At 35.6% G+C, this 72089-nt stretch overlaps 1 protein-coding gene and 1 pseudogene across 2 annotated transcripts; one reads left to right on the top strand and one right to left on the bottom strand.

Annotated features, from left to right (window-relative positions):
• Positions 1-30143: 30143 nt before the first annotated feature.
• Positions 30144-49163, top strand: LOC125822776 (pentatricopeptide repeat-containing protein At5g15010, mitochondrial). Of its 2 annotated transcripts, none has more exons than XM_049502237.1 (2): positions 30144-31900; positions 48689-49163. In XM_049502237.1, exon 1 carries the CDS (start codon positions 30144-30146, stop codon positions 31839-31841), a length of 1698 nt encoding a protein of 565 aa, XP_049358194.1. In that variant the 3' UTR covers positions 31842-31900; positions 48689-49163. The 2 variants fall into 2 exon arrangements, with proteins under 2 accessions (XP_049358194.1, XP_049358201.1); XM_049502244.1 differs by having other exon boundaries at positions 48686-49163.
• Positions 49164-68975: 19812 nt separating this feature from the next.
• On the bottom strand, positions 68976-69711 carry LOC125822803 (uncharacterized; annotated as a pseudogene).
• Between the last annotated feature and the right edge of the window lie 2378 nt (positions 69712-72089).

Here is a 72089-nt window from a genome sequence, read left to right as displayed (position 1 = left end):
TTCGAACTAGCCAAAATAGTTCACAATATAATATGGCTGACACTCTGATTTTGAAAGAAAATTGTTTTGTTTTAGAGTGGCCACCTAAATTTTAAGGAAAAATATTAGGAAAACCATTTTTTAAATATGTAAATGTAAACTTTATTTTTCTTTGTGAAACTAGTGAGATTCTGAGTAAGGATTTTGGTTACTCGAGGGGAAGATATTAAACATCCCTCAGAGCCTATCCGAAGATAGTCCTTAAACTTAATTTAGGAAAAATAATTAGGAAAATTTGTTCATTTGTTTGCTTTAAAATCAATGATAAGTAAATTTTATTAGTTTAAGAAAAGGGTAAAATACAAGGTATGACATATATACATCTATAAAATAAATTTAATAGTAGTATGCTTATCATACGGTAAAAAATAAATAAATAAATGTACTAAGATGTATGGCAATTTTATATGTTGAAAAATATAGATGTGTCCTATATAAATGTATCCAAAATAAATGTTGAGTTTAAAGGATATGAAAATTGGTCATTTTATTTATATATAAAATAAGACGTGAAAGAAAATGAAAATAAAATGAGATAGTAATCGGGTGTAAATATGTAATAAAATAATGTGTATATTAAAGTGTAGGGATTTATAAATAAATAAAAAATAAGTAACATTTGTAAAAGTGATAGTAGATATGAGAAAAAATAATGTGAAGTGTAACAAAATAATAAGTTATGTATAGAGAAAACTAAAAATATGGGATTTGTATCTTTCTGTGTATGACATATATATCTATGTACCTTATATTGAGTCTGTTGGCATATCTAAAATCTTGAAATAACATGTTAAGAAATTAAACTGTTTTAGTAATATTTGATTTTTAAAAAATGAATATATTTTCATAAAGGGGCGATGTCAAGAATATAAAATGGGACTAACTATTGGGACTTATTCTATAATTACATTTTTATTTTTTGTTAAATATATAAGCCTACTTCCCTACTTGTTTTCTTTAAAAATATATACATACTTCCACAAGTTAATTATTTTAGCCTCATATTCTAAAGGCATTTATTTTAGCTTTTAAATTAGTTTCAAATTTATTGTGAGTTCTAAGTGATGGGTAGGCTTAAATGAATATTATTTAGCCCTTTGAAACTTCATTTAGAAATTCTTAAACTATAAGCCCCTTCTCTTCAACTTCAAAGGGTTAAAAGAATACTATAAGTAAAAATTGTTAACCCATTTTCGAGAAGAAATTTTCTTTTATCATTTTTGTTCTAAAAATGTTTCAACAAAATTCGCAAACAAATAATATTAGCTCACATAAATAATCTTCAAAAGTAAAAGACAAGCAATTTAATATATCAAAACTTAAGAGTTATGTAGACATAAGTAAAGGTTAGCCAAGATATTATAAATAATATAATTAAGACCACAAAAGAAAGGCTAAGAGTTATTGGACTCCTAATTTACGAGACCCCAGCGTTGTGGTGATCCTAATTGTTGTTGGCCTAATATTTAGGCCAAAATGACTTTCAAAGTAGAAACTCCAGCCCTCTGGTTGTACATGTAACATAAAAAAGAAAAATAATAATTAGAAAGACTTAATATTGAGGCAAGAGATCAGTCAACAATGTATGTAAACTTGAAGTGATACAAATACTTTACTATTTTTTGGAATTAAGAAAATATCCTAAATGTGGGTTAGTATACTAATATTTATGTTACGGATAAACAATAAGTCATTCGGAATGTTTTTTTTACTACTAACTATATAAAGATACCAACACTGTACTCGTATTAGTATTTATATACAATAAGCAAAGAAATGTAAATAACTACTCAAAAAGAAAATTCAGAGTTTACAACAGTAGCTCTTAGATATACTATTTATATCAATGCAGACAACATCATCTTAAGGAAAAAATGAAATGGGTCCTAACTAATCTAGACATGCTAATCACAATAACTTAAATATGTTAGGGTACTATCATAATCATCCATTAGTCCAACAAAAGATGAAACTAAAATTTCAAGATTGTAGCTATTGGGAGAAACATATCACAATATTAAATAGAATAAATTCACATAGGTGGAACACAAAGCATTTGTAAAAAATTCAAAAAATAGCCTTACGCTAAATATTGTTTTATATGCAAAATCTATCCGTGAAAGAAAAAAAAAAGGAATTTGATACTTCAAACATAAGAAAAATAGGGCAGTAATATTCATCCTTTTCATATAAATCATGAAGAAAGGTCAAGATTTTCTCCGCAACAAGGTATATAAGCTATCGGAACTACGCATCAGAGAAGATAAACACAACCCATCTAAGCGTGCGACTAATTTTATAGTTTAATTTTTTTTTAAAACATACATGTGTCAGTGGTTCAACCCACGAGAAGTGGTTGGCCCTCGTAGATGGCACGTGTAAGTCCTAAAAATTTTCTAGGCTTCCCTCTTTCGAATCTGGGATGTTACATTAATTGTCAAACCCTTGTCATTTACTTTATTTGTTGCGAAAATGTCTACATCTATAAATGATTAGAACACCATTTTACTTCGTAATTGAATTCTTTACCGTATCACTCCCTGTGGGATATACCCCAACTCTTAATGGGCTTTACACTTGTTAGCAACCGCCTACACTTAGAATCAGATGAAGTGTAGTTGAGCGTTATCAAAAATGGTGTCGCTGCCAGGGAGTGAAGTTTAGTTATGAACTAATTTTGTTGTAGTTGAATCAACTTATTTGTGTTCTTTGTTGGCAGGGTTTCCCAAAGGGGTACTACATCAGGAACAGACAGAGGTTTAAACCATCTATATGCTATGTCTAGTCACTACGATCAGGAAAATTTACAAGACGTCATTAGTGGTATGCTTAAAGTATTTTCCATGAATGTTTATACCTTACTTGATCCAGACGTCGTTAGTGTTTCTACTCCTGTTAGTGAGTCTATTTATGCAAAATGAGTTTATAGAAATTGCACCTTCCCTATCCATCATATATACACCACAACTGACTTAGTTGAATTAGATATGGTATATTTTGACGTCATTTTAGGTATGTATTGGTTATATGCATGTTATGCCTTAGTCTATTGTAAAACTCAAGTAGTCAAGTTTCAATTTCCAATGAGTTAGTCTTAGTGTGGAAAGGTAGTCCAGTAGTGCCTAAGGGTCATTTAATTTCATACCTTTAGGGTAGAAAGTTAGTCTCCATGAGGTGCATCTATCACATAGTCAAAGTTAAAGACTATAGTGTTGAGACACCACCCCTCCGACCGATTCCAGTTCTGAATAAGTTCCCAAAAGGCCTTCCCAATGATCTTCCTAGAGTCCCTCTCGATATAGAGATAAACTTTGGAATTGACGTCCTCCCTGATACTCAACCCATCTCTATTCTGCCATATAGAATAGCTCTAACTAAGTTAAAAGAGTTAAAAGAGCAGTTAAAAGATCTTCTTGATAAGGGTTTCATCAGACAAATTATCTCACCTGTAGTTCTCCATTCCTTTTCGTGTGAAATAAAGATGTATCCCTTAGAATGTGTATCGATTATCGCCAGTTGAATAAGATAACCATAAAGAATAAGTACCTTCTCCTAAGAATCGATGATCTATTCAACAAACTTCAGGGTGCCACTTGTTTCTCCAAGATAAACCTCATATTCGGCTATCATCAATTTAAAGTGAGAGATAGTGACGTCCCAAGGATAGCCTTCAAGACCTGTTATGGTCATTATTAGTTCCTTGTCATGTCATTTGGTTTGACTTACGCTCATATAGCATTTATGGATCTTATGAATAGAGTTTTTAAGCAGTATCTAGATATTTTTGTTATCGTATTCATCAATGACATTTTGATCTATTCTAGAAATGAGGAGGATCATATCATTCATCTCAGAATAGTCCTTCTTACTCTCAAAGACCATGAGTTATTTGCCAAATTTTCTAAGTATGAGTTTTGGCTAGAATATGTGGCGTTCTTATGCCACATTGTAACCGGTGAATGCATTTGAGTCAAAATATAGAGGCAGTAAAGAACTGTCCCACGCCCACATCCCTAACTGACATAAGGAATTTCTTGGGTTTGGCTGGTTACTGCAGAAAGTTTGTAGAAGGGTTTTCATACATTTCATCCCAATTGGCTAAGCTAACCCAAAAAAAGGATAAGATTCAATGGTCTCAGACTTGTGAGAAAATTTTTAACTAAAAACTTGATTGACTACTGCTCCAGTGTTGACCCTACTAGAGGGCATATATGGTATTGTTATATACTGCAATGCGTCCAGAGCTGGACTTGGTTGTGTGCTGATGCAAAATGGCAAGGTTATAGCCTATGCATCTTGACAACTTAAAATCCATGAGAGAAATTATCCAACTCACAATCTCGAGTTAGTAGAAGTGGTTTTTGCTCTAAGTATATGGCGTCATTATCTTTATGGCATGCATGTTGATGTTCTCACCAACCACAAGAGTCTTTAGTTAGAAGTAGTTAAACCTTAGATAGAGAAGATGGCTCAAATTACTTAAGGACAATGATATAAACATCTTTTATCACCCTGGTAAGGCTAATGTTGTTGTTAATTCTCTTAGCATATTATCCATGGAGAGTACCGCTCATGTTGAGGAAGGAAAGAAAGAGTTAGCTAAGGAAGTGCATAGACTTACATGGTTGGGAGTGTTCCTTATAGACTTATATGAATATGGTGTTCTTATGCTAAATGGGGTGGAATAATCCCTAGTAGCGGAAGTAAGGGAAAAGTAAGACAAGGACCCCATTCTACTTCAGTTTATGGAAAATGTTCGTAAGTAGAAGGTGTATGCATTTGAACAAGGGCGAGATGGTGTGTTGAAGTACCAAGATAGGTTTTGTGTTCTATATATTGACGGTCTCCAAGATACAATCATGGAAGAAGCCCATTGCTCTAGATATTTGATGCATCTAGGTTCTACCAAAATGTACCATGAATTGAGAGAAGTCTATTGGTGGAATGGTATGAAGAGAAATATTTCAAACTTTATTGCTAAGTGTCTCAAATTCCAACAAGTCAAAGTTGAGCACCAGAGGACATGTGGTGTGGCCAAGAACATAGCTCTTCCAGAGTGTAAATGGAATATGATTAATATGGACTTCATTAGTAGTTTACCGCGATCTCTCCGTCAACACAATTTGATTTAGGTAATTGTAGACCAGATGACCAAATCAGAACGATTCTTACTAGTAAAGACAATTGATTCAGTAGAGGACTATGTTAGATTGTACATACACGAGATAGTTTGAATCCATGGAGTTCCATTGTCCATCATTTCACATAGAGGTTCTAAGTCCACCACCCAGTTTTGGAAGTCGTTTCTAAAAGGTTTGGGTTCAAAGGTAAATCTTAGCACCAATTTTCACCCTTAGACAGATGGTCAAACAAAGAGTACGATCCATACTTTAGAGAACATGTTGAGGGCCTGTGTAATTGACTTCAATGGCAATTGGGAGGATCACTTGCCTCTCATAGAATTTGCAGACAATAACATTATCACTCCCGTATTCATATGACTCCTTATATGGCTATTTATGGGAGAAGGTTTAGAACTTTGATGGTTTAATTAAAGTTGGTGAAGCTGAGTTGATAGGGTTAAACTTTTTTCATTAGGATACGGAGAAGGTGAAGACTATTCAAGAGAGGCTGAAAACCACATATAGTCATCAAAAGTCATAAACTAATATTAGGTGAATATATTTAGAGTTCTAAATAAACAATTGGGTTTACTTGAAGGTTTCACCCATGAAAGGTGTCATGAGGTTGGGAAAGAAAGGGAACCTTAGTCCCCGTTGTATTGGTCCCTACCAAATTTCAAAAGGGTTCGTAATGTAGCTTATGAGTTGGATCTACAGCCAAAATTACCATATGTTCATCTAGTATTTCATATCTCTATGCTTAAGAAATTCTTCGTTGATCCATAACTTATTGTGCCCATCGAGAGTATTGGTGTGAAAGATAGTTTGTCCTACGAAGAGATCCTGGTTCAAATTCTTGATTGTCAATTTCGCAAGTTGAGGACCAAAAAGGTTGCATTGGTCAAATTTTTGTAGAGGAATCAGTTTGTTGAAGAGGATACACGAGAGGTAGAAGAATATTTGAAAGCAATATACCCTCATCTTCATCCCTTCAAACATTGATGTTGAAGGTAATGATATTTTCCCTATTTTAGTTTTAGTGTCTATTCATATGTTGAGAGCTTCAGTTTCCGTATCCGTTGGTGTATTTCAGCTTATGCAGTGTATTCATACCATTGTGCATTTCCTAGCTTAGTCATAATTTGAGGACAAATGATCCGAAGGGGGGATATTGTAACACCTCGCAACTCTACTCCTATAATTTAAATTGTTCGTTCTAAGTATTTGAGCTTGAGGTGATGTCCGACTTGCCCATATGTTTTAAGGTACTTTACTAAGTGTAACAAGGGTATCAGAGTGATTTAGGGTAATTAGGACCTCCAATACTAAGTTAAGTTCAAATCCTTTCTACCGGCTAGTTTTTCGCATTAGTTCATGCAAAGGTCAACGGCAAACGACTATTTATATTTCAGCATATAAAAAACTACTTGGCCCAAAACCTATCAAATTAAAGGTCTATTAGTATTCTTTCCAACGCCACTAACCGCTTGTCAAACTAACTCTTGAGCAAAGAGTTATTTGCATTTTACTAGACAGACATCTAATAGGTCGTGTGCTCTACGTGGCCCATAGTGTGGGTACACCACGCCAAGCTAAATATCATGCAAACTCGTTATTTTTAAAGTGGTCCTATGCTACATGGCCTGTAGCGTAGGTGCACTGCACCACACCAATTTTCCAGCAACATCTTTGTTTTCAAAAATTAGCTATGCACTTCGTGTGGCCCGTAGCATGGGCGCACCATGCCAATTTTTGAGGGTTTATACTTTGAAGACGCTTTATTTATTAAGTAAAGTCGATGGGTCATTATAAAATTCATATTGAACGACCTAAGGCTTATTTTCTCTCAAATTCTCTCCTCTCCTTCATCTCCAACACCAAGGTATGTTCCTCTCATGTATCTAAATTCTTTCTAAACAATCTCAATCTCTGATCATAAATTTTTAACAAGATTCTAACGTCAAATCTTTCTCCCATATCTAGCAAAAACAAGAATTCATCCGAAAATTCAAGAAAGTACTTTTGAGGTTCCTCTTCAAAGTTAGAGTTTCAATTAGAGTGATTGAAGGTATGTAAGGATACTCATTGTAATGGACTAAGTTTGTCCTCACGCCCTACATCTAAAATTAAAACTACTTTTCCACACTACCAGGACTTTTGTCTAAATAGGAACAGACTGATGGTCCAATTCTGCAAGACTTCTCTAGGTTCGACATCGCAAATGATCAATTTGCTGAGATTTATCTCTTCCTCTTCTCCAACAATGGCCACAGACAAATTTCCCATCCCTTCTACGATGTCATCATCAGCTACTTGGTATGGAATTGGAGTTTGTTCTAGTACAAACATCAACTTGCTTGACCTATGATGGACTTATCCCAATGTAGGTTCATATCTGAGCGGTGGTGCCTCTGTAATGCCTTAGCTGGATTGGCTTAACTAGGCCATTGGACTTGGGTCCAAATCTAGTTTTAGACTGATACCCATACTTCAATATCTTTGACACAACCATTTTTGTTGCACTTGATAATTTTGTATCATCTAGCTCTGCTTCCTCATTGACCCTTACAACTTGCATAATATCCAAAGTGTGAAAAGTTACTCTGTTTTACTCGTCAGCAATTGGAACAGAATTAACAGAATGAATGGGGTTACTAAGCTCCCCGTGAATGGTAACTTTTATGCGACCTCACTCAAACTTTACACACTAATGAAGAGTGGAAGGAACCGCTCTTGCCAAGTGGACCCATGGTCTCCCCAGCAACAGGTTGTAGTTGGATGACACATCCATCACTTAAAATAAGATGGTGAATTCAGTTGGCTCCATTTACAACGTAAGATAGATTCTCCAATGACACTTCTTTGCGTTTCATCGAAAGGTCTAACTTTCACAAGAATTTCCCTTATCTCTCCCATATTCACACCTAAATCTCTAAAGGTGGTGAAAAGGCAGATGTATCATCCAGAACCACCGTCAATTAAAACTCGAGTCACAATCTTATCAGACCATTTGAGCACGATGTGAAGTGCTTTGTTGTGTCCAATCCCCTATGCAGGTAGCTCATCATCATGGAAAGAGATCTTATTAGCTTCCACTATTTGTCCAATTGTTGAAGCTAAGGTTTCACTTGTGGTCTCTTTTGGAATGCTCACTCCGTTTAACACTTCCATCAAAGCATTCATTTGAGCTTCAGAAATCATAAGCAGAGACAAAATAGATATGTAGGCTAGCGTTTTCTTCAGCTGCTCTTCGACTGAATAGTCTTTAGGCTGCATCTTCTTCCAAAATTATGTGGCTTTAGTATTAGTAACACTCTTCTTCAAATTCTATTCCTTTCCAAGAACTCATCGATTTAGATCATCCGGGGAATAACACTTTCTCGACCTACTCATTCCATGAGCTACATCAGCGTCAATCGTCTTTCCCATGTGCATGCTTGAGAGTCCCATGGGATTGCTTTGGTATCATACTCGGGCTTTCTAGCTATTGCAGTGGTCACTACAAATCATGGTAGATATTTTTGGACAATCAAAGGCTCCCTTAGTTGAAAAGTGACAACATTTTGCGTCGAAGACGTTATGGCATCTGCTTCATATAAGTTTGGATAGTCAAGGCCCTCATATTCTTCATCTAGAATAATCATGTTGAATTCTTGTAACACCCCGTAGTTTAGTAAGCAACCTAGGGCTAAGTTTAAGGGCTACAAGTCAAGACTAGAGGGCATGAGCCAAGACAAAGGGGCAAGAGCCAAGGCTATCCCAAGCTGCCAAAGCACTGCCCATGACCACGAGAGCCTTCACTGCTCATGATGGACATCACAACTCGTGGTGCCACCCGTGGTGGTGAGGTAGTAGCTCACCAAGGCTGCCCCAAGGTTGGCTCACCTTCACGAGCCACTTCACGGCCAGTGGTGAAGACCACGGCTCGTGGGAAGGCTCATGGTGATGCCTTCACTTCTTGGTGGCCAAGCCAAGATGGACAAGCTACTGGTACAAGGACCACGAGTAGGACTACGTCCAGTGGTGAGGACCACGGCTCGTGGTGCCTCTCGTGAGGCCTGGAAGTAGGCTGCAAGTAAGGGCTAAATGGGAAATTTTGGTTTAAGTTAGTATAAAGCGAGGTCATTTTGTATAGTCCTAGTACACCTATATAAGAATTTTTTAACCCTTTAAACTCACCATTCAAGTCATTAATTCCCAACACACAAATAATTCCCAAAGTTCATCCTTTCCAAAAATTCTCTCTCTAGAAAGTTCAAAGAAGAAGGAGAAAATCTAGGGTTCAAGAAGCAAGGTTCTTCACACCAAATTCATAGGGATTTGTGGTCAAGTTATGGTAATTCTTCATCCATGAATAGCTTTCATTCATGGAGTCCCTTCAAAACCCCAATTTCAAAGATAGAAATCCCCAAAAGTTAGGGTTTGATTCCAAAGTCATGAGTTCCTTTCAAAAATGATTCTAACAGTTGAATTATGTTATTATAAGCATTAATTGATGATTTCTTATGAGTTTCATGTTGTATCCCCAAGAACCCATGAAATCCCCATATTTCTCAAAGTTGATGATATGATGTGGGTCTTTGTTGATGAAAGGTGAATTGTATGAATTGATGTGTGAGGTAATAGATTCATATGGAATTATTATTAAATCCATGTCTAATGCTTGAATTATATATGTGTTGATTTAAAGTAGGTTTTAACCTCAAGGAGGTAAAGTATGAGATTATGTTTGTTTTATGAAGTTTATGTAATTGTTTTAATGATGCTTTGAAAGTGAAGTGTTAATGATTAGGTTGTTGTTGTGGGTTGATTGAAAGGTTATTCTCATGAACTTAATGTGAAAGGTTTTCTCACATAATGAAGATTATAAGGTTGAGAGGATTCTCTCACCTAATTGAATCAAAGAGTAAAAGTGATCATGGATGGTGATAGTTGCTCACGCATGGTCTAAAGAGTTATCCTAGTGAATTAACTTGGATTGATTGTCAAGGACATCTTTCCATGAGACATGAGTTAAAGTAAAGACTTAATGACTATCTTGTGGGATTTATGCCTAGCACCGAGTGGATATTGAAATGAGATGGAGGCTCACACATAATTGAGTCCGGGCTTCCAAAATGGGAACTCTCACCTAGTAGAGTTTGGGTTTCCCAAAGTATGTCTCATGAGATGGAAGCCTTCACCTAGTGGAGTCCGGGTTTCTAGTAGCAATCTCTGTATCCCATAACTACGTGCCTCGTAGGATGTTTAACTAGTGGATCCAGCTAAGCTAACAAACCAGTTCTACTTTAGGCAAGTAGACCAACCCTTTTCGGTATGGGTAACACCGGGAAGGATCCTGTGATAGCTCACATGGTCTCATGTCAGTTAAGGCAATATCCAACTACAACAAGATTAACAATGAACTAAGACATGCTTGAAGAAGCATCTCATAGTGTTCAAATAATAATTAACTAAAACATGCTTGAAGAAGTATCTCATAGTGTTCAAAATAATAATGAACTAAGACATGCTTGAAGAAGTATCTCAAAGTGTTCAATGAAATGAGAAACTAAGATGTGCTTGAGAAGTACCTCATAGTGTTCAAGAGTTTTAAAAGATGACGGACATGAATGATGGCCTAAACTGGTTTACTTAGCAAGGGTGATATTTATAGGGTCTTATTAATGCCTTGCACAAGTATGCTTTGAGGTTATTCATGAAGTGTTCCTCTTGTTTTATGATGAGCTTTGTATTATGACTTATGTTTTCCAACAATCTCTATGATGATGTTTAAGCTTGGCATATAGCAAGATTTATAATGAAATGTCCCTTTTAGCATGTTTTAAAGGTTTTTTTTAATGCTTGGCTATCAGACTTAGTGCAATTTTGTACTAACGCCTACTTTTCCTACATTTTCCCCAAGTGTAGGGTCAGTTCTCGAGGTGATCATTCTAGTGGCTAAAGCTTGGACTTTTGTATCTTCCAAGCTTATTAGTGAGTCCTCATGGTTCGAGGACGGCCTTTTCATATGTTGTAGTTTCTTTCATGTACTTTTCCTTTTCGGACATATTGTAAGGGCTAGGCCCTATTTCATTCAAGTATTGTAATAGATGGCTTAATTGAGACAAGTCTAGACTTCCGCTTTCTTTTATGAAAAACTTTTAAGACTTGAAATGTGTTTTACTCTTTATTGTTCTATTTTTATGTTATGAAAGATAAGGGGCTTGTATGGAGTCCTCTGGGGTTCTATACGCCTTGTTAAATCTAGGAGGTACCCCTGGGTCGTGACAATTCTTTATTCTCATGATTTGGCAGGGGGCTATTTTATACATTGGGAGGTGCTAGAGTTCATTTGATTACTCCCCTCTTGATTATAGACTTGATCTGGTTCTTCAAACCATAACAATATTTTATGTCGTTGTTACGACTCGAAAACTAGTAGGTGAAACTAGATCCTCACAAGTGTGTTGTTGAGTTTGATATGAGGTTTTATGTTGTAGTTCCCGAGCTTAGGTTGAGGGGTTTAGGGGTTAAACGACAAGGTACGACCCCCCAAGGACCAACCAAGGGTCCTTGAGGAGGACCTTAAAGCCTAACCCCCAAAGCTCCCCAAATTTGCCCAAGCTGCCAAAATCTTAGGACCTGTGGATAGGACATATGCCCCGTAGATCCATCCATGCCTCGTAGGGGTAGTCCGTACGCCAAGTTTTTAAACCAAACCACGGACCTTCAAGACGGGGTATGAGCCCACCCACGGTCTGTTTCCGAGCTAAAGTTCTAGCACAAGAAAGTCGAAGTATATACTTTATACGATATAAAGTCTTTTTTTTTGGAAGATCCGCTATAATAATGAAAAAGATTTCTGCATATACGCCCAAATCGGTCAATAATATCAGAATCTGATAAATCGGACCAAACTGGTTTACTAATGGGATGCCCTAAGCGGGTTGGTGGGGATAGGTCACCACTAAAAAGGTTGCCTAGGTTCGGCCATTAGAGGGGCAATCTAGTAAATTCTTAATTAATTAGTTATGGGTTGGGGATGGTTTATATTGTTTTATTTCACTTATTTAAGGCTTTTTAAAGTATTAAACACCCTTTTTCAATTCATTATTCCCTAAACTCAAAAATAGAAACTACCTCCCCTCCAAATAATTCTCTCTCGAGAAACCACCATTGGAGAAGAAGAAGTCAAGGTTTAGAGCTTAAGATTTCATCTTTTCTCTTCAATTTCATGGATTTTCTTCAATTGAGATATGGTATCTTTCATCCTTGGTTAGTTTCCATCCAAGGAGTCCCTTCAAAACATGATTTTAAGTTTCCAAATTCCTCGAAAAAGTTAGGGTTTCAATCTTAGTCATGGGTTCAATTTCTAAACGTTTTCAAAGGTTGAATTATGATGAATTGTAATTTAATTCATGAATTAATCTTGTTTTAAGATGGAATTTTACTATGAACCCATAATTCTCCCAAAATACTAAATTGTGAATTATGATTTGGGATTGATTGATTATGGAAGCATGTGAAGAGATAAAGTATATATTGATTTAGTTTATTGATTTATGTCATTATTCAAGCCTAAATTGTAGTATTTTAGGTGTGTTGGTGAATTGTGATTCATGGCCTTGAAGGGTAAAGTATGAAGGATTGATGTATGATTATGATGTTATGTATATGCTTGTGATTTCAATGAAAGTAACGTGATTATGTCTACAATGCAATTGTGTTATTATTGAAAGGTTATTCTCAATTATACACTTATGAATGTTGATGATATATGTGAAAGGTTTCTTCAATGTAATGTTACATCTTGAGTTGGTAGGCTTAGGGCATCATCTTCTTGTGTAAATGAATGTGATCTTGATTGAAGTACCTTGAATTGGTAGGCTTAGGCATCCTCTTCTTCTGTTACTAATGTATCTTGACATAATGAACCTTGAATCGGTAGACCTAATGGTGGTAGCCCTTTCATAAATGATTAATGAAGTATCATAAGCCTTTGTCTTGAATCGGTAGACCTAATGTTGGTAGCCCTTTCATGAGGAGTCTACGAATGAATGAATGAATAATAAACCTTCAATCGGTAGACCTAATGGTGGTAACCCTTTCATGTGTGAAATGATGAACCTTGAATCAGTAGACCTAATAGTTGTGGCCCTTTCTTAAGGATTCAATGAGCTATCCTAATAATGTACCTTGAATCGGTAGACCTAATGGTGGTGGCCCTTTTATGTGTAATGTACTTTGGGTCGGTAGACCTAATGTTAGTAGCCCTCTCAAGTACAATAATAGTAATGTGAATGAACTACTTTATGGGAATGTAGGCTAAGTACCGAGCGGATATGGTAAGATGGAAGCTCTCCCTACATTAGGCCGGGTTTCAATGAACATTTTTCTTATCCCATAACTATGTGCCCGCATAGGTTATTAGCTAGTGGATCCACCTAAGCAAAAATGTTACCAATCCTACCTTAGGCAAGTAGACCAGCCCTTTACGGTGTGGGACAGAAAACAGATTCCATATTAAGCTGACATGGTTTATGTCAGTTAAAGTTTATTCCCATCATGTGAGATACGTGTTATGGTTGCTTGAGAGGTTCTATGAAGTGTGGGTGGTAGTATGGGATGCCATCCATGCATTGCACGAGTAGGCTTTGAGAGGACTATGGTGTGATTCTCCATTGTCTCATTGTCTAATGAATGAATGGGCTCTTTATGAAGCTAGTGAAGAATGTTGACTTAAATGCTTCATGTAATGATGTATGCTTTACTTGTATTGTATTATGAACTACTTTCCTTGTCATGACTTATGAAATGTATGTGTTCCTTATGTATGAGTATTGACTAAAGATGAGTATGAAAAATGGTAAGTTCATCTATGGTGGCCTCAAAGTGGTACTTAGTAGGAATAGTAGTATGGGATGCTATTCTTATATTACACAAGTATAGCTTAGGGTTACTTAAGGTGAATGTTTCTTATGTGATGTAATGACTTATATCATGATTATACTTGTATCTTATGCCTTTTGTTAAAGTTCATGATATTTTCTCAAAATTGGCATATGGCATGGTTTTCAACCAAAAAGTCCCTTTTAAGCATGGTTTTTGCATGGCTGTCATACTTAGTACATTTTTGTGTGTTAACCCATATTTCTACATTTTTCTACAAAGTGTAGGTTCCGGCATTTGAGTTGATTCCTTCTAGTTCAAAGGGCTTGGATTGAGTTCTTCTAAAGTTTGAGGTATGTCATCATGGATCCGTGGACAAGTGTTTTATTGATGTTTCATGTCTTTCAATGTACTAGATACTTTTAGACTTTCTATTTTATGGGTCGTCACTCTACTTTTGATTCAAGATGTTTTTAGATGGTCATGTGAGACAAGTAGACTTCCACTGTTTTAAATAATATTTTTTATTGTATGGATTAAAAAGAGTTTTAAATTCCGCACTATTTCTATTATCTTATGCGATGACATACTATGAGGCTTGTATAAGGCTTTTCAGTTTCTTGTACGCCTTGTTACTTCTAGGGTATACCCCTGGGTCGTAACAAACATGGTATCAGGGCACAAGATTTTTGGGATGGTTTTTAGGATTGATGTCTCACAAGCCACGTCTAGTAGAGTCTTGTTCATGAGTGTGAAGCGCGCCACATTTATGAATGAGAGGCTATAAGATGTTAGGAAACTACATTTCTTTCATTACTATTTGAGTCATGCCATAGAGTTTAGCTCTATAAAAGTCCTTTTCCTAACCCTTCTCTTGTGTTTATAAGATATGAATACAAGAAGGGAGAATGCAAGAAGGATGGAAGAGGAGAATGTGAATGAGGGAGTTCCTCCCCAAGGTACTCAAGGTAACCAAGTTTCTGTGGATCCTCCGGTTATGTCCAATGAAGAAGTTAGGTCGGCTCTTTTAATGATGGTTCAAGTCGTAACTACTCAATCCCAAGCTATGACTGTTCAAGCCACTAGGGGTGTTGAGACTCATGTGAACCCTAATGTGAGCACTATGGCTTCTAGGTTGAGAGACTTTGTGAGGATGAATCCTCCGATATTTCTTGGTTCCAAGGTGGGAGAGGATCTAAGTGTTTGTGGATGAGGTGTAAAAGGTATTTAATGTTATGGGGGTGACTTCTATAGAAAAGGCGAAGCTAGTCGCTTACCAATTGAAGGACGTTGCCCAAGTTTGGTTCACTCAATGGAAGAGCAATAGGCCGGTAGGATCGGGCCCTATAGATTGGGAGGTGTTTAAGAAAGCATTCCTTGATAGGTTATTTCCCTATGAGAGGAGGGATGTTAAGATGGAAGAATTTATCAACCTTAGGTAAGCTAGCATGAGAATACAAGAGTACTCCTTGAAATTTACCCTATTGTCTAAGTATGCTCCATCTTTGGTGTCTAACCCGAGGGATGAGATGAGTAGATTTGTGACGGGTGTGTCCGACTTAGTTGAGGAAGAGTGTCGTACGGCAATGCTCCATGATGACAGAATATCTCTAGGCTTATGGTGTTTGCTCAACAAATTGAGGAGTTCAAAATTATGAAAAAGAATAGGGAGATGAAGAGAATTAGGTCCGATGAGCAAGGTCAACCAAGGTTCAAAAAGAGAGATTCTAACCAAGATTCTTCAAGCACTCCTAGGGTTAACCAAGAGAAAGGTAGTGGGTCTCCATTTCCTAAACCTACTTGCACCAATTGTGGAAAGAAGCATTATGGGAAGTGCCTAGCCAGTACTAATAAGTGATATGGTTGTGGAAAGATTGATCATCAAGTGAAAGATTGCCCTACTCTTACAACCAAAGAAAGAGAGGCCAAGAAAGCTTCTCTAAGTGGCTCGAATCCTAATGCTCCAAAGTATGGTCATTTCTATGCACTCCGGTCTAAAGAGGACAAAGAAGCTCTTTCAGATGAAGGCACCGGTATGTTGATGGTTTCTTAAAGTTGTGAATGTTTTATTGAGGTCCATATGTTATTTTCATGTTAGCCTTGGTATGGGTTTACTCCCAAGGGGGAGATGGTATGTTTGGATAGTAAGGTTGTTAAGAGTTCTCATATCCTTTATCTCTTTCTTTCTATTCATATTCAAGCTTGAGACCAAGAGTTCCTTGTAGCTTGTTTCATGTTTTGGAGTCATGTGTGATTATTTGTTTCCATGGTCTCCTTATATTATGCATGTTCTTGATGAATTATGTTTAATGAGAAAATGAGTTTTTATGATTTATGTTCCTCATATTGATGTCCATTTAGTATAAGTTGTATGTATGCTTCATGAGGTGAATTGTTGAACATGCCTAAATGTGCTTTTGAGAATAATTGCATAATTGTTTCATGATGTTATGATGAGCATGCGCTGGAGAAGGTAATTCCTCCAATGAAATGAGAAATGTTGAAGTTTTCATGCATAATGAGTTTGTAGATGTAGTTTCTACTTCCTTATGTTGTATTAAGCATGTTTGAGATGGAGTTGATGTTTCCTCCCAGTTTTTGTGCATTGTTTATGATGTTTCATGCACGATGGGCTGCTAGTTTTGAGTCTTTATTTCCCCAAAGTGTTTAAAGCGTCATTCGAGGATGAATGTTCCCAAGGGAGATATATTGTTACGACTCAAAAAACTAGTAGGTGAAACTAGAGCCTCACTAGTGTGTTGTTGAGTTTGATATGAGGTTTTATGTTGTAAAATGAGTTCTCGAGCTTGGGTTGAGGGGTTGAGGGGTTGAGGGGTTTAGGGGTTAAACGTTGAGGTACGACCACCCAAGGACCAACCAAGGGTCGTTGCCAAACCCCCAAAACTCCCAAAGCTGCCAAAATCTTAGGACCTACAGATGGGACGTACGCCCCGTAGGTCCATCCACGCTTTATGGGGGTGCTCCATAGGTCAAGGCTCCAAACGCCAAGTTTCTGAACCTAACCACAAACCTGCAGGATGGGGCGTGAGCCCACCCACGGTCCGTGGTTTGGTGGGCGTAGGTCACTGAAAGGGCTGCCTAGGTTCGGCCATTAGAGGGGCAATCTAGTAAATTCCTAATTAATTAGGTATGGGTTGGGGAAAGTTTATATTGTTTAATTTCACTTATTTAAGGCTTGTTAAAGTATTAAACACCCTTTTTCAATTCAATATCCCCTAAACTCAAAAATAGAAACTACCTCCCCTCCAACTAATTCTCTCTCTAGAAACCACCATTGGAGAAGAAGAAATCAAGGTTTGGAGCTCAAGATTTCATTTTTTATCTTCAATTTCGTGGAGTTTCTTCCATTGAGGTATGGTAGTTTTCATCCTTGGTTAGTTTCCATCCAAAGAGTCCCTTCAAAACATGATTTCAAGTTTCCAAATTACCCCAAAAAGTTAGGGTTTCAATCTTAGTCATGGGTTCAATTTCAAAATGTTTTCAAAGGTTGAATTATGATGAATTTTGATGAATTGTGATTGAATTCATGAATTAATGTTGTATAAGATGGAATTTCACTATGAACCCATAATTCTCCCAAAATACTAAATTGTGAATTATGACTTGGGATTGATTGATTATGGAAGAATGTGAAGAGATTAAGTCTATATTGAATTACTTTATTGAATTGTGTCATTATTCATGCCTAAATTGTAGTATTTTAGGTGTGTTGTTGAATTGTGATTCGTGGTCTTGAAGGGCAAAGTATGAAGGAATGATGTATGATCATGATGTTGTGTATATGCTTGTGATTTCAATGAAAGTAATGTGATTATGTCTACAATGCAATTGTGTTATTATTGAAAGGTTATTCTCAATTATACACTTATGAATGTTGATGATATATGTGAAAGGTTTCTTCAATGTAATGTTACATCTTGAGTTGGTAGGCTTAGGGCATCATCTTCTTGTGTAAATGAATGTGATCTTGATTGAAGTACCTTGAATTGGTAGGCTTAGGCATCCTCTTCTTCTGTTACTAATGTATCTTGACATAATGAACCTTGAATCGGTAGACCTAATGGTGGTAGCCCTTTCATAAATGATTAATGAAGTATCATAAGCCTTTGTCTTGAATCGGTAGACCTAATGTTGGTAGCCCTTTCATGAGGAGTCTACGAATGAATGAATGAATAATAAACCTTCAATCGGTAGACCTAATGGTGGTAACCCTTTCATGTGTGAAATGATGAACCTTGAATCAGTAGACCTAATAGTTGTGGCCCTTTCTTAAGGATTCAATGAGCTATCCTAATAATGTACCTTGAATCGGTAGACCTAATGGTGGTGGCCCTTTTATGTGTAATGTACTTTGGGTCGGTAGACCTAATGTTAGTAGCCCTCTCAAGTACAATAATAGTAATGTGAATGAACTACTTTATGGGAATGTAGGCTAAGTACCGAGCGGATATGGTAAGATGGAAGCTCTCCCTACATTAGGCCGGGTTTCAATGAACATTTTTCTTATCCCATAACTATGTGCCCGCATAGGTTATTAGCTAGTGGATCCACCTAAGCAAAAATGTTACCAATCCTACCTTAGGCAAGTAGACCAGCCCTTTACGGTGTGGGACAGAAAACAGATTCCATATTAAGCTGACATGGTTTATGTCAGTTAAAGTTTATTCCCATCATGTGAGATACGTGTTATGGTTGCTTGAGAGGTTCTATGAAGTGTGGGTGGTAGTATGGGATGCCATCCATGCATTGCACGAGTAGGCTTTGAGAGGACTATGGTGTGATTCTCCATTGTCTCATTGTCTAATGAATGAATGGGCTCTTTATGAAGCTAGTGAAGAATGTTGACTTAAATGCTTCATGTAATGATGTATGCTTTACTTGGATTGTATTATGAACTACTTTCCTTGTCATGACTTATGAAATGTATGTGTTCCTTATGTATGAGTATTGACTAAAGATGAGTATGAAAAATGGTAAGTTCATCTATGGTGGCCTCAAAGTGGTACTTAGTAGGAATAGTAGTATGGGATGCTATTCTTATATTACACAAGTATAGCTTAGGGTTACTTAAGGTGAATGTTTCTTATGTGATGTATGACTTATATGATGATTATACTTGTATCTTATGCCTTTTGTTAAAGTTCATGATATTTTCTCAAAATTGGCATATCGCATGGTTTTCAACCAAAAAGTCCCTTTTAAGCATGGTTTTTGCATGTCTATCATATTACATTTTTGTGTGCTAACCCATATTTCTACATTTTTTTACAAAGTGTAGGTTCCGGCATTTGAGTTGATTCCTTCTAGTTCAAAGGGCTTGGATTGAGTTCTTCTAAAGTTTGAGGTATGTCATCATGGATCCGTGGACAAGTGTTTTATTGATGTTTCATATCTTACATTGTACTAGATACTTTTAGACTTTCTTTTGTAAGGGTTGTGACCCTACTTTTGATTCAAGATATTTTTAGATGGTCATGTGAGACAAGTAGACTTCTGCTGTTTTAAATGATGTTTTTGATTGTATGGATTAAAAAGAGTTTTAAATTCCTCACTATTTCTATTATCTTATGTGATGACATGCTATGAGGCTTGTATAAGGCTTTTCAGAGTCTTGTACGTTGTGTTACTTCTAGGGTATACCCCTGGGTCGTAACAGCTGTGTACTTAGATTCATGAGTGGTAAGTGCATCACTTGTTTCCATCAAAGTTACGAGGGATTGGATCGGGAAGGTTTTCTTCAACTGGCTGCAATACTCTTTCTGTCAACATCCTCTCAAACAGTTGGGCATAAGGTTCAGCAATGGGTGTGTAGGTGTGAGTATTTCTAGCTTCAAGATTAGGACATGATCTTGGTCCATATGCTGGTTTATTTTGGTGGATTGATACTTGGTCAGGGATATATGATCTTGGTAGGTTTTGGTATGCCGGTGCTCGGGGTGGATTATAGTGTAGTTGGGTATTATATACAATGTATGGAATGTATGGAGGAGTATATGCAACAATTTTGGGGGTTTTGGGGTATCAATGGGATGGTTCTCCATGTTGGTAAGATATATCTGAAATATCCTCCCTTCTATTCTTCATGCCACCAATGGAACTCAATTGTATGACCATACTTGAAACTTGCAATGCAACCATGGAATGAATTTTCACAGCTTTGATGCCTTCATCTATAAAGCCTCTCATATTTACCGATTCGGCGAACTACTGGCCCATCATTTGACATCATCTTGTCAAAGTAGATACCATCTTGAGCTCGAATAAAATACTTTGAGAGCTCACTCTCATCCACAGGTTGTTAGACCATAGCGGCCTCAATTCTCCAACGTCCTGTGTACTCCTGGAAGTTCTCTGACGGCTTCCTCTGTATGTTGGCCAATGAGAATCTGTCCACTGTGGTTTCAGTATTGAATCTGAAGTGTCATGAAATCCTTAGCCATTTATTGCCAGTCATGCCATATGCGAGGGTCCTGGCAGGTATACCAGGTCAATGCTTCTCTAAACAGACTTTGGATGAATAAATTCATCCTTAGCTTCTCATAGTGTGCCCTTAAATGTGTGTGAGGGTCACTTTTTCAATATAAAACATGTCAAACTTTGGTGGCTTGTACCCCAGTGGCATATCAATGTCTGGATAAATGCACAAGTCATCATAATCAAGGCTCTTTGTCCCCCTAGTGACTTGTAAGATTTTTAACGCCTTTCTTAGGCCATGAAGTTCGGTGTTTATCGATGCATCTTCTTTCAACTAATTATCTTTCTCCATTTTTTTATATTGATCAACCTCATACGGAACATTGATCATAGTTGGCATTGTTAAGGTAGGAGCTCCAACAACATATACAGGTGGAACATGTGGATGTAGGGACTGACGATGTGTGCCCAAAGTATTTGTTGCATTGCTAGTATGGTAAGGTCGCAAGTTGGAAGGTTTGGAACAGTCCTGATTGCGGTTGGATAAGCTGGTGTGGCTCGACCGTGAGCAAGAGCAAGTTGAGTTTGTTCTGGCTGATTTGGTTAGTCAGTAGAAGGCAAGTCAGCTTTTAGGAAGTAGATAGGCATCTTGAAAGTTTGGAAAGTGGTAGCCGACAGCTTTGCCAACTCTACCACTTGACGTGATTCTTTCCTCAAGATCTCGAGTTATTATGCCATGTGAGTCATTTTCTCGTCATTTTGAATGTCTTTTATATTTTGAGAACTCTCAGGGTGAGGGTACTCAATAGGTATCATTATTTTTGCAGCAACGTTGAACTCATCTTTATCAGTCATCTTTCCTTTTGATTAAAGGTTTTTGTAACATCCCAAAAATTTCTAAATTAAGATTCGAGCCATTCTTTATTGTGAATAAGATTTGTACCGAGTGATTCTAAATTTTCTTAGATGTTAAGGTCAATAAAAATTCCCTAGAACAAAGTTGAGTTGAAAGTTTCCATATCGATTATGTTTTGATGTAAGAATCTACTTGAGTCAACTTCAAACAGTCATATCTCTTATATTATAACGATTTACGTGGCTCATAACCTATCAAATTAAAGGTATTTGAATCTTCTTTCCAACGCCACTGATTTCGCAACAATCTGAGTTTTGAGTAAAAAGCTATGACCATTTTAGTAACCTTATATAGTGCACTGACGAATTAGCCGACGGGATAACATTAAAAAGGGTCTTTTTGTCTTTTTACCACTAAGAAAACCCTAAACGGATTTCTTGACTGATTAAAGACCCTAAACAATCAGATTTTTCATCTCTTAATACATCATTCTCTTCTCTCTCAAACCCCAAGGCAAAGCCCTAAGGAAAAATCAAAGTAGAAGACTCAATTCAAGATTCTTTCCAACTTTTTCAAGATTCTTCTTCAAGGTAAGTCTTTCTCAAAGAATTTCATTCTTTCCAACTCAAATTTCTCCATACAATTATGAATCGCTAATGAAAATCATAATTCTTGTCCATAGAGATTTCAAGAAAGTAATTCAAGAATCTCAAGAAAGGTTTTCCTGATTGTTCTCCTTCAAGCTAGGGTTTCAAGGCTTCTAATTAAATTCTTTTTCAAGATTCTTCAAGAACCTTATTTTTTAAGGTATGTAAGGTTGTCATAGTGTTGGACTAGTTCATCCTCACGCCCTACATCTACTTTCAAATTAGTAAAAGAGTAATCTAGGATTTTATCCCTAGATTTTAGTATTCTTGAGATAAGTTGATTTGAGTTCTTGAGTTCTAGTTTCTTCTTGAAATTCTATTCCTAATTATTGAATTGCTATATGTAATGCATTAAAATTCTTGAGTTGATTCGTTCATATCTATATTTCAGCATGAACCCTATGAATTGAGTATTTTTGAAAAGAGAAATATCGTTCAGTTATGAGTTTCGCGTTCTTGATACCTTGAGTTCTTGAGTCTTGAGTTTTGAGTAATGAGTTTCCTTATTGATATTAAAATCCCTGAGTTGAGTCGTTCATGTCGATAATTCCACATGAACCCTATGATTTGAGTTATAAATTTTGAACTTTTTTTTAAAGCCAACACTTGAGTTCTTAAACTGAGTTTTGAGAAAGCAAAGATGAGTTTTGAGAAAAGAGTTTCTAAAACATGATTAGTATGATAATCGAGTATGCCATCAATGTATGAGCACTATGGTATCTAGATATACCATCAATGTTTGTGCATTATGACTTCCCATGTTATCAATGATCATATTAAAATATGATTTTGATGTATTTTTGAGAAAGAGTTTTCAAGTATGAATTGAGTAAAAGTATAAGGGGACTATGTATTTCGAGAGGTATCAATTTTTACATTGATAAAAGAGAAACTAAGATTTCTAAATGAGTTATTAGTTCGAAAGATATTTCAAGAGCAGTTACCTCTTTTAAGAGGATAGTTTGAGCAATTATCTCAAACTAGAGAAAAAGTTGTGTTTTAAACATATGAGCATGAGTATATATTAATGAGAATAGTATTGAGCACCGATATGGGGATGAGTTCAGACAAGTCAAAGTCTTCACAAACCATGTATGCCAACATAGGTAAATGGTCATATTTTATAGATAATTCCTTATTACTTTTAAGCATAGCTTAGTAGATCCACTTAGTTAAGGTTTTCTATACCCCAGCAAGGTATATGACAGTTCTGACAACGTGCACAAGACGTTGTATCATCACGTAGCTCATAGTGATGGTTGTTGGTTCTAGAATCTCCCAGATAGAGTTAAAATTGTATTTTTATTATATCACTTATTATGTTGAGTTTCAGAGGTGAGTAAGTGTTTTTGTAAAGTTTTATACGATTTCATTAATTTAATCCTTTATATTCAGTTGAGTTTATGTTTTATCAATTGTAGTCCTTTCATTCAGTTATTTGTTATTCAACTATATTACATACATGTACATTCAATGTACTGATGGCATTTGACCTGCATCTTTTAATGATGATGCATATACAAGTTCTTAGGATCCTGAACAAGAGTCTGTTGAGATCATTTTATCCGCTCATCAGCTTTCGAATGAGGTCTCCTTACTTCCGAAGGACTCTAGTTTTTATGAGTTGTTAGTAGTAATTATTTTGAGGAGTCGTGGGTCTTGTCCCAACACTCATCTTTCTATAGTAGAGGCTTCATAGATAGACAGTTTTGAAGAGTCTTTCAGTTTTCAGATGTTTTATTTAAACTTATGTTTCATACTCAGTATATTCAACAAAGTTTTGAGATTCAATAAACTATTTTTTAAACGTTTATTTCTATTTGATGCTTATGTATGCTCAAGTTAGTCTTCCACTTGCAATCAGCCATGATAAGGGTTTGCTTGGGGACCAGCAATGGTTGTCGAGTGCCGGCCACGTCCAAAGTGTAGGATCGGATCGTGACAAGTAATATATCTATTTTTGAGATGTTAAACCCTTTCTAGTTTTTCAGAATTAATTGTTGCAGAAAGTAAAAGAGGAGAGGAGTCCAATTTCCCATTTACTTCTAATGGAAGGACAAGAAAAGGAAAAATAGTAATTTCAGACAACTACTTGTTTTTCTGCTGCCATTTTCAATTAGAAAAGAACTTTATACTATTCTAGTTTATTTTACTTTTGTTCAATTATCTGTGACCTTAATGTTGATGGAAATTTCCTCAAGACCTTACATATTAAAATTATTTTTATGAATATATATGTAGTGGATGTCAAAGCTAGCCATAATATATTAACATATGTGTTTAAATAACAAAACAAAGCTCATTTGATGGATATCCATGTAATTGGTGGTACAATTGCTTAGAAGAATTCGAGGATTGATATCATTGGTGTCACCTAAGGTAAAGGTTATGAAGGTGTTATAACTCGCTGGGGGTGTAACATGTCTTCCTTGCAAAACCCACGGGGCTCCACTTAAGGTTGCTTTTATCGGTGCCTGGCAACCTGCTAGAGTTTCATTGGCAATGGTTTATGCTGATCAAAATGGATACCATCACCGTACTGAGCAACATTTACTTCATTGGGAAAAGAACAAGTTTTAAATAATTTATTATTGTTGTTACTGTTTATTTTCATGAAGGTGTTTTTGAAGATAATTTTGACATTTTAAAGCTTTCTGTTGTCCTGAGAATTGTAATTGAGATTTGAGAACATTCGTAATGCAAATTTTTGTTGTTGTGGTTCAAAGTTTTTGTTGTTGTAATTCTGGTTGAGAATAAGCTTTAGTAGTTATTGTTATTATAAATGTATAAGTTTAGTGGTTAATTATATTAAAATTCATATTAGTTGTAATCTAATTATATAAAAAAATAAAATGTTAAATTTGGATTAAAAAATTGTGGAGGTTACAACCTGCTGAAACGAAAGTGAAAAAAAGGTAAACAAGTAGCGGGGGTTTATAACCCCCACAAAGTGAATAAAAAAAACTGTTGTGGGGGTTATTAAAAAATCCCTAAAATCTAATTGTGACAAACCTAACAACGAGAGTTTTGAGAACCCCCATAACAATAAGTTGTGGGGGTTTTCAACCCCAACAATTTATACATTTAACCCCCGCCAATTGTCAGTTTTTTGTAGTGGAATAACCAGCGTTCAGCATAAATGCATAGGCATTCCGTCCTTGGCAACAAAAGGAGAAATTATCTAGAAGCATTGATGTCTGACGAAAGTGTATCAGTGTTCCGTCGGTTCAAATCCAGATATCGCTGGAATGAAACAGAAAAATGGTGTCTCAATCGATGTTGGATGCTTCTACATTGGCGTTTTGTCGGTGCAACAAAAGTGAGATACAGAAGTTGAGAGGCAAAAATGTACTTGATGGTGAAGATACTTTCTTTGGAAGATATTAAGGGAAAAAATAGGAATATATGTAATTGTGTACTATTATTTTCTTCTCAAATGAGGATAGTCTAAGAAGTTTTCATTATTGCAAAGTTAAAGATAGAAAATAGACATTACAGAATATTTGTATGCTCAACAAGAAAATCAATAATGCATTTATCCAAGCTTGGATCTGAATTTGGTAATCATTGATGAATGAAATGGAATATTCCTTTGTTGGTATATCTTCGATTTTCTTATTTATGAATAGCTAAATTTTTAGCTAGAGGGCGTGTGCATGATGTGGGTGTAAATCTTAATGGGTATTGATTAAATAATTCTAAAATCAATCGTATTGCATGGATCTATTGTTGTCTTGAAGTTTTAATCTAAATATCAGCGGTTGCAAACATTGGTTAAAATTTTCAACTCTAATTCGCTTGAGAGAGCAAAAAAAGATTGGATAAAACTTCATTAGCGAGGACTAACTAAATTGATCATTGAATTAGAGCTAGAGATAGTCTAATCTAATTGATTTCTCATTTGAGGGTAGATCTAGAGATAGTCTAACCCATTCAAGCAATGTTTGGTACGTGTTTTATTTGCATGGTCTTGGAGTTCAAAAGAACCCAAGATATACATATTCATGAGTTCGAGAGAATATTGGATATAGTATAGACAAAAGGTTATTCATGTATCGATTGATTTGGAATTGATGAATAATTGTCTATAGATTGAAACTCCATCACTATTGCACACACCGGCCCCTAGTCGTTTTCATCTTATTGAAATATTTGTTGTGTTGACCTCTTGATCGTGTTACTTGAAATTTAAATTGAAGATTGTGTTTTCCAAATCCCCCACCCCCCCCCCCCAGTTTTACATTCTCGATTTAAGATATTGTGCTAGTTAGTGTTGAATTGACAATAAATTAGAATGTATTTCTTTCTATTAGTCTTTGTAGTTCGACCACGACTCCTAAATTGGGTATTATTTTTGCAAACGATTGTTTATACCTCAATTGCGAGGTATAATTGAGTGTTATCGCTTACACAAAAGATTACTACTCCCTTAAATCCATGTTATATGATTTTTTCGCTTTTATGTTTGACCCAAAATAACTATTTTTTACACAATCAATAAAATATTAATTGCTTTATTTCCTTAATTTGCCCTGATCAAATAAGTAATTTTTTACATACTTAAGAAATCATATTAAATTGATACTATTTAATTAGTGATACTTTAGTAGAAAAAACATATATTATTTTCTAGGGCTGAATAATTTTTTAAGGGGTACAAAACTTAGAACATCATATAACATGAACCAGACAAAGTACACAAAATTCTTTGATTTTGTGACAATTAATAGAGAACAAAATGCTTAGGAGTTGTTTGATAGAGTGTAAGAATAATGCAAAATATAGTGTATTAGTAATCTTTGCATTAATAGTGATTGTATTAGTTATACCTACATTAGTTATGCTGAGATTTTTCTTATGCAGTGTTTGGTTTGGTGTTCTAAAAATATCATGCATTGCTAAAAAAAATTAAAAAAGTATATGTTTACAAAAATACCTTACACTAATATAATAGAAAGGATGTGGAAAAGTTTTTGAGGGACAATTATGTATCTAACAATGCTAATGCATGCATTAGAACTCATTGCATTACTAATGCATAGAAATTCATGGTATTAGTAATACACTCCTAAATACACAATAGAGTGTATTACTAATAAATACATTAATTATACATATGTAGAAAAAGTGTACCAAACAACTAGTAATACACAAAGTTAATGCGTGCATTATTTTCTCCAATACACTCTACCAAACGACCCCTTAGAGTGTGTTTAGATGAGCTTATAACTTACGACTTATAAGCATAATCAATAAGTTCAGATTAAGAAGTTGTTTGAATTGGCTTCGAAACTGGTCAAATAAGCTTTTAAGCTTCTATTTTTTTTAAAACTTTTTGGAATGTTTGACAAATCCAAAAAGTGTTTAAAATAAGTTAAAATTTACTTTTAAAAGTCAAAATTTAAAAGTTGGCCCCCCTACTCTTTTTTTTTTTTGGTTTAAAAGTCATTTATGTTTGACCAATAATTTTACTTTTGTATTACCAATATTTTTTATAACTCTCATATTATCTTCCACCTACTTTTTCTTTGCTCTTTCTTTTCTTTCTTTTTTCCTCCTCTGGCTCTTTTTTTTTCTCTATATTATGTCGTCCATTTTTTTCCGTATAAATTATTTGTGGTAAAGAGGAAATATAATCATTGTCATTTATAAATACAATTGAAAAAATATTTCAAATTGTTCATGTGCTTTATCAAAAGGGAAAATGGTCTGATATACCCCTCAACTTTGTTATGAAGAGCTGATATATCCCTCGTTATGAAAGTGGCTCATATATACCCCTATTGTTATACAAATGGTTCACATATACTCTTTTCTCTAACGGAAGTGAAAAAGTTAATTTTAATTTAGTTTTTTTTAATTATTTTTTTGAGAAAACAATAATCAATATGGGGTATATTTGATCTTCCTAACACATATTTTTTTTTACTTTTTTGTTCCAACGACTAATTTAAATATATTATTTTGATGGTCAAATTTATTTATGTTTCACTAATTTTCTTGTGAAATTTATTATAGATGCCTTTTTTTTTTACAAATACAAAACTAAATTACAATATAGCCGTACAAAAATTAGTTTTAAATTTTTTCCATACACTAAAGAATGAAAGAAAAAAATAATGAGAAACTCGAATAATGATAATCAAAGAAGTCAAAAAATAATTTTTGTATGAAAAAAGATTAAAATATACCTTGAACTTTGCTAGAAGGATCATATATATACCCCTACATGGACTTTTTAAAAATTGAAAGTCAAAAAAATAAATTTAAAACTAATTTTTTCACTTCCATTAGATGAAAGGTAATGTGAGCTCCTTTTATAACTGTAAGGGTATATGTGAGTCATTTGTATAACGGTAAGGGTATATATGAGTCACTTTCATAACGAAGAGTATATCATCTCTAAATGTCAAAGTTAAGGGGTATATCAGACCCTTTCCCCTTATCAAAATTATATATTTTTAAAAGGGAAAAAGACAAATATGCCCAATGGTATGCAGATACTCTCCGTCATACTTTTGAGACATTGGTGCCCATGTCGTCTAAAAACTAGAGCATATATGCCCTTTATACTAACGGACATACATGTGTCATAATCTCATCCACCGATCCGGCATTTATTAAATATCAGATCGACGGATAAGATTGTGTCACGTGTCCCTATTTGGTCTTCCGTTAGACTAAAGGGCATATATGCTCTAGTTTTTGGATGACAGAGGCACTTATGTCCCAAAAGTATGACGTAGAGTATCTGCATATCATTTACGATAGTTTGAGGGTATATTTTTCCTTTTTCTTTTAAAATTAAAAATAGCTTACACAAATAAATTAATTTATAATGAAGTTGAAAAGTAAAAATTTATAATTATCATTTTATAATGTTTAACAATTTTAAGAGTATTCTAACAAAAAAATGTATAACAATGCTTATGGATCAAACACATGATCAACTTTTTTTCAGTTCAACACTTCTATTCAAACACCTAATTGTTCTTTTTTAAAAAAAGTTTCAGCACTTTTAAAAAATCATTGTTTTCATTGTTTCCAATCAATCCAAACATGCTCTTAATGTATCCTAACTTATAACTTTTGACTTTAAAAGTTATTTTCACTTAAAACAAATACGTTAAAATTATTTTTATATTACTGAGACATTACAAAAATGCTTTAAAACTTTTCTTTTTTTAAAACTTACATACTTTTCTTTAAACTCTGAGGGCTCGTTTGGTGTGAGGGATTAGAAATAATAGTGATGGGATAAGGAAATAGTGATGGGATAAATAAAAAATTATGTTGTTTGGTTGGCAAGTCCGGGATAACTTATCCCGGGATTAATAATTAGTACCGGGATAAGTTATCCCTCCCCATGGGTGGTATAGTAATCCCGGGATAACTTATCCCGAGATAGAATAGGTAAATGACAACTATGTCCCTTTAAATCCTTTTTATGTATCATTTTTTACATTTATGTATATTTACATTTTTTTAATACCATGTATAATAATATTTACTACTCCTTATTTTTATGATAATTATACATATTTTTCTATTAAAAAATTATACTATATAAATATAATTTTTATTTATGAATTTATTTGACTAATTCTTATGTTTATTTTATTTTGATATCTCATAAATTTTCTTCTCTTTAATAAACTTAAGAGGAAAGTTCTATTTTTAAGCTAAATAAGAAAAAAGTTATATTTTTAAATACACATGGTACTTATCATGGGAATACATAAACAAAAATATTTAAGTTAAAAAAAAATAAAAGTTTTATTTTAAAAAATGAATAACTAAAGCTCACAAAGAAAAAATTAAAAAGTTTAAATAAAGTGAAGGGTAATTTTGTAAACAAACAACTTGTTCTTAAAATTTATCAATATATATTATTTTGAATATAACAAACCAAACACTCAATAAGAAATAATCCCAGGACAACTTATCCATCATAACTAATCCCAACATAACTTATCCCAACATAACTTATCCCATCACAACTCATATTCAAACCAAACGACCCCTGAAAGATAAAATAGGTCTTTAAAATGGAAAAAAGAAGTGAAAAAATAAAAAAGGAAAAAGTAGTGGTTGGGGAGAAAGGGGAGCGCAGCGTTCAGCATTAGGGCAACGAAAAAATTTCTTTCAGTCATTTGGTCGAACAGTTTGATGATGAAATATAGACTTGTAATTTCCTTGTTCCTTCGTGGTCATCTCACTCCCAATTTGCCATCTTTTCTTCTTCGATCCACCAGTGGTGTTTTCCTTCCCCATGCTAGTTTCCTACATGGTGCTCTCTCAAGGTCTACTTCTGGAATCAGGTTCTCTACTTTTACTTCCTCAAGCAATTCACATGATGGCAGTGATTATGAACATGAAGATACTGCTGATACTGACCCTTCACTAGATTATAACGAACTATATTCTGATTTTTCCAAAGAAGATGTTGAAACAATTGAGGCCATTTTCAAACAACCCGGAACCCATGTGCATAACAAACTTGAGCAATGTGGTGTAAGGCCCACACACAATCTAGTTACTGTCATTCTTTCTCGTGCACGAAATAATTGGGAAGTTGCATTCACTTTCTTCATATGGGCCAGTAAACAAACAGGTTATGTGCACTCTGTGCGTCAATACCATTCTATGATATCTATACTTGGAAAAATGAGGAAGTTTGACACTGCATGGTCACTCGTTGAGGAAATGAGAGGTGGTAAAGATAGACCATCTCTTGTGAATTCTCTGACACTCTTGATCATGATAAGGAAATACTGTGCTGTACATGACGTCGGAAAAGCTATCAGTACTTTTTATGCATTTAAACGGTTTAATTTAGATATTGGAATGGAAGAATTTCAAGACCTTTTGTCTGCCCTTGCTCGCTACAAAAATGTAAAAGATGCCGAGCACTTGCTTTTTTGCAATAAGAATGTTTTCCCGTTGAATACCAAGAGTTTGAATATCATTCTAAATGGATGGTGTCTTGCCCTTGATGATTTAAGTGAGGGAAAGAGGATTTGGAGGTTGATGAAGGAAAAAGGGATTCCCCGTGATGTTTTTTCGTATTGTAGTATCATGTCTTGCTATTCGAGGGCTGGTAGACTCAATGTTGTGCTTAAGCTTTTCGATGAGATGAAATTGTATGGGGTTGCACCTGATGTTAAGGTTTATAATGCTGTCATTCATGCTCTTGCAAAAGGCAGGTTGGTTAAACAAGCTAGGAGTGTGATGACGATGATGGAAGAGAATGATCTCGCTCCAAACGCTGTTACTTATAACTCATTAATCATGCCTCTCTGCAAAGCTCAATTACTAGATGAAGCTCAAGAGATCTTCAATGAAATGATTCAACGAGGCATACATCCTACTGTCCGAACTTACCATGCATTGCTTCGTAGCCTGAGGACAGGGGAAGAAGTGTTCGAGCACTTGCAGAAGATGAACACGATGGGATGTATTCCAACTCATGACACTTATATAATGTTAATCCGGAAGTTTTGCCGATGGTGCCAACTTGATAATGTTTTCATGTTGTGGGATAAGATGAGCAAGATCGGCTTGGACCATGATCGAAGTTCATATATAGTGCTGATACATGGACTCTTTTTGAATGGGAAGCTGGAGGAGTCGTACAAATACTATCAAGAAATGAAGCAAAAAGGTTTACTGCCGGAGCCCAAGATAGATGAAATGCTTCAAGCTTGGGTGGCTGGCAGGAGAGATTCTCAAGAGAATAAAGTAACATGTCATCAGGAGAACAAAAAGGTGGTCAAATTTGAAAAAACTGATAAAGAAAGGGATTTCCATAAAAAACCTGAAATGAGAAAAGTTATGAGAGAGCGTGGCTTTTCTTTCTGGGATCAATAGATTCAATGTTGATTATAAAATTACGGTTGGGAATCTGGCTCGGGTCACTGTACATACAGGTGCATGAGGTTTCTCTTCTTTTTGATTGTTTTAACAGAATATTCTTGGTTTATTTGGTCTACATACTGGAAATTCACTGTTAACACAATTTACTTCCATATATTTTTTTAAACTTTGATAGCAAGAAAGACTATTTGAATATTCACAGATGCTTTATTCCTTTTTTTTTTTAAATTAAAGATTAAGACGAAAGTGATCAGTATTCTTTATGCTTGTCCTTGAAGTATAAAATTGTCACGATCCGAGTCTACACCCTAGTTGTGGCCGGCACTTAGAATCACGAATGACGCTTAGCGGACCCGTGGTACTGACATTTTGCTAATAACTTAACTGACATTTTATGAAGTGCAAGTGGAAGCTAAAACATAATTAACTGAAGGAAATACTTAACATATATCTGAATAAAATGCATGGAACTGAACAACTAATGTCTGAAGTGGAACCTCTACTAATTGGAGTGAAAGAAGAAATAAGTTTGTCAGGACATGATCCCTAGCTACCTCAAAGAAAATAACTGTCCTTACATAAAACTTAGTTACTGACTGCTCCATGAAGTTACCAAATGAAGTTGACTCATCAACTACTGACGGGAAAAACTGCAACCTGTCTAGCCACTAGTGTGAGAGCGAACATCTAAATCTACATCATAATAGGATGCTTTGCAGAGAAAAGTATGCAGCCAGTACGTGGAATGTGCTGAGTATATAAGGTGAGACTAAACATAATCATTTCGGGTGGCAACATGTAGTAAGAACTAATGAGTATTCAATAATCATAATCATAAATATAGTGATATAATGAAAGACATCCTAAAACCAGTGTATAAATATCATTTGAGAACTTGCTTTCAATTATATAACGGTTGTTTCTGTAGCCCTGAGTTGAATTAGATCTAAACTATCGTATTTGAGAAGAATGCTGATGATAATTTAAGTTTATGAACATAATGTTACTTTTTATGGGGAGTTTCTTACAATCGACATATACCATATGAGCTTATGTTGTCCAACTTATAATCCATTTGGAAGGGCTTTCCTATACCATGTCAGGGTGTAGGACCTATCTATCTGATGTGGATCCACTAACTGAGCCTCTTGGGCTAAAGGAGTTGATCGACTAGTGATATGCTCAAAATTCTATAGTGGCACATAGTTATGGGTCTTGGGTTTTCTGAACTCACGACCTCTTGGTGTTAAATAATCCTCCCAAAATAATATACAAATACTGATATGCTCATAAATAGGTGAACTATCTATCTGTCTGTATCAAGTGTGTAACTAAGCTGAAAATCATATTTCAAATAATTTGTATGGAAACTGAAATTTGTATCATGCTAATTTCATGCTTAAAAATTATTGAGGTTAAAAAAAAACCGTAGCCATGTTAGATTTTTTTTTTTTGATAACCGAGAAATCCATCTGTGACCCGCCCTTTGGACCAATGAGATTTATAAAAACTGAGTAATACGATCAAGAACAGGAGCTTATGATGAAATTTCATTAATTGAGTAGAAACCCTAATTTGGATTCTAGAAATTCTGTAAAAATCTTTGAAAGAACATACGACTTAGGCATGAGAGTGAAATGATACTCCCATTGAAGCCTTACATACTTTAGTGACGAAACTTGATGAAAAACCTTGAAAGAAGAATCCTAACTTGGTGTTTCTTGAGAATTTTTTAATTTAAAATAGTAATGTTGTATTCTTTAGCATTAAGGATATGTTGGTGACCTTCAAAAAACAGAGGGAACAAAAACAGAGAAAAAAATACTTGCAAGGATCCTAATAATTCTACAATCTGTTCTGTTTCCTCTAAATCTTTCTCTTTACACCAAAAATAAAAAGATACAATACAATTCCCTTTAACTTTCTCAATTGAATTGGACCTATCTTCAAAGTTTCTACTGTTTCTTTCTTTCCAAAATGTCCACCAAATGCAATATGGAATTATCCTCAACCATGCCTTCTGGCTCTTGCTCCCCCCTCTTCTTATCCAGCTACTCCATAAGTCTGCAGTGTGCTCAGGCATGGTCCAATTCGTCTCTGTGAGACCAAGGAAGATGACCCTAGTTTGTGTTGTAAAGTTGCAATGCAAGAGTAGATGCTTGGTGGTCTCCTTTGCCTTCCCGCATAATAAACACCAAGGTACTATAATCTTTCCTTTTTTCTTCGACGCTTCATGTGTAAGGCAAGCCCTTCTTGCAACCAACCATGTAAAGCATTTTATCTTAGTTGGTGCTAAGGTTCTCCATACCTTTCTCCACAAACTCTGTTTATAGATGCTTTGCTAGGGGCTTTCCAAGTTGTATGCCCTGCTAACAGTGATAGCCCCATCTTTACTATGTTTCCATCTCAAAGAAGCAGGAGAATTAGTGGTGCCAGAGAATTTTTCTAACAGCTCTAGCAATTTGGCCACTCGCTTTACTTCCCAGTCATTCAAAAACCTTCTAAAGATCAGATTCCACCCTTGTGCTGTCCAACATTCATTGATATTTGCATCTGGATTACTACATTGTAAGAATATACCTGGAAAGGATTCTTATAGAGTGATTTGTTTGTTCCACGAGTCTGCCTAAGACTTAGTTTTCCTGCCATCTCCCACTTCAATGTACATATTAGCATCAAGTTTTTGCCATTAGTTTCTGATAATTCTCCAGATCCCCGCCCCATAGGCATCAACACTAACATTACTGCACCAAAGATTGTACTCACCATACTTGGATCTGATGACATCCTTCCATAAGGGTTGCCCCTCTTCATTATATCTCCATAACCACTTCATCAAAAGACTATTGTTTTGTTAACTCAAATCTCTAATACCCATAACCCCTTTGTCTCTACTGTTCAAGGTTATCTCCCATTTGACAAGGTTATAACCTTTAATTTCTTTGCATCCATGCCAAAGGAAGTTCCTCCTTAATCTGTCCAGTTTCTTCAAAACTTTGGTGGGTAATGGAAATAGTGACATGACATAATTAGGAAGGAAGTCTAGCACTGAATTGATGACTGACTCCTAGAGACAAATATTGAGCCTTCCATCTTTTTGAAATTGGTAACTATATATATATACATTTTATTTTTTTTAAAAAAAAATTACACCATAACAGTGCAAAAGACTTCACAAAATCCCAACCAAGCTTAGGCTACTGCTTCACAAGGATCCTATCATATCAACTAGTGATTCATCCTCCTCAGCATAGCTTTCTTTACACCAAAAATAAAACAAAAATATACAATTCATCTTGATTTTCTCCACAAAATTATATATGTCTTCAAAAGCTCTATAGTTCCTCTCTTTCCAAATGGTCCACCATATGCAAGCAGGGACAAGTTTCCACCAACTGCCCCATCATTCTAGTTCCAACATTTCAGCAAATCAACACTTGTTGCTGGCATTGACCATCTGATTCCTGCCATATTCAAAAATAGTTGCCATAATTGTCCAGTAACGGGACAATGAATGAATAGATGGCTATTATTTTCCCCAGCAGCTCCACACAAAAAGCATCTAGAACACAGTTGGAATCCCCTTCTTTGAAGTTTATCATGTGTGAGACAAGCATTTCTTGCTACTAGCCAAGAAAAGCATACCACCTTAAAAGGAGCCTTCATCTTCCAAATGGATCTCCATGGCCACTGATTAGTTGACTGTCTGTGCCTAATCAAAATGTTATTAGCTAACCCTCAGGGGTTGGCCTGCTGGCAATTGACTTGAGCCTTGGGGTTTGCTCCCTTTCAAGGTCTCAAGTTCGAAACCCACTAGGTGCAAACAATTTCTGAGGGCCATCAGACTGGGTAAAACCTGAATTAACCGTGGTGCACTTGCGGGAAACTCCTTGCCGAGGGCCTGTGCACCCCCGGGATTAGTCGGGGCTCAAAGAGACTCGGACACCCGGTGCAAATCAAAAAAAAAAAAAAAAAAATGTTATTAGCTAAGTTTACAGAATAAGTTCCTTTACAAGTGGGCTTCCATATAAGTGAATCTTCAGTGTCTTTGAACCCTTGGAATGATTCCAAGGTCTTGAAAAATTCAACAACTCTTTCCAACTCCCAATCATGCAGTAGTCTTCTAAAAGTAATATTCCATCCATGTACTCCTTTTGCTGATTCCAGGCTAATGTTTGGCATAGTGGCAATGCTAAAGAATTCAGGGAAGAGTTCCTTTAGAGGTCCATGTCCAAGCCAGTTATCACACCTAAAAAGGATTTTCCTACCATTGCCCACTCTTAGGCTAATTTTTCCAGCCATCAAAGACCAGAGGGATCTGATTGCTTTCCAGACTCCTACACCATGGGGGCTCACAACCACTTTTGAACACCACTGGTCTTCTTGACCATACTCGTCATGAATGACATTTCTCCATAAAGCATATGTTTCAAGATTATACCTCCATAATCACTTCATTAGCAAACTTTGGTTGTGAGCATTTAGGTTCCTGATGCCAAGGCCACCATCTTTTCTGGATTTGATAAGAACATCCCAATTAACCAGGTGGAATGCTCTTTTTTTCTTGTGTCCTTGCCATATGAAATTCCTTCTGATCTTGTCAATTCTTTTCCTAACCTTGCTAGGTAAAGGAAAAATAGACATGACATAAGTAGGAAGGGCATCCAAAACACTATTGACTAATATAACCCTACCACCTAGAGATAAGTATTGTCCTTTCCATATTGCAAGCCTCTTTTCAGACCTTTCTATGACACCACTCCAAATCTGCAAGGCTTTACTTTTAGCACCCAAAGTTAGCCCCAAATAGGTAGTAGGTAGGGAACCCACCACACATCCCAGAATACCTGCAAGTGCTTGAATATTGTCCACTTTATTAACCGGGAATAAACTGCTCTTATGCCAGCTGATGTGAAGTCCGGAAACTGCCTCAAAAATCACCAGAATAGCTCTCAGATGTTTGACCTGATCAATATCAGCATCACAGAATACCAATGAATCATCTGCTTAAAGTAAATGGGTGATCTCTATCCCACTGCTCTCCCTGTAACTTTGAAACCGTTCAGGGCTCCTAAGTCTTTTGTAATTTTAAATATCTGATTCAGTCCTTCCATAGCTATGAGAAAGAGGAAAGGAGAGAGAGGATCACCTTGTCTCAATCCTCTCTCGGAAGAGAAGAAACCTTCAGGAGATCCATTTACCAGAATAGAAAATTTGACAGTCTTAATACAGAAGGCAATCCATCTGATCCACTTCATACCAAAACCCATGTGTTTTAGAACTTTTAGGAGGAAATTCCAATTAACATGATCATAAGCCTTCTCAATGTCAAGTTTGCAGAGAATACCAGAAGTCTGGTATTTGATTCTAGAATCCACACACTCATTGGCTATCAATGCTACATCCATGATTTGTCTGCCTTTAATAAATGCCATTTGATGTCTATCCACCAGTTTATCAATCACTCTTGAGCCTTTCAGTGAGGAGCTTAGAGCTAATTTTATACACACTCCCGATCAGACTTATAGGTATGAAATCTCTAAGACTTTTGGCACCAATTTTCTTGGTAATCAAGGCAACATAAGTTGCATTGAAACTCTTTTCAAAATAATCACTCGTATGAAAGTTTCTGATAGTGTCCATCACATCCTTTTTCACAATTTCCCAGCAGCATTGGAAAAATCCCATAGAGTATCCATCTGGGCCTGGAGCTTTGTCAGCAGCACATAACTTCAAGCATTCCAACACCTCTTGTTCTTCAAATTCGCTCTGCAACCAATCATTATCATCTTCGGTGATTATTGAGCCTTCTTGAAGGTTGAATAAAGGTCTCCAGTGTTCTGTCTCAGAGTACAAATTCTTATAGAAATCCACAATCTCTTCCTTGATTCTATCTGGATCAGTGATGGTCTCTCCATGAGCTTCTATGGTGTCAATGTGATTAAATCTTTTATGACAGTTGGCCATCCTTCGAAAAAATTTGGTATTCTTGTCTCCTTGTTTCAACCATAAGATTCTGGATTTCTGCCTCCAAGAAATTTCCTCATTTTTTGCCACCTCTTCATACTCCATTTTCAAGCTTGCTTTCAATAGTAATTCATCCTCTGATAGCAGTCTTTGCTCTTGTATGGTATCCAGGGAGCTAATCTGGTAAAGAATATCAACTTTCTTAGCCTTTAGATTCCTCCCATTAGCAGTATTCCATTCCTTCAATTTATGTTTCAGGAATCTTAGTTTACAAGACAATATAATCAGGTCTTCCTTGTGCTTCACACGAATTCCACCATTTGCTAATCTCCTTTCTATTTTCTCCACAATGCCATCCCAGACTACATCCTTGTGTTTATTTCCTAAAGGCATGCCTAAGTAAACTGTTGGCATACTTTCCACTTTGCATCCCAAATTTTTGCTAGATTCAAAATGTTGGTCACCTCTTTGATTGGAAATAAATTGCTTTCCCCTAATTCACTTTTAGACCTGAGGAAGCTTCAAAAAACAATAAGATTGTTTTGATAAATCTCATCTGGTCCTCCCAAGGTTCACAAAAACTGAAAGTATCATCTGCATAGAGCAAATGACAAATTTCTTTAACTTGTCCATTGCTACCCTCTATTTGAAAACCTTTGATCCATCTGTTTTGTATTGCTATTCTCATCAAGTTATCAAAGCCTTCCATTGCCAAAATAAACAGAAAGGGAGATAAGGGGGGTCACCTTTCTAAGTCCCAGTCCCCTTCCTGAAGGGAAGAAGCCCACTGGTTCACCATTAACCAGAATAGAAAATAGGACAGTGCTGATGCACAAATTCATCCAGCCTAGCCACTTTTCTCCAAAGCCCATTTGTCTGAGAATGTTCAGCAAGAACTTCCAATTCACATGATCATATGCCTTTTCAATGTCCAGTTTACACATTATACCAGGCTCAACACCTTTCAATCTTGAATCCACACATTCACTAGGACTTATGCTCCAGATGTTTTTTGTGTGAATCTGAGACAGAGACAATAAACCATCTTTTTTTGCATTGTAAAATGACTGAGAAGCTATGGAAGTATTTCATTAACCGAAGAGGTATCACATGGACCATGCCTAGAAATACTGCAGAAGTCCTAGCATGTTGGAATAGAGATGGAAGTCAGTCAGGACACAAGGAGAGATGGAAGATTGTCCCTGCCTGCATCTAGTGGACAATATGGAGTGAGAGAAATCAGAGATGTTTTGAGAACAAGAGCATTCCTTTCCAAAGCATTAAAATGAATTGTTTAGTGACCTTTTACTTTTGGTGTATCCATTCTATTCCCAAGGATCCGGGGGACATCACCCTATTCTTAGATAGTTTATGAGGGAGATAGGTGCTTAGTTTCTTTTTGGTAAACCCTCTATACTTTTGATGTAATTACTACAGGAGTTCACTATTGGTGTACTTCTATGTTTATAATACCAGTTAACTTTCTCAAAAAAAAAAAACATTCTCTAGTTATAAGTGCAACATCCATTATCTGTCTCCCTCCAATGAAGGTCATTTGATGCTTATTGAGCAACTTATCCACCACCTTTTCAGTCTCTCAGCTAGTATCTTTACTAACACTTTGTATATGCATGTGATTAGACTTATAGGTCTGAAGTCCTTCAATTCAGAAGCATCTGCTTTCTTGGGGATGAGAGCCACAAAAGTTGCATTGGAACTTCTCTTAGTCCTCTGATTATTTTAGAACTCATGTATCACACCTTTGATATCTTCTTTCATCACTTCCCAAACTATAAGATAAAAGGACATGGGAAAACCATTGGGCCCAGGAGCTTTCTCCATCGCACAAAGTTTAATGCATTCTAGAATCTCCTCCTCAATTTGTTCCTGTAACTCTTCCTTTTCATCCTCATTAATACAAGTAACCCCTGCCATTGTAATTATGGCCTCCAAACTTCTGTTTCCTTGTACAAATTTTCATAGAAACTCTTGATGGTCTCCTTTATGTCAGTGGGATCAGTGAGATTACTTCCCTCCACCTTCAAGGATTCTATGGTGTTGTACTTTTTGTGAGATGTTGCTATTCTATGAAAAAACTTGGTGTTCTTGTCCTCATGTTTCAACTATTGTATTCTGGATCTTTTTCTCCTCCTTATCTCTTCATTTTTGACAACTTCAAAAGACATTACCAAATTTGTTTTTATTTTTGCATTAATTCATCATCTGTAAGTAGTCTTTTCTCCTGAAGGATCTCCCATTTGGACAATTGGTCAAGGTTCTCTTCCTTTTGTTGTTTCCAGTTGCTCCTATTATTCTTGCTACATTCCTTCAGTTTCCTTGTTAGAAGTTTCATCTTTTCAGCTAAGACAAACCCAGCTGTACCAGTAACTACAAATGATGACCACCAAAAACTCACTTTCTCCTTCAAGCCTTCAATCCCCATCCTCCAGTTTTCAAATTTGAAGTAAGATTTCTTGAAGTTCATGTCTCCACAAATCAGTAGAACTGGGTTATGACCAGATACCAACTTTGGAAGAGTTGATTGTTTAATGAGGGTGAAGAATTCCTCCCTTTGGGAGGAACACATAACTCTGTCAATCCTTAATGTAGTTGTATGATTCTCTCCTCTTCTCCAAGTGAAAGACCCTCCAAATAAAGAAGGGTCTATGAGCTCCACCTCCTCAATACAATCAGAGAATTCTGACATAAACCCATTGATTGATGAACAATTTGTTCTTTCTGATGGATATTTGATGACATTAAAGTCACCACACTGCCCACGGCCCTTCACAGGGACTTCTCATGGCTCCCAATTCACACCAAAGATCCCTTCTGTCCATTCTTTTGCACTTAGCATAGACTTCTCATGGCTCCCAGTTCACACCAACTTTTGGGAGAGAATGAGAGCGTAGAATAAGAGAGATTTGAGTGTTTAGTCTAATATGTACCCCTATTTGGTGCTAAAACGCCATGGTTTAGGCTTAGGAAGAATAGGGATAAGACAAAAATAATCTCAGGAAACTTCTGTCAGATCATTCCACGAGGACCATCCACGGCTCGTGGAATGATCCACGACCCCTGGACTCCCTCTGTGGAACTCAGATGATTCTGTCAACTTTCAGGTTCTCATCCATGAGTCCATTCCACTGACCATGGAATGATTCACAAGTCGTGAAGTGTTTTTGTGGAAACTTGGTACATAAATCTCACAATAGGTTGGACCAGGTCTGGATCAGAGTAGTAGGCTTGCCTCTCCAACTTTGGTCACAAAAAGTTTTCCGCGAAATCGGAAACTTATGTGGTGGCTGGATCAGAACGGAAGAAGAAACAGAGCTGCGAAACCATCTTAAATGGGCTAGGATGAAGGTGAGAGGGGACGGCGACTCAGTTCCGAAGTCAGTTGAACTGGTCCATGAAGGTTTAACCTTCAAAGTTCCAATCTGGGTAGAGATGCCGGTGAAGGTGGTTGCTGATGGTCGTAGCAAAATACCCCTAAAGACCCAGCGATCTGATGAAGGGACTGTTGGTATTCAAGATGAAAGCCTTTTAGGCTTTACAGAGGTGACAGGGCACGTGGGCTCGTCTTTCGATCCTGAGATTTTGAATTGGCCAGCTGTCTCGGCACGTGCCAAGGCACGCGTGGTTGAGGTCCCACTTCCCACCACATTAAAATAGACTGATGCTGCAGTTAAAAAGAAAAATTTGGGCCCAGATTTGCAGGCCCAATTTGTTTCAATTGGGCTAGTAAGTAAGCCCTCATTTTTATTTGACCCAATCTCAGCCGAGCTTGAGGCTAATAATTCCAACTCCTACATAACGCTGAACTACGGAGAAGGAGAAGAGGCAGAACATGATCGGGAGGAAACTGAAGAAGAAGACTTTCCTGAAAACAGTAAAGAAGAGGAAGTGAGGGTAACTGAAAACCCCCAAACCCTAGAAGATAGTGCCATGCAAGTTACTGCTATGTTGAGAAGTGAAGATAACATCTCCGGGTTGACAACAATTGAAGACGCAGTACCTTTAAATCAGCATAGCCCAGGGGAAGGGGAGGATTCGGATTTTGATATTCCTATATGGATTCATTAGAACATCATCAAATTCGCCAAAGAATTTGGTGTCGACATCAAGGGGTGCAAAGAGGAAGCAACAATGTTATTCATGAAGATAGACAACATGTGACAAAAAAAATTGAACAAGGAAGAAAAGAACAGGAGAATGTCTCCGGCAGCAAAGGGAACCAAAGAATTGAAAAGCCTCGAGTGCGGAAGTAATTTCAAAAGCAATGGCACAAGAAGCGGGGGGGGGGGGGGGGGGTGGCTGAATCAGGCTAGCAAGACGTATATCATAAAAAATTTAATTCATGAATGGAAAGTTGATGTTTATTGCTTTCAAGAGACAAAAATTCAAGGAGATATCAAGAATTTGGTTAAAGATTTGTGGGCGAACAGAGGGGTTAGATTTTGTCAGCTGGAAGCTAGTGGGACAAGGGGAGGTGTTTTAATCCTCTGGGATGAGAAAGTTTGGACAGGAGAAGTAAGTAGTCTGGGGGCCTATTCCCTAACCTGTAAGTTTACAGGGAAGAACCGCGACTTCACTTGGTGTCTTACAGGCATCTATGCTCCAAACAACAGAGTAGAAAGGGAAGAAGTATGGTGGGAGTTAGGCTCAGCCAGAGGACTTTTTGATGGGCCTTGGGTAGTATGTGGGGACTTCAACACTGCCAGATTCCCTTCAGAAAAGAGAAACTGCTCTAGATTCACAAGAACAATGTATGATCTGTCTGATTTCATTGAGGATATGAGCCTACAAGATCCACATTTGATAGGGGCAAATACACTTGGAGGAAAGGGGAGAGACATGATGTTGCTTCCAGGCTTGATAGGTTTTTATTTTCTGAAGAATGGAATGAAGAATTTAAGAACATTAAGCACACAACCTTACACAAGGTGACCTCTGATCACACACCTATATTGCTCCAAAGTGGGAACTGGGAACCTAGAAGATCTTATTTCAAATTTGAAAATTGGTGGCTGCAAACAGAAGGGTTGATGGATAGAGTTAAGATGTGGTGGGACTCTATATTCTATGAAGGGAGGCCAGATTTTATCTTAGCTTTCAAATTGAGAGCCCTAAAAGATAAATTGAAGGAATGGACTAAGACTTCCTATGGGAACTTAGCAATGCAAAAACAGAGCATGCTTGCTAAGCTGGCAGAATTGGAGGAAATTCAGGATCAAAGGGCACTAACAGAAGATGAGACACTCTCAAAGGCAGAACTCTTTGTTGATTTTGAAAACATAGCTACATGTGACGAAATAGTTTAGAGGCAAAGATCAACGGTTAACTGGCTGAAACAGGGTGACAACAACACCAAGTTTTTCCACAGATCAGCAAATGCTCATAGAAGATATAACAATATTGATGAACTAATGGTGGATGGGAAAGCAACCAAAAATCCAGAAGCTATAAAGAAGGAGATTGTGGAGTTCTATCAAAGATTATATACTGAGACTGAGTCATGGAGACCAGATGGTGGATGCAGGGCAGACCACAGAGTTACTCTTGAAGACAACCAAATGCCACAAAAGGAATTTGAGGAACAGGAGATATGGGAATGTGTGAAACTTTGTGTTGGAGACAAAGCTCCTGGCCCTGATGGATATACCATGGCTTTTTATGTCCATTGCTGGGAAGTAATAAAGGGGGAAGTAATTAGTACCATCAGGAATTTCCATGAAAGATGTGTTTTTGAAAAAAGCTTCAACTCTACCTATGTGGCTTTGATTCCTAAAAAGATGGGTGCTAAAGAGCTCACGCATTTTAGACCTATCAGTTTGATCAGTAGTGTTTACAAGATCATCTCTAAGGTGCTTACAGATAGGCTAAAAAATGTTATACACAAATTGGTGGACACTCAACAACTGGCTTTCATCAAAGGAAGGCAAATAATGGATGCCATCCTCATGGCAAATGAACTAGTGGACTCTAGAGTCAGAAGCAATATACCTGGCATTCTATGCAAGCTAGATATACAAAAAGCCTATGACCACCTCAACTGGAATTTTTTGTTGGAGACCCTCTCCAAAAGAGGATTTGGAGGTAGATGGATAAGATGGATGAAGTTCTGCATAAGCATAGTCAAATTCTCTGTCTTTATCAATGGCTCCCCTACATGATTCTTCTCCTCACAGAGAGGCCTAAGGCAAGGAGATCCACTCTCCTTTTCTCTTCATCATTGCCATGGAAAGTCTAAATGATATGTTGAAAATTGCCCAAGAAAATAACTGGTTGAAGGGATTCAAAGCTTCACACAAGGAAGGCCCAAACTTGGAGATTACTCATTTGCAGTACGCTGATGATACATTGATCTTTTGTGAGGCTAGTAGGAACCAACTCATTATTCTTAGGGTCATTTTTGTTCTTTTTGAAGTAATCTCAGGGTTACACATCAACTGGAATAAGAGCTTCTTATATCCAGTTAATGAGGTTCCTACCTAACCTCATTGGCTTGGGTTCTTGGTGGAAATATTGGGGAGCTACCAACTGTCTATCTGGGCATGCCATTGGGAGATCAGAATAGGTCTATAGATATATGGAATGGGGTGGTAGAGAAGTGTGAGAACAGGTTGGTGAACTGGAAGAGTCAATACCTCTCCTTAGGAGGAAGACTAACACTAATCAATAGTTTTTGGACTCAATGCCTACTTATATGATGTCCCTTTTCCCTATCCCTGTTGGGGTCATTGAGAGATTGGAGGTTCTAAGAAGAAATTTTCTCTGGGAAGGAAACAGTGAAACCAAGAAATTCCACCTAGTAAAATGGGATGCACTGATTGGGAGTAAACAAAAAGGGGGTATGGGGGTGAGGAACTTAAAATCTCAGAACCAATGTCTTATGATGAAATGGCTCTGGAGATTTGCTTCTAGTGAGTTAGCTCTCTGGAAAGAAGTAATCCAGCTGAAGTGTGAAATGGCAGATCATTGGACCACCAAAATGGCCACTGATACTTATGGAATCAATCTTTGGAGGTCCATCAGAAACCTGTTGCCAAAGCTTAGAGAAAATTGCAGCATAAGAACAAAAGATGGTAGGAAGGTTCTTTTCTGGGAAGACAAATGGATAGATCAAGCCCCCCTAAGGGATACCTTCAATGATATTTACACCCTAAACCAACAACAAAGGGCCACTGTGGCTGAAGTTTGTTTAAATCAGGGATGGAATTTGAGCTTTAGAAAACCTTTTAATGACTGAGAGATTTTGAGGTTAGTTGAGTTCTACAGCAAATTGGAGCAATTCAAAGGAACTTCAACTGACCAAGATAGATTGGAGTGGAAGGACCACAATCAAGGTAGATTCAGTGTGAAAGAGGCCTATAAAAAATTAAACCCTTATGATAATCAGACCTTGAAGATCTGGAGCAAGTTATGCTAACATTTCATACCATAAGGATAGGTGGAAAATTATACCAACTTGCATCTGGTGGGCTACTTGGACAGAAAGAAACCTCAGGTGCCATCAGAACTAGAGCAACAATATCCAGAAGATGAAGATGAAGTGCTTAGTTTTGTTTCATTTTTGGTGTAAATTAGCGTATACGGAAGATCTAGAATCAATTATGGATGTCTTAAAATCTTTGTAAATTTTTGTTAAAAGGGTTGAAGATCTTCTGGATACTCCACCTTAATTGTAATTAGGAAACCTGTAACTTGTTGTGGCAGGTTTCTGATTTTTTGGAAATAGAATACAAGTTGTTACCTTCTCAAAAAAAAAAGAAGAGCCCCGGGTGATGCCAGAACATACTGCTGATCTTTTGAGCTGCTGAATGAGGAGGGGGGGGGGGGGCAAGACCCAAAAAAGATGGTCTATAGTACCTACTTGTGTCTGGTGGGCTATTTGGAGGGAAAGAAACCTTAGGTGTCATGAGAATACTACTAACACTATTCAGAAAGTTAAAGAAAATTGCATTAACATGTTTTTTTGGTGTAAAGAAGATGGTATAGAAGAAGTAGAACAGTTGGTAGATTTCCTAGGATCTATGTAATTATGGATGTATACATGTAGCTTGTAACTTTTTGGAGGTTGCCAACATACCCTTAATGCTGAAGAATACAACTTTAACTTTATCAAAAAAAAAAAAGAATTGATCTTAATATCTATGTTCAATTAGAAATCATCGGGTTCAGGCCTAAATGCATATGGAGAATGGTTCAGATTTTTACATAGAAGTTGCAAGGTGTTACAAATGTGGGTCCATTTGTTCCTGAATAGCTTCTTTCAAAAAGGCTTCTGCTTCCTCGGTAAATGTCTTGGTAGAAGATATGATTTCTTGGAATTGAGGTTTATTAGTTCTTAAGTAAGTACGTAGCTCAACAAGAAGTTTCCTTACCTGTCCAACTTCTGATGAATCAAGATGGCCGTTTGTATAGATACAACAAGTTGCTTCTTTCCTAAAGAAAAGGACTCAGTTTGCTCCTCCCTTCCTGTACTGCATGTACCTTTGCATAAACCCACAAAAGTTGTACAGAACACAACAAGTGTATGAGGGCTCAGACGAAGTTACTGGACTTGGATGTTTGAGGGATCCCAACTGTCACCTTCCAAGAGAACAACAGAGGTATGGTGGTTGGGTAGAGAGAGAGATGGCAGACCTCGTAGTTGTTCCTACTTGACTGCCAAAAGATTCTTGAAAGTGAATCGAGTAATATAAGCCACTACACTTGGATTATCTTGGGTTTTCTGTGATTCTTTCAAACTCGTTACTTCTGCATTTATTTTCTTAAAGATGTGCGTATTTTTACCCTTTTTAGCTGTTGTTTTTGATCTCTGCTTTGAACTTTGATCTTGAGCTTTTATCCTAATAGTTGAATTCAGTATTTCAAGTTTGTAGGTGTGAAGTACCACTACACCCGCTCTTTTAAAAAAAAAAAAAAAAAATTGGTGTGGATTTAGTGTGTGTGTGTGTATATATATAAATATATATAGAAGGTTTTACTTTTATAAGTTTGAGGCAAAGGCAAGGGGTATATTATCCACTGCACGTAATATTGATTCACCCATTGTTTGATCTTTTGTTTTTCCTCCTTTATGTTAAGGGTTTGACAGAATCCAGTTACATATTTGTGTTGCTTATGGATGTGACTATTGGTTTTGAGAATCCCTTTATCAATCTAATTTAACAGAATCGGAGGTAAGTTGACAGAGCAATGCGAAAGGATTACTAGACTGATTCCAAATTACAAGTCAGTCAACTATGAATTACAATCCAATGAATTAAAGAAAAAAAATTGAAAATATCTCAATCAGTCTCCTTCCATTCAATTGTAATTCCTGGATTGCAAAGGCAGAAAAGGATTAGAGTTGGGAGAGAAGGGAAAATAATGAGAAAGAGGAGAGAATTTTGAGAGAGAAGGGATACAAGAACTGTCAAAAACATGAGCTGCAACTGAAAGTTTGGCTCCCTTGATGGTGGAAGGAAGACAAAATCATAACTGTGTATGTAATCTAAGAATTTAAATCTCAGCTGCTGGATGTGTTCTTCAGTTTTTTTTTTAAAAAACGTCGGAGTTAAATTGGACCTTTCCCCTTATAAACGACACAATTCCCTTTCTATTAATTACTAACTGCAGTTAACGACCATTTAAATTGCTCACACCTAACATTGTTCAATCAATGTTGGTTCTTCTTATTGTTAAAAATGAAATTCGTCCTTTATGTGTTTCCTTTCTTATCTGGTTTCCTACTACTTTATTTAGGGAGTGTACAGTGGTCAATATGTGTGGAATACTAATGTGGATACTTGGTTGAATTGTCAAGTTGTGTGCAAGTTACCCTAGTGCCATGTTATTGAAAAAGAAATGAGAAGGGTGCAGTGTTGTAAAAAGCGCAGAAAAGCGCGCTTAAAGCGCGAGGCGAGGCTCCTGCGCTTTTAGTTCCTGAAGCGAGGCGACATTGAAAAGGCGCTCGCTTCTACTGTAGAAGCGAGAAGCGCAAGAAAAGCGAAAGCGCGATAAAGCGCGCTTTTTATGAAAAAGCGCCAATTAGTGTTTTATTTTTTAAAATGTAAGTTTTTTTTTTTTTTAATTTCTGAAAGATACTTATGCGACTAAGAAGCTGCGACTTTTTCGCTTCTTCTTTGCGACTGCTGTAGCCTGTAAGTTCTCTTCTTCTTCTTCTCTGCGAAGCTGTTGCAATCTGCTACTGTTTTTTTTTGTTTTTTGGTTGCTGCTGGGTGTTTTTCTATATTTTTATTGCTGCATTTTTTTTTCCAATTCTGTTTGCTGCTGTGTTTTCAATCTCTATTACTGACCTGTTTTTTTTTTTCAATTAATATTACTGCTCTGTTTTTTTCAATTCTTTTGCTGCTCTTGTTGAAGAATAGGAGTTTGATTCTTTGTGATTTAATTATGTTTTTGATTTTTTGCTTTATATGTTATGACTTATGAGTATTATTGACTATCTATTTACTTTAATCTAAGAATATATTACCTCTATTCAGTTATTTAATATTTTTTTTTTTTTATACTAAATATCGCTTTATTTAAAAAAAGCGCACGCTTCGCTTCTCGCTTTTGTGAAGCGAGCCCTTGTCGCTTTTTTCCGATTCTCGCTTCCCAAAACACTGGAAGGGTGTGAATTAGCATTGCAATCACTTGACAATGGGTTCGGCCGTGTTGAGTCCGCAACCCCTTGCCTTGTTTACAAATTTTCCTATGGCGATGGATGGTTCTAATGAATAAGTAATAGTTTTTCCTTGGCTTTTATATTATCCTTTTGACAATTGTCAATGTGAAAATACATACAATGTCACCTATATATTTTGGCAAGTATTGTTTCAAGGTTTTTTTCTTTCTAATATTGCCTTTTTTTCTAGCAGGTCTCGGGATTCTCATGAATTAAAGTGAAGAGGAGATGCAGTGAATGACTTGTCTATAGAGGTACTAAGAGTAATAACTTTCTTGCATTACATGGTGGGGTTTGTGTTTTTTCCTGTAACTAGTGCAAGAAAATTTATTTTGGTTGATAAGCCAATATGGTGAGTAACTGTTTGCTTAGATTGGGCAATGCGTTTAAGCTGGGACTCCAGAATCCATTTTGGGGGCAGAAAGCAGGCTTGGAGATTATGTAGAAATTTCGGTTGCCCAACAGAGAATGTGGTTTCGCAATTCGAAATTCTTCTATTCTGTGGCATCTGCAGGATGAACTGACTTGCATGTGCTTGAAGCGCCTGCAACTTTAGCAGCAGCAAAGGCAAATTTGTTTGTAATAGACCAGAGAAAGAACTTTTCAATAGTTGGTGCCCTTTCTCGTGCATTTGCTATACCATCATTATCAGGGCCTGCATTTTAGGTCTGCGGCGCGGCTATCTCATTGATCTGCTGATATCTGAGCCTAATCAAGGTTCATTAGACATTGATTGTCAGAAAGCAGTTACAGCTGTTTGCAGTTCAATAATTTTTCTATGTTCCTCAAGTATAATGACCTCAAGGCATCACACATCTGCTGGCACTGCCCCTCATCTGTCCTTTGTTAAATCTATCTGTGAGGTACAGCTTGGAATTTCAGCAGATACTTCTGAAGAGTATGTTTCCTGAACTTTGATGTTCTTATTAACTAAATCAAGTTACAATTGCTGCAGCATTATCTTGTATAAATGACACGTAATTGGTTTAGTGTTATGGAATTTCTCTGATTTATAAAAGAATAACAAATATCAAGTTTTTGTACAAAAAAATTTGCAGCCTCTAATTTAGAGGAGAAGGGTAGTGAAGAGGGCCCCTTCTCAAACCCTGTGCTGCTGGCCTTCGGAAATTTTGCAGTTATCAAACACAAGTTCGCACTAGCAGCTGTCATATAAATCACTACATATAATGTGCTGAATTTCTGAAGTTGATGATCCCTCTCTTGCTGTATTTTAAAAGTGCCTAGCTAATGTAGGGGGGGGAATGAAATTTGCTATTAGTTGGAGATTTCCACTAAGGCCTAATTTGCATGTGTAGAACTGAATTGATGATTCCAAGGTTTCATTTATCACTTTTCTGATCACTGTAAAATTATTTAGTGTAATAGCTAAGTATTTTCTAAAAGTGATTGACAGCCAACTCATTATGTAGCTCACTTTTGGTATTGTTATCTTTCTGTTACTAGTAGTCTTGTGATTTGTGAGTATTCTCAACTTCCCCCTGCAGTCATGGCAAAATAGCCTTCACTTTTCTGTTTCTAAGGTCAAGTGTTCAATTACAGTGTCATGTTTTTTCTGCTGGTCAGGCCCCCCTGAGGAACACAGGCTTACTTGCTTGCATACACCCTCCGTTGCATTTGATTGACAGGAAAGCTAGGAGGATAAGTGATTTTTAATTTATTGGCTCTTCGTGCTTTTCAATCAAGTGACTAACAGGAAAGTTCTAGACTGCATTTGGTATCTTTCCCACAGAAAAGGTCTCCCAGAAAGTAAACTTTCAAAACTAAGGAGGAGAAAGAGAAAAATTGTAGACTAACTACTCACTGTATTTGTATTTAATTATGTGATTTTTAATTTATTGGCTCTTCGTGTTTTTAATTAAGTGATGAGTGATGACTGGCAGGAAGGTTCTAGACTGCATTTGGTATCTATCCCACAGAAAAGGTCTCCCAGAAAGTAAACTTTCAAAACTAAGGAGGAGAAAGAGAAAAATTGTAGAGTAACTACTCACTGTATTTGTGTTTGATTATGTGAGAAGTACAATAGAGAAAATATTATTAAGATGCATTGACTACATTATTACATTGAGCCCTATTTATAGACACTACATTATAGTCCTTTTCCATGTAGGAGACTATACAATTCTATTCCTATTGCTATTCTTACAATCCCTCTCAAATTGGTGCATATAAGTCATATGTACCGAGCTTGTTATAGATGTAACTCATACGAGAACCAGTGAGAGACTTGGTGAAAATATTTGCAAGTTGATCAGTTGACTTCACAAATTTTGTAATAAATATCCCGAGAGCATCTTTTTTTTTTTAGACGAAGTGACTGTCAACAATGTGCTTAGTCCTCTCATGAAATGCAAGATTTAATGCTATATGAAGGGCCACTTGTTATCACACACATGTTCCATCTAATTGATTTCTCCAAATTTAATTCCCCAAGCAACTGTTTGATCCAAACTAGCTCACAAGTTGCTACAACCATTGTTTGATATTCTGCTTCTGCACTAGATCGAGCAACCACATTATGCTTCTTTCTTCACGGATACCAAATTCCTTCTATTAAAATGTAATATCCAGATGTAGAACATATATTCGAAGGTGATCTTGCCATCAACATTTGTATATTCAACGCTCTGCTCATGACCTTGATCCTCGAAGAGTAGTCCTTTGTTTGGAGCTAACTTTATTTATCGTCAAATGCGGACAATTGCATCCTAATGATTGTCACAGAGGAGAATTCGTAAACTCACTTACACCACTCACAAGAACAAAAATGTCAAGTTTAGTCAGTGAGATAATTCATCTTACCAACTAGCTACCTATATCTACCAAGACCACTGAGTGGCTTCTCTTGTCCTGACAATAGTTTAGCATCCGATCTATAGGAAAGCCACTGGGTTACATCCCATTGTTCCTATTTCCTTAGCTTTCACTGCATAAACCCAACGACAACCAATAGTAGATTTACTTAAAAGAAGAGGAACAAGCTCCCAAGTACCACTTGTATATAAAGCAAACATCTCATTAATCATAGCCTATCACTATCTTGGATGAGAAGTGCTTCACCAATAGATTTAGAGATAGAACAGAGGGCAACGATGACTCAAAGGCATATTGGGGTGATGATAGAAGATGGTTAGTTTAGAAAGTATAATGGGGGTTAATATTATGAGTGGACAATATACCTTTCTGATGTGCAATCAGTTGATTAAGAGGAGACAAGTCGCAGTAGGTTCAGGGTTTTGTGTAGGGTGTGAATCATCTAGACCTGATGCTGGATGTGAATGATGATGATAAGTCAAGAGTGGTGGTACTATGGCTTGAAATGTAAAAGTAACGGTAGATTCCTTCAAGTCAATATAGGTAAAACCTCAGAGATATTAGGACGATAAGAAGAAGATGCAAAGTAAGGTGGAGACTGAAAAAATGTGACATCACATTACATTAGGTAATGAGGAAGATTGCGTGAATAGAAATGATTACCCTTTTGAACCCAAGAATAATCAAGAAAGACATGTTGAGGTCTAATTTATCTTTCTTGGGGCTAAGTTGTGAACAAAACATGTGCTCCCATTAACATTAGGGGAAAAAGAGTACAAAGGTGGCTGAGGAAACAATAATGAATAAGGAATTTGGTTCTTAATGGAAGATGAGGGCATCCGATCAATTAAGTAGCAAGATGTGAGAACTGTGTCACCCCGAAAATGCAGTGGAGCATGAGATTGGATGAGAAGAGTGTGAGAAGTCTTAATGAGGTAGTGAAAAGTGACAAACGAACAATGGTGATATTTCAGGTAGAAAAAGTAAACAACTAATAGTTGAGGTGTGTTTCGATGAACATTTGGTGATAGTTTGGGTAGGAAATTCTGAAACCTGATAGTTCAGGTATGAAACTCAAAAAATAAAGATACTTTAGGTGTGTTTTTGATGCTTAACTCTTTATATTTTGAATCCTCATAGCAAAAGTACCGGCTCCGCCACTTATCACACGTTTTGAAAACTTTATAGCAACAACCTATTAGAACTCATTCATCAAAATTTAAAAAAACCAATCAACAATTGTTTCCCTTAAATAAATCCCCAAAATCAAAATTAATGTAAAATTGAGCAAAAGAAAAGAAATTGGGTATAAATAAAATGAGAATATGCCCGACATCATCGCAGTAGAGGCTGTTTATAAGGACATCGCTACGGATATTCAAGAAGTATATATCTCTGGGCCTGTCACTTGCATGGCTACTAATTAGCATGTGATCCAATTTTACAATAATAGATATTAATCCAAAAAAAAGTTGATCGATTAAATCAGATTAAAATGAGATTTTGTTTTAAAAAAAACAATGAGATTTCTAAGGGTTTTCAGTGCTTTGGAAGAAAAAGATTGAGAATATATGAAATAAAACTGTTGAGATCTTTATTTGTGATTTTTGAATTTGTGTATTAGGAAAATTTAAAAGTACTCATCCCCATATTTTATAGTACATTTTCTCACTATGGAACATTACAATGGAGTGATAAGTAATTCTTCATTCTTAATTAGATGTTTTTCAGTTTGAGCTTGAGATACCGAGTCATCTTTGGTAGGGAGTTCATCCTCAAAGTGGGACTTCTCGATATGAATGTGAATTAATTGGGCCCACAACGTAACTGAACAACCCTTCAAGGTGGCCCAGTTGGGCTTGGGACTTCCATGTTGGAGGTCTCAAGTTCGAAACCCCTTGCTAGCGAAAGCAAGGGTTTGCTTTCTGGAGCTCGCCGCACCGGGCTTGCTTAGTACAATTACCTCTCCTGTGTGGTTTGCGAGCAATTGCATAGGACTGGGGGTTTTACTTTGTGTGTACCCAAAGGGTAGTGGCTGTGGATTTACCTTGTCATCAAAAAGAAAAAAATGGATACCGAACACCGGGTGAGAAACAAAAAAAACTTCATTTTTTCATTTTTATACTTTTAACTTTTAAGAATATTTAATATGAATTATTTTCTCCCTCAAATTAACTTTAGAACTACACCCTTAGTTGTAATTTATGTGAGTTATTATTATTGGGCACGGAATTGAAAAAAAAAATCTTTTAATTTTATGGTCTTAAATAAATCATAAAAAGTTATGTTGTTTTAAATTATTTCAATAAAGATAAATGAGAAGTTTAAACTTAATTATTATTATTATTAAATATGTCATATTCTTAGAGACGGATTAAAAAAGAAAGAGCGTCATAAATTAGATCGGAAGAAATACTATTTTAATGTTTTCTTTTCTTGTGAAAATGTGGTACTATATGATTTGAATTTACATCTTACTAAAAAAAAAAAAAAATTTACATCTTACTGATTGTGTTCATTCAAATATCATCACATAATATGACATGAAAAAACTAAAAAGTAGTATGCGAACTTTAAAGCTTGACCTCATGAGAACTTTCAATCGTTTCCATGTCAATTGTAACATGGTTAAATTTTTCAATGCTTCCTTTATAGCTCTCATTCCTAAAAGAAGAGGAGCTATCGAACTCAAAGATTTCAGGCCTATCAGCCTTATTATGCAGCATCTACAAGCTTGTGTCGAAAGTGTTAACTGAAAGGCTAATAAAGGTGACTGGGGGACTAGTGTCAGGTTTACCAAAATGCTTCCATTGAAGGCAGGCAGATCACTGACAGCCCTTATTGCTAATGAGGTTTTGCATTGGAGGCAAAAATGTGGAGAACCTGGACTTCTTTTTAAACTTGACATAGAGAAGGCTTTTGACAAGCTAAACTGGCAATACCTCATCTCAATCCTTAGATAAATTGCATTTGGAGAGAGATGGATCAAATACAGCTTTATAACAGTGAAGTACTCAGTTCTTGTCAACAGAAGTCCTGTAGGCTTTTATTTGCTGATGACACCCTCATATTTTGTGGAGCAGAAAAATCTCAAGTTCATTACCTTAATCTCACTTTGATGCTTTTTCAAGCTATCTCAGGTCTTCACATTAACATTCCCAAGAACATTATCTACCCTGTTAACGTGGTTCCTGATTTGGAAGAGATGGCAGATATCATGTACTGCAACACTGGTTCTTTCCCTACTACCTACCTAGGTCTTCCTTTGGGTGCTAGTCAGAGATCAGCTGAAATTTGGAGTGTAGTCATTGAGAAGTTAGAAAATACAAGCATCTTGGCAGCAACAATACCTCTCTTATTGGACAGGGTAACACTCATTAATAGTGTTTTGGATAGCATTCTACTTCATGTCCCTATTTCCTATTCCAGTCAAGATGCAGAAACACTTGATAAGATAAGGAGATCTTTCCTATAGGAAGGCAACAGCCTTGACCACAATAATCACTTAATCAAATGGGACAAAGTCATTCTTCCCAAATCTCTTGAGGGACCTTGTGCTTAAAGATTTGGCTCTCCAGAGTAAACATATGTTGATGAAACGGCATTGGAGGTATAATCAGGAGAATGCGGACCTTTGGAAGGAGATAGTCCAAGCAAAGCATCGGGCGACTAGTCATTGGTGTACCAATGTTTCGAGTTCTCCTTATGGTACTGGATTATGATGGAGTATCAGGAAACTCTGGGAAGGCTTTTCTTGCAACACTTCTCTTCAGCAGGGCAATGAAGCTCACATTCAATTCTGGAAAGATAAGTGGCATGGGCACACTAAACTGCAGGATGCCTTCCCAAGATTATTTCTGATTGCAACTAATCCAGATTCCACCATTGATCAAAATTGGTAGAACAGCACATGGAGTCTGAAGCAGAGAAGGAATCTAAATAATAGGGAAATGGATTTGCTAACAATGCTTGGAAACCTTCAGGGTAGCTCAGTCAACCTTCAGCACAAAGACAAGTCTCAAGTGGGGCACTAGTAGGAATGACAATTACTCAGTCAAATCAAGTTACTTCCAGTTAAGTTCCAAGAAGGACTTGATTTGACCAATGACCTTGGAGTATGGAGAACTAAATTACCACCAAACGTCAAATGGTTTGGTTGGATCACATTAAAAGGATCATGCTTAAACCAAGATAATCTTATGAGGAGGAAGTTTTAAATATCTAACAGATGCTTCTGAATCAATCAACCACCTATTTCTTTATTGCCCATTTGCTGCAGATATATGGTGCATGTTTATAACACTTTTTGGGTTACATTGTTCTATGACATACAGTATCAGGGATGCTTTTGTAAATTGGTGTACTTGGAAAGTTGGGAAGTCCTTCAAAAGGATATGGTCTTTGATTCCAGCTTGTATTTTGTGGTGCATTTGGACAGAAAGGAATCAAAGATGTTTTGATGGCATTTCAATAGTCGACCACGCTCTCAAAATCAAATGTTTAGTTAATCTTTTTAGCTGGGTTAATTTTACCCCTGTATATAACCCTGACTCCTTTTTGGAATTCATCAGCTCCAAAGTGTTACAATAGCTTTTGTCAATTGTTTTGGGCTGATAATTCCATCTCTTTTGTAACCTATGCATCTTCTAATGACTTATTTCATCAAGAATCAATATTTTTTCATACCTTGTTAGGAACCATTACCAAAAAATGTGATCCTACATTTGACAAAGTTAACGAGATTTGAGTAATTCACTATCAACATTATTGAATTAGAAAGAAAGTAGTATCTGTATCAATGTACTGAAAGAGTCCATAACAATAAGTGAAGTTTGGTATGAATGTTGTGATACTTTTGAGGTCTCAGTTCATATGGCTCATTTTGTTCTCTTTACAGAATTGCAGGCAAAGAGTGAAGGTAAGTTGAGGATCATATTAATAATAGCTGCCTCATGGTGTCAAAAAGATGATAGTGATTTTATATGCAGCCATGAAGAATCAATTGGTGTAGCTCATGGTATTTAGCAGAGGCTGCAAGCCTGCAATGATGTGGTATTTGGGGATGTACACTTATTTATTTATTAAATACGGGTAGTTTAATAAACTACATATTATATTTTATTAATTTCTTGATGGACCTAATTTTTGTTAAGATGCCCCAATTTTACTTTAAAAATCAATTTCTCTCCTCAACTTTGAACAATCATCAAACTCCCCTCTTTATCCTATGCATTCTCCATTTTACCCTTGTTATATCATATATATGTGTTACCTTTTTATGTTATGTATATAATTTATTTTTCAGCCTACACATTTTTATAACTTTTACATTAACATTATAAGTAGAATAATATTTTTATGAATTTGTCATTGAATTTAATATTATTTTTATGACCGTTGTTTCAATATAATATGCATTAAGCAGTGTGTATATGTATGTGTGTATACTTTTGTCTTTCTCTACTTTATACTTCATTCGTTTGATATATTACTTGACCTCTTCTTGATATGACTTTCCTTAAAAAAAATTATTAGATGTGTATTTTACTAAACTAACATTATTAATAATGCTTTAAAATTTTAGATTTGATTCCTACTATTTTATGCAGTTATTTAATATGAAGGGTAGAAATAAAAAGTATAACAAAGTTCTTTTTATTCAATAATTGGACAAGTAAATCAAAATAACTATTTTTAGAGTGAGGGTCAAGTAATATAACGGGGAATTCTCTATTGTTTATATAAATAAATAAGTTTTGATTGACATTAATGGAGTATTACATAAATTATAGTTTAAAATAATTTAAATTTTCAAAAAATCTTTGAAAGTTTTGACCTTAATTAAATTAATTATTTTATATATCCTACATTGAAATATTTTTGTATAGTTATCATTCTCTGTTATTTTTGCTTGCGTAAATAAAATAGTTTTGATTATTATTAATAAAAACATTTTTTCATTATGTGAATTTACTTCAATATAAAATATCATTAACTCGTATACTTAATTAATATTTATCATTTTTTTTATCCAAAAAAATATTGTTTATGCTTTTATGAAAAGCTTGTTACATGAATTCAAAAAAAAATGTTTTTTAAAGAAGTAAAAAAGAATTGATAGATTAACCAAATCTTTTCGAGAAGGTTCCTCCTTTGAGCGCATTTTCTATGGTGACATCTGACGGCGGCCAACCCTCTTCTGGGGTTGGTCTTCAACTTTCAAACTGTGATTTCCCTCTTCTTCCCTCAATTCAATATGCTTCAATCTTGAACCCTACTTTACCAAAGGGAAAATCATTTGTTGATTCAGTGAAAACAAATTTTGAGATGGATATTATTGAAGACAAATCATTACTAAAAGATATTACATATGTAGAAGGAGTGCCACAAGTCAACTGGACTGAGCGGGAAGTGATAAAGATGACTTGTATTGAGAAACTCAAATTCGTTGTAATTGAAAAATTCTCATATGAATGGACAAATCTTGACGAATTGAGACGAATTATTCCTCAACAATGTGAATTAAAAGGGGAGTGTGTAATAGGATTGCTACGTAGCAAGCATATTCTTTCTAATTAGACTGACTAACAAGAGGACTATGTCAGCATGATCTTGAAAGGGGTTTTCTATATAAATTGTAGGGATGGGTATTTCTACTTGATGTGTACCCTAATCTATGATTCTAGATTCAAGGTATCTGAGGAGACAACTATGGCTATGCCATGGATTTCATTCCCTAATCTATTGCCAACTTTCTTTGTTAAGGAAGTGTTGTTTTCAATTGCTTCGGCAGTTGGTAAACCAATCCACTTGGATCAAGCAACGATAAAAAAGACAAGACCTAGTTGTGCACATGTGAAGGTGCTGGTGGATCTCAAAGGCAAATTCCCAAATTCGGTGCAGATGAATATTGAAAATCCAAAAATGGGTGAGATAAGGTTAAATATGATAAAAAATCAATATGATTATGTATCAAAATATTGCCTTGAGTGCAAGATGCAAAGGCACAATAAAGATAACTGTAAAATGGGGGAAATGGCTAGAAGAAAGAAAGAACCAGCAAAACAGGGGGAGCAAAATCAGTGTAAACAAGAGCAACATTCTCTATTACAAAAAGGGAATGCTAGAATACTTACAAGTGGAAAAGTTGTTGGAGATCCGGGTAACTGGAATGTAGTCAAAGATAAAAGAGGAGCCAATATTGAAAAAAAATGCACCCATCACCGAGGTGGGTAATAAATTTGATGCACTCACAAGAGAAGGCGATACTAACAAAGGGGAGGAGATCAATAAGAATAAAATAGTCAACACAGAAGAAAACAAAGGCGAATCAACAAAATATTTGGTTACAAATTCCTTTGGTCTAGTATTACAAGGTGAAAAACAAATGGAAGGAGTGCCCATAATTAAATTTGGTGATCATATTGCTACTGAAGTTAGTGTGCAAGAGTGTCATGACAAGGTGAAACCTATAAGTATCCACAACAGTCCGCTAAGCATAAGTTCGCACAGAAAAGACAGTAATTCAAGAGAGCAAATGGAACTTTTGAAGACTATAAATATTCTTGTGAATGATTCAGAATCTTATTGTGCGAATTCCAAGAGCCCTGCAAAACAACCAAAAGATCAGTTAAATTAGCAAGTGAGTGACATGAGGATCGAAAAAGAGACAGTCAGTAGAGGTGATCAACTAGCAAATCAGAGAATTCAAATGGAGATACCTCAATCTCTGAATGAGGTACGTCATGATATCCTCATACACAAATAGTCAAAAGTTGAGCAGCTGCAATCAAATGACAGTCAATCAGAGGCAAAAAATGATCACATTTATAGAGAAGCGGATATTTCTCCCAGACGTATTAAAGAAATGAAGTCTAAAAGCATGGTAGTGGAGATTCTAATCATCCCATCAGATCATAGCCCAAAAGGCAGGTGACTAACAAACAACAATGTTCCTTATGAAAGCACGCATATGGAATATTAGGTCCGTGAGGACTCAAAATGCTTTTCAAAGAGTCCAGATGCTACATGGCTTTCACAAATTCAATTTTGTTGCGTTGATGGAGCCATTTCAACATGTAGGATGTTTGAATAGATTTAACAGAAGGCTTAGAATGACAAAAAGGGTATGCAAATAATAATGGGAAGATTAGGTTATTTGTTAATCATGGATTCGATGTAGTAGAAATGAGAAACTTTGAACAACAACTTACTGTACATATAAGAAATTTAGCCACTAATTTTATTATGGTTGTTACTATTATCTATGCTAAATGTGACCCAAATCAAAGACTAGAGGTTTGGGAGGATATAACTCAACTTGTTGATGGTATGGATCACCCATGGATCGTAAGTGGAGATTTCAATATGGTTCTTCACTGGGGGAGAAAAAATTGGTGGTTTACCAGTATTGGGGGTTGATGTGGAAGACTTTCAAAATTGTATAGAATCAAATGAATTGTATCAAGTTCAATTCAAAGGCAATCCTTTCACGTGGTGGAATGATAGAGTAGACAGTGCTTGCATATTTGAGAGACTAGACATAATTTTGATGAATAATGTGTTTCATGGTCAATTCAATTTTACAAAAGTGGAGCATCTTCCAAGAACTGGCTCGGATCATGCGCCGCTTCTATTTTCATGTGAAAACATGGAAACAAGGATCATTAAACCTTTTAGGTTCTTGAATTTTTGGACTGAGCATATGGGATTTAAAGAGGTTGTCAGATTGAATTGGGATGATGAAATATCTGTAAATCCTTTTTTAGATTTCAAGAGGAAGATAAAGAAGGTAAAATATGCTCTTTCTTCTTGGAGCAAGGATACCTTTGGAGATATCTTTCAGTAGCTCATTATCCGGGAGGAAATAGCTAGAATAAAGGAAAAAACACTTTGAAGAGTATCCTTCTCCAGAAATCAGAGATATTATGCAAAGGGCCAAAGCTAAATATTCTAGATATCTTCACATTGAGGAGAAATTTTGGCAACAACAGGCAAGGTATGACTAGTTTGAAAGTGGGGATAGAAATACAAGATTCTTTCATAGCTTGGTAAAAGGAAGAAGACAAAGAATCAGAGTATCCAGAGTGCAAAATTCACAAGGGAGGTGGCTAGAAAATGAGGATGAAATTGCTAATGAGGCAGTAAGTTATTTCCAGAGTCAATTCCACCAAGACAGGGATGAAACAAACGTTACTCTTCTGGATCACATTCCAGTGTTGATCACTGAAGAGGAGAATACTGAATTGGGGTCTGTACCAAATGAAGAAAAAGTGAAGAATGCAGTATATAAGCTTAATGGTGATAGTTCTAGTGGGCCAAATGGACTTAAAGGTAAATTCTATCAAGTGTGTTGGGACATCATTGGTAAAGATATTTGTAGAATGGTGCATGAATTTTGTTCTGGAAGTTCTTTACCTAAGTCCATTACTCACACTAATTTGATTCTTATATCGAAAAAGGATAACATTTAGTCCTTTTCGGACATGAGACCTATTAGTCTGAGCAACTTTATTAACAAGATTCTATCCAGGATAATACATGATAGACTGAAAAAGGTTCTTCCAAGATTGATTTCTTCTAATCAGTTTGGCTTTGTTAAGGGTAGAAGCGTTATTGAGAATGTCTTGCAGGACCAGGAACTCGTCACATATATTACTAAGAGAGGAAAACCTGAAAATGTGATAATTAAGTTGGATATGTCTAAGGCTTATGATAAGGTCTCTTGGTTCTTCCTAATGAAGTGCTAAGAAAAATGGTTTTTTCGAATAGAGTAGTTGATTTGATTTGGAGGCTACTTGCAAACAACTACTACTCAATCCTTCTTAATGGCCAATCACATGGTTTTTTTCATTCTACAAGGGGTGTTAAACAAGGGGATTCATTATCTCCAGCTTTATTTATAATCTCAGTCGTGGTTCTATCTAGAGCTCTCAATACACTTTTTGAAGATCCCCAATATGTTGGTTATGGGTTACCAAAGTGGAGTGACAACATTAATCATTTAGCATTTACAGATGACACAATTATTTTTACTTCTTATAATGGCAATTCTGGAGAAAATTATGTCAATTTTGCAAGACTATGAGAAACAATCAGGTCAGAAGATTAACAAGGAAAATAGTTCTTATTATCTTCACCAGAATGCAGCAACAACAATGGCTAATCAGATAGAGCATATTACTGGTATGGTACGAGGATATTTCCCTATGAAATATCTAGGATGCCTCATTACTCATGCTAGGAAAATAAAGGAGCATTATTCAGAATTGTTTGATCAGATTAAAGGTATGCTACAGAGTTGGAAAGGTAGAATGCTTTCATATAGGGGTAAGGAAGTACTCATTATAAGTGTTCTTCAAAGCATTCCCATATATGTACTTTCTTCTCTTACTCATCCAATGTGTGTGATAAAAGAAATTCATAGAATTTTTGCTAAATTCTACTGGAGAAATGAGGACAATAGCAGAAATAAACATTGGTCCAAATGGATAAATGTTTGTCTTCCTAAAATTGAATAAGGTTTGGGATTTAGGTCTATTTTTGATGTATCAAAGGCTATGTATGCAAAACTTTGGTGGAATTTCAGAACACAGAATACGATATTGTCTAACTTTATGTGGACTAAGTATTGTAAGAAGCAAATTCCTGCACTAGTTCAATGGAAATGAGGTTCCCAAATATGGAAGCACATGTTGGAAAATAGGGATCTTTTGGAAAAACATATGTGGTGGGAACCTAGAGGAGGCACTTGTGCTATATGGTATGACAACTGGTCTAACTTGGGTCCCCTACATATACATGATTCAGATGTGCACACTTGTTATCCTATGAAAGATACTGTTGAATTTTTAAAGGAGGGGAGATGGGACTATACGTTAATGAGAGATTTTGTGCCTGAATATGTGGTGGACCATGTTCACGCAAATCTCCATCATGCGTATCTTAGTAATAAAGTTGATAAAACTTGGTGGACTGAAATCAGTAATGGTAAATTCATAGTAAAATCAGTTTGGGGACTTTTGAGAAAAAAGAAAGATAAAGTTGAAGACATGGAAAAATTATGGATAAAAGAAATTCCATTCAAAGTCTCATTCTTAATGTGGAGGACTTGGTTTGGAAAGATCTCTGTGGCATCTTTAAAGCATAGATGGAATCCAGATTATTAAAGTGATTGTAGATGTTGTGTTATTCTTGTAGAAGAGACTATTGAACATCTCTTTCTTAATGGAGAAGTAGCTACCCGAATATGGAAATATTTTAGGTATGCATCAGGAATCCTAGATCCTATGCTTAACCTAAAACAATCCATAAGATTATGGTGGGATGTTGAAGGAAATTATAGAGTAAAATTGGCGTGCCAGGCTATTCCTAATATCATTGTGTGGTTTTTTGTGGAAAAGGAGAAATACTATTTTACATGGAGGTGTTTTTCCAGATTTTAGAGTGATATCAGGTGTTATTGATACAATTTTTAAGTCCATTTATGTCAGATTTAATTTAAACTGTACCAGCAATTCTTGGCCTCATATTCTCGCATAATTGGAGCAATACAGACCTAAGTTTGAGTATAAAATTATCAGATGGGAACCTCTTCCTACTAATGTGATGAAGTGTAACATTAATGGGGCATCAAAAGGAAATCCTGGACCTAGTTCAGTAGAATTTTGCATTAGAGATCATAATGGAAATCTGGTTGTCGCTAAGGGTTTGAAAATTCAGGATACTACAAACATAGTGGCAGAAGCTATAGATATAAGGGAAAGCATTTCATAATATAGTGAGCATGGTATTAATAATCTTATTATTGAGACAGACTCTCTAGTTATGGTTCATATAATTGAGGGCGACTGGGATGTACCCTGAAATGTGGCATTGGAAATCAGTACCATCAGAAGTTGAGAAGAAGTGTTTTAGCAAGAGTAAATCATTTCCTTTGGGAGGGAAATGCTCGTGCTGATTTTTTTTACTAATCTAGTTTTCTCTTTTGCATGTAATTTTCAGATCAACCATTTTTAAGATATTCCAATCGAGGGAAGAAAATTGCTCAATCTAGATAAACAAGGAACACCATACATAAGAAGAAATGTGCAGGAATAAAGGGACAACTAACAACAACAACAAACATTAAAATCCTTTTCGGATTATAATCAGTTTCGAGGAAGAGTATATTTCTATAAAGCTAAGCTAGTGCTTAAAGTAAATTCAGTAGATTTCGGTACTTACCCCTGGTGAGAGTTTGGGGCGTCCAATGGTACCTAATCAAGGCATTAGCTTCTAGTTGAAATTAGTCCACTCCAATCAAATCGACATAAGCGTAGAAGGGGAAGCATAAAAAGTTCTCTTTATTAAGAGTGATAATATTAACTGATTAAAGGCTTTAATGGTGGTATCAATCCCGTTGGGGTTCAACCTATTGAGACTTTGAAAAGTTAATACTAATGTAATGAAAAAAATGAACTGGTAGAGATAGTTAGCTGATGTACATGAGAGCTCAGACTTGTGAGTGGTAAAGAAAATCGGTGGAGCATCAGGGCAATGGAAGTCTTGCAAGTTGTAAAGGAAATCTTACGGGCAAGCGATTCTTTAGCTCAGAAGAATTGAACGAACACGCCATTGTTGAATTTATTGTGAGAAGAGTAGATGAAGGAATGACTCTTGGAACTTTCCAAATCTGCAGATGGGAGTGTTGTCTTTTTGTTTATTTGTTTAAGGCCAAATACATAAACAGATCCCTAAACTTGTTGGGTTTTTCCCCTCAGGTACCTCAACTACGCTATTTTCCTATTGAATCATTGAACCACCCATAATTTGTTCCTTTTAAACAACGTTGGCTAATGTGAAACCAAACGTGATCTCACGTCGTTTGAGCGCGTGAAGACGCTTTAAAGTCGCTGATGTGGATCCTGCACCACCCACCAATGATCTTCTTCCCCCTTTTAACCCGAATTTCTCCCCTTCTTCTCTTATTTCTCCTCTTTTGTTTCTCTTCATCATTATTTCTCCTCTTTAGCTCATTAGTCTTCTTCGTTGATTTCTTCTTAATCATCAAGTTCTAATGTCGAAGTTATCTTCTTCATCGATTTCTTCTTCTTCAACTGCAAATGTGCTATCGGGTTCACTCTCCTAAAACACATGAAAACAATCAGAAATAATATTTTTTTCTTTTTCTTTCCAACTTATATAGCTAAATTAATAAATAATAATAATTAATATATAAAAAAAGGAAGGAAATTCTTTCTCATCTTCCTCTGCAACTATTCCATTTCTCTTTACACACCCCACCCCCTCCACCTCTCCCTCGCCCTCTTTAATTTGTCTACTGCTCTTTCGTTCTATTTATTTTATTTTATGTAGATCAGATTAAAGTCTCAAATATTTTGGTGAAGCTCTATTGTTTCCGATGAAAATAATATTCCAGCGAAGCTTCATTATTTTCGATGAAAATAATATTCCGGCGAATTGGGGGGAAATGAAGGGGCTTTAGTTTTTAGGTTTGAGGATTGAATATGTGGCGCTGACGTGTAATTGGGTTGAAGTATGATTGGTTGGAATTTCCACGTGAGGAAGGTTGATCTCACGCACACAATCACCAAAAAATATTTGTTGAAGTTTGGTTCCACATCAGCCAACGGTGTTTAAAAGGAACAAATTATGGGTGGTTCAATGATTCAATAGGAAAATAGCATAGTTGAGGTACCTGAGGGGAAAAACCCAACAAGTTTAGGGATTTGTTTATGTATTTGGCCTTTGTTTAATTATTTCTTTTTTTATTTTCATCTTGTTTCTAGAGGAGGTCTTGGGGCTTAATCTAAACTTTTGATTTTATAATAATAAGCCCTGTCACTGGTCTGTGGCTATATAATATTAAAAAAAAATTGATAATGAAAGGGTACAATAGGCATTTGAAAATTTTATTTAGGACAAAAGGGGGATGTTTCATTATTGTTCAAAGTTGAGGGGGAGCTTGATTTTTAAAGCAAAATTGGGTGGTGAAAATGATTTTCACCCTACTTATTTTTAGATAAAGAAAGTAATATAGTTAACTTTAAAGAACATTAAGACATTGTATTAAGTTCTTCTAAGACCTCTTTTTTTTTTTTTTAAATAGAGTAAATTTTAGGTATAGCAAATATAAAAATTATATTTGTATTCAATAGCTATAGTTTGTATAAAGTGCTCCGTAGCAAATTTTAAGTTTGCTATGGAGCTACAGATCTGTATTTTCAGTATTGATTTGTCCATTTATATACAATTTGATTTTAAAAAAATAAAAAATAAAACGGCGCTAATTTTTGTTACAAAAAAAAATTGCATAACTCACGCAAATTATATTTTAAATAGGATATTTTCCTTCTACGATTTCTTCATCAGTAGGGACACCATTGTAATTGGGTTCGATTAAGCTTTGATGATTCTTTACAAACAATCGAGATCAAATTGAGTTTAGAGATAAGAACAAGAAGTAAAATGTATTTCAAGACGAAAAATACTTTGATTTTTCTTTTTCATCGAAATTGGTGTTCATACGTTGATTTTACTTCTTTCTGATGGAAATTGGAGTTCATCATTTTTTGAAACACAAATTTGCTTTTAAACATTCATCAGTTGAATTGAATGTACAGTTCAAATTGTATATATTTTTCGTAATAGAGTCTAACTCATATGATCACAAAAGTAGTTAGAATTTCAGTAAGATCATCTTTTTATATTCTGTAATTATTTGTGATTAGATAATTCTCTGGATGATATTGTTGTTTATTTGTAGTTTTTGATTGCAGATTTGGTTTTTGACGGTCATAAACTGATTCGATTGTATAATATGATAGTAATCAATATTTTCGTTTGAATTTGTATATTTGTTCTCATTAATTTGTATATATGAATGAACACTGAATTTGTATTATGATTGGTAAAGAGTTTATATAATTCTTATATGAAACAGTTCAATTTTTTTTTCGAATTTGTATATTTATACAGTGCAGGTTCATCCTTAATTTGGATAATTGAGTTTGTATATTATATATAATTTGTATATGTATACACCTATTATGTTAGGCTTGTCAATTGTATATGTGTATATAGTTGTAATTTGTATATGTATATACTCTTTGTATAAGTATATATGTGGAATTTTTATACAAATAAGAGACAGGCTTGGCTGTAAATTGTAAATTGTATAAGAGTCTATTTGGATTGGCTTAAAAGTTGGTCAAATCTACTTTTAAGTTAGTTTTTGATTTCTGGAGGTGTTTGGCAAATATAAAAAATAACTTAAAATAAGTCAAAAATGACTTAAAATAAGTTGAGAAGTGTTTGGCAAGATCAAGAATGACTTAAAATAAGTAAAAAATGAAAAGTAGGTCTCCCCCTACTTTCTTTTTTTGACTTAAAAGTCATTTCAGTTTGACTTTTTATTTTTGACTTAAAAACTACCTTTTAAGCCAATCCAAACGGGCCCTAAGTATATATTTTTTTTGTTGTGCTTTTGAGTCGTATATGTATATGTGTTATATGTATTAAATATAAATCTGTATATGTAACTATATTTTCGTTTGAATTTGTATATTTGTTCTCATTAATTTATATATTTTTTCATAATAGAGTCTAACTCATTTAAATATAATTTTGTATATGTGTATGTAACTGTATTTTTGTATACAGATAATATATAAATGACTTCATTAGTTGTTTTGGTTATGCATATTGATACATAGGACAATGACAATCGTTAGTTGATTATGTAATTGGGGGGGGGGGGGGGGGGGGGGTCAAAGAAAGTGCATCATATCAGGAGTTGTATAATGTTATTGCAACTCAACTCGGGATTGATATGAATATCAATAAGCTGAAAATTGAGTATAAGGTTGAAGAAAGTAATACACCAATATTGATTCATAATGACATGGGTGTTAGAGTGTATGTCATCCTTAAAAGGCTTCAAATGAACTCAACAAATATCCAATTTGTATAAACAAACTGAATAATTGTAACAAACAATGAATTGTGTAAAAGTTCAAATCAGTGACATGCAATTGTTCGTTCAATTTGTACAGATGAGATTGATACATTTGAGATGAGGTAGATGACATTTAGGGAATTGGTAGAGCCGCTTTGTGCTTTGGTATCAAAAAGTTGTGAGGGAGACATTTCAGATCCATGTAATAAGTTTGTGGAGATTCACATGAAAAAATATACAATTGCACAAAGATTTCAGTATAGGACAGTGAAGTCAAAGGCAATCAGGTAAATAGTTTGTATATTTCTGTATGTGATTTGGAATTTAATTTAATTGTATATGTATGTAAATAGAAATATATGCAGCTATTTTGTGCATGATTATTTATATAAATGTATATAATGTTTTTACTATTCGTCTACTGATATGTTATAATGTATTTTTTGATGTAGTCATACGCTGATTTTTTTTTGTGGAGTGTGAGTGGTTACTGAAAGCATAAAATATTAACAAGTCTGAAATGTTTAGGATCCGAGCATTTAATACAAATCATACATGTCCTTTGAAGAATAAAGTGTATTCACAAAGACATGCAACAAGTATGCTGATTGGTGGGATTGTTAAGCCTAATATTATTGATCACAAGAGAAAATATACACCTTTGATCTACGAAATAATGTGTAAATATATCTTGGAGTTGATGTTAATTACTCATTGACTTGGAGGCTAAAGAGAAGGTTTTGATTTCCTTGAGGGCATCACATCTGCATCTTACAACAAACTCCCTGCATACTTGTATATGATGGATATTACATACCAGGCTCGCATATACGTTTGAAGAAAACCAAAAAAATTAATTCTTATATCTATTTTGCGTTGAATAGTTTCATACAAGGCTTTAATCATTGTAGGCATGTAGTTGTTGGTGATGGGAGTCACCTACGAGGACAATATAACGGGATGTGTGTGGCTGCAAGTACTATGGATGGAGCAAGTATGTTTCAGTCTATTTTGAATGTATATCAATTGTAACACTAGTACTAAATTCTGTATTTTTTGTATATTTGAATGACATTTGTGTCAACTTTAAAGTCTTGAACCTTACCATAGTTTTGTTGGGAGTATAAATATCATTTCGTATTATATTCGTTCGACTTTTTTAAGTTGCTTTAAAATTAACTATATACAGTTAATATTTATACAAACTAATATTCTTAAGTACTAATGGTTGATATTAACAATTTATCTAAAAGAATCAATTTGTTTAAATATAGTGGTTATTAAATTGTTTATACATATAGTTTTATACAAAATACTTTATATATTACAACCACATTACATTATACAAATCAATTGTATAATTTCAACACTTATACACAATTAAGTGTAAAATTGAAATATACATATACAATTATCTGTATATAATGACCAACATACATTTAGTTATGGAAATACATTATTATATTTTAGTTATATACAAAAAGATAGTAATTCTCAATTTTTATAAATGTGCTTGAATACAAAAGAGAAAAAGTTTGGGATCTCAAAAACTTCCACAGTGCATATGACATAAAAAAAAATTATTCAGTGCATACAATTTCATCTAATATAGTTTTAAACACAAAAAAGAAACCGCGATGAGTATTCAAGAATCTATAAAATCTGAAGTTTCATACTAGTATAAAACTCATTAAACTTCTTGAAGTCTATTTCTACATGAACGCCTATTGTGCCCCGCAACTCCACATGTGCTATATGCATTTTCTCTTTGAGACCAAGCATTTCGTGTGTTGTTTTTGCACGAGGTTTCTTTTTTAATCTTCCTAGAGGTCTTTTGAATTTCGGAGGCTCAACTTCATCATACATTATATATTCAGGTATCACCCATTCTGCTACATCAAGCAACAGATAAATTGGTAACTCATAAATCTTTAACATTGTCTTTGATTTATACAAATCATAGCAATATCCATCAGGTACTAGACTTTTTGACTTCAACACAGTACAAGAATGTTCACATGGTATTTCTTCGTATTGAAACCTTCCACAACTACATGTTTTCTTTTATAAACAAACTAGAAAATTACTACCATCATAAGTCACATTGTGAACATATTCAGTCGATGACACAACCTGTTTTATATAAACAATATAATTTCATGTATATATACAACTTTCTCCATAATTAATTATATATAATATTAGATATATAGAAAACATACCTCATCCTTGTGCTTATTTCTTCATTTTCTACCAGTATATTATGAAATATCCAATCAATGGAGTAAATGTGCATGTGCCTCATGTTTGTTACCATGATTCCATATGCCAAACATCAGTCTAATCTCCTCTAGAAAATAAACAATTGGTAATTCCCCCGCAGACACTAGTACAACATTTATACTCTCTGCAATATTGGACGTCATAGCCCATACTTGATGAACCTATGCATGACACCTAGCTCACTTATCATATCCAGCCAGCTTCAAATATTCTTTAACTCCTACATCAACTTTTTCCACGGTATCCAACAACCTATCAAAATCAAGTTTATTGCATGTCTTTGCTATTGTATAGAATACAACACTTAGCTCCTTGTGGGAACTTCTAAATTTCTTTGCAACATTACTCTACAAGTGTCACATACGAGCATAATGTGGCATATTATTATACACTCTTGGCACTGCCTTTATAATGCTCTCATTTGTATCAGACACAACACATATATTAGTCTTTTCTCCATAAGCCTCCAGTAGTTGTACAAAGAACCAAGTGCAAGCGGTGTCATTGCCCGAATCAATGACACCATATGTCCTACAATCTCAATTATATACAAATTAACATAAAATCAAGCTCTTAACGCAATATTCCTAATAATAGTATTTATATCCTAGTGTTTGACATGCAAGGCTGATAAGTTAGGTATCCCCAAGTGATTGGTAATCCAAGTAGGAACTTTCACCTCGCAACTTGGTAAGTATGCGGGTGTGTGCTTTACTAACCCTTACCTTTACCCCAGATTAGTCATCATGTCAATTGAGTTGGGTATGCACCCTCACGTCAACTGATTCAAGTCAGACTATTAGATAGCAACAAATCCTTAACTAAATCTTCGTTGTTTAATAGTTTTCTCATTCATTACCCCCTTGGTAAGGCAAGTAGGAACGAGGTGAGTTCTAACGTTGCGCACCACTAGAAAGACTTCTAAACGAAAAGATTAACCATATATGCATAAACACTATTCAAGAAGTACTTACTCATTAGTTATACGTTGTTAATTGATCATGGTTCCCACAACCCTAGTTGTGGATTTAGCTACTCATGCTTGAGAATTCACAATTCATATTGTTGTTAGGAAGAATCATGAACTTACAATTAAAGTAGATGAATACCGAAATCTTGAATTTAAATTCAAAGTGCAAATTGTATAAAATGGCTTCCAGAATTGAAGTGCCAAAGTGTTTGCAAAATAATTCCAAAAACTCAAAACTAATAGTCTCCAATAATATGTAACTCCCCAAAAACAGAAATAACAACTAATATTTATAGTATTTAAATCCTAAACCAACTAGGAAAGGAAAATAAGGAAAATTAGTTCAGGACGCGGTTTTGACAGACGACAGGACCTACGGACTGTGGGTTGACCTATGGTCCGTGGATCACCTCCGTAGTTCAAGTACTGGAACTCAATCTTTTTGATCAAAACGTCAATTGTGTAGGACGATCCGTCATTCACTCTACGGGGCGTCATTTTCCTCCATGGTTCCACACTTGGTCAGACTTCCTTGAACTCACACATACGCTGCTTCACCTACTGCCCGTCATAGGACCTACAGTCCGTGGTTGGCTTCGTCGGTTGGTGCTGCTGCTATTTCAATCCCTTTTTCTCTCAATCGCTTCTGAACCAATTTCCTGCAAAGATTACATAAAAACCATTATATCTAATAACAAAATAGCCCAAGAGTCACACAAACTCTAAGTGAAATACATCAAAAATACCGTGAACTCACGGTATATCAACACCCTCAACTAAAACTTGTTGTTTGTCCTCAAGAGACACACTAAAACTCAAAACGACACTCATGTAGAAGCAAACATACAAACTCAAGCCATCACATGGCTTTTTCAATCAATCCTTTCACTTAGTGCAACTTTTCATTCGGACTCAATAAGCTACCTCATGCGGATCAAAACATGACATAAACAGACCAATATATATCACCACATACACTTTCAACAATCACCAAGGTACCAAGTCTTCAACACTGTAACTAACGCCCTTACCACAAAGAAATCCTTTTTCACACAAAAATATTATATTTAAGCTTACAGATTCGGTAAACACTTACATTCAAAAGTGAATTCAAATATAGTTCGTGCTCAATACCATTGGCTTGCCCTTATTTTTACTGCATAGACTCTTCAGACTAGTCACTAGGATCAATATAGGACTTTATTAGCTTGTAACATAGGCTCAGGGTCAGGTAGAATACATTTAGGTGCCTTTAGTTACTTTTCTGCCCTCCTTGACATTACATTGGCTATTTAACTCTTTTCTCAACCAATTCTGACATATTCTTATTTTCTGCTCTTTTCCTTGACTTTGTTCAGCACAAATGTGACTTGACTTTTTCATTTTCTTTTTCACTTTTCTTTTTCACTTTTTTTTCACTTCTTCTTTCTCTGTTATTCAGCCTCATTATCACTCTTTCTTTGTTTCTTTTGCATTCAGTCACATCATTTTCTATCCTTTTTCTTCTTCTACACACAACTCTTTTCATACCCTTTTCTTTTAGTTTCCTTT

This window comes from Solanum verrucosum, unplaced genomic scaffold (assembly GCF_900185275.1).
Source record: "Solanum verrucosum unplaced genomic scaffold, falcon-dt-bn FXZP01000104.1, whole genome shotgun sequence".
NCBI lineage: Eukaryota > Viridiplantae > Streptophyta > Magnoliopsida > Solanales > Solanaceae > Solanum > Solanum verrucosum.
Note: the sequence above shows the minus strand (reverse complement) of the source record. Positions and strands in the feature narration are given on the sequence as shown.

Coding starts and splice junctions, on each gene's coding strand:
- LOC125822776 (XM_049502237.1), top strand. CDS start 30,144: ATGAAATATAGACTTGTAATTTCCTTGTTCCTTCGTGGTCATCTCACT.